At 33.4% G+C, this 72,089-nt stretch overlaps 4 protein-coding genes across 5 annotated transcripts; all 4 read right to left on the minus strand.

Moving 5' to 3' along the window:
- Positions 1–10,327: 10,327 nt before the first annotated feature.
- Positions 10,328–13,876, minus strand: LOC124917040 (3-ketoacyl-CoA synthase 10-like). The gene is made up of 3 exons (XM_047457608.1): positions 13,413–13,876; positions 11,997–12,622; positions 10,328–11,192 (listed from the first exon to the last, which is right to left on the minus strand). Exons 1-3 carry the CDS (start codon positions 13,836–13,838, stop codon positions 10,628–10,630), a joined length of 1,617 nt encoding a protein of 538 aa, XP_047313564.1. The 5' UTR covers positions 13,839–13,876; the 3' UTR covers positions 10,328–10,627.
- A 5,577-nt stretch (positions 13,877–19,453) lies between these two features.
- On the minus strand, positions 19,454–31,776 carry LOC124917048 (DNA cross-link repair protein SNM1-like). Of its 2 annotated transcripts, XM_047457621.1 has the most exons (11): positions 30,947–31,776; positions 30,653–30,850; positions 28,554–28,886; positions 28,246–28,309; positions 27,313–27,530; positions 27,120–27,233; positions 22,917–23,022; positions 22,634–22,845; positions 21,225–21,328; positions 20,929–21,107; positions 19,454–19,553 (listed from the first exon to the last, which is right to left on the minus strand). In XM_047457621.1, the coding sequence occupies exons 1-10, from the start codon at positions 31,727–31,729 to the stop codon at positions 20,963–20,965; spliced, it is 2,277 nt and encodes a 758-aa protein (XP_047313577.1). In that variant the 5' UTR covers positions 31,730–31,776; the 3' UTR covers positions 19,454–19,553; positions 20,929–20,962. The 2 variants fall into 2 exon arrangements, with proteins under 2 accessions (XP_047313577.1, XP_047313576.1); XM_047457620.1 differs by lacking the exon at positions 19,454–19,553 and having other exon boundaries at positions 20,821–21,107.
- Positions 31,777–53,217: 21,441 nt separating this feature from the next.
- On the minus strand, positions 53,218–64,063 carry LOC124917041 (endoribonuclease Dicer homolog 3-like). The gene is made up of 25 exons (XM_047457609.1): positions 63,825–64,063; positions 63,559–63,742; positions 63,340–63,453; positions 62,696–62,830; positions 62,542–62,611; positions 62,260–62,324; positions 62,043–62,174; positions 61,803–61,934; positions 61,586–61,715; positions 61,400–61,505; positions 61,123–61,312; positions 60,888–61,048; positions 60,177–60,398; positions 59,837–60,102; positions 59,043–59,314; positions 58,442–58,965; positions 58,260–58,354; positions 57,871–58,097; positions 57,518–57,727; positions 56,418–56,888; positions 56,065–56,334; positions 55,409–55,735; positions 54,282–54,498; positions 54,076–54,184; positions 53,218–53,708 (listed from the first exon to the last, which is right to left on the minus strand). The coding sequence occupies exons 1-25, from the start codon at positions 63,977–63,979 to the stop codon at positions 53,501–53,503; spliced, it is 4,992 nt and encodes a 1,663-aa protein (XP_047313565.1). The 5' UTR covers positions 63,980–64,063; the 3' UTR covers positions 53,218–53,500.
- A 4,581-nt stretch (positions 64,064–68,644) lies between these two features.
- LOC124917049 (myb-like protein X) lies at positions 68,645–70,657 on the minus strand. The gene is made up of 7 exons (XM_047457622.1): positions 70,538–70,657; positions 70,224–70,301; positions 70,071–70,151; positions 69,918–69,998; positions 69,767–69,847; positions 69,430–69,582; positions 68,645–68,896 (listed from the first exon to the last, which is right to left on the minus strand). The coding sequence occupies exons 1-7, from the start codon at positions 70,655–70,657 to the stop codon at positions 68,645–68,647; spliced, it is 846 nt and encodes a 281-aa protein (XP_047313578.1).
- Between the last annotated feature and the right edge of the window lie 1,432 nt (positions 70,658–72,089).

The raw sequence follows: 72,089 nt of genomic DNA on the forward strand, positions 1-72,089 counted from the left end.
CATAATTTCTTTTTTGGTTTTCTTGTCTTTTTAGTTTTCTTGTCGTTATATTTATCTATTTTTAATAAATCTAATAAATTTAATATATTAGAGATTCCTAAATTAGTGAATCTCAATATAATAAATATAATCAATTTAATATAATATTGGAGATTTCTAAATTAGTTGATCACAATATGATAATCTTGTATATATATTTTAAAATTTTTGAATGAGAATAACAGCGTATTGTATTCCTTTATGGTATCAGAGCCTATGTTTTTTTTTTCTCTTATCTCTTCTGTTGCGCCCTAACATAATGGTCCATTTTCTCTTTTACCTTCATATTCTCTTCAATCACTTTTCTTTTCTGATGACGAGTAGCAAACAAAAATTTTACTTGGCCCTTGTTTTTTCCAACATCAAGAATCACGTCGCTATTGTTCTTGAGTTGGAAAACGTTCAATACACGACATGGGCAGAGTTGTTCAAGATCCATGCTCGTTTTCATCGGGTCCTTCATCACATCATCTCGCTGGTCCATATTCTACCGCCACCATCGACGGATGAAGAGGCTAACTTTCGATGCCAATGTCCTTTAGTGGATCTATGCCACAATCTCACATGATCTCCTTCACACAATCTTGGAACCAGACTCTACAGACGAACAATTATGGACACAGCTAGGTGAGATTTTTCAAGATAACTTTCATTCTCGTGCGGTTTCCCTTGAGCAAGATTTTTCCATCACTATCATGGTAGATTTTCCCGGGGTCTCGGTTTATTGTCAACGTCTTGAAGTCCTAGACAATCAATTGAAGGGCGTCGATAGCCTAGTCTTGAACGATCGCCTCGTATTGTAGTTGGTCGTGGGCCTGACGGAGGGATACAACGGGGTCGCAACGTCACTCCGGTAGAGTGATCATTTGCCTTAGTTCTACTAAGCGCGCTCCATGTTGATTTTGGAGGAATCTAGCTTGGCGAAGCGGGTGGCCTTTGTTTCGGCACCGACATTGGATGTAGCTCTTGTCTCTGACAAGTCTGGGGCGAATGGGTCACAACTTATGTCATCGTGTGGATCTCGGCAAAAACCAAAGAAGAAGGACTCTCGTAACGGGGGTCGATCGGGGCAATCCTAGTACCATGTCCAAACTCAACCTCCTTCTCACTGGCCGCCACAATAGGTTGGTCATTCAGACCCACCATCATTGTCTTGGTAGTAGCTATGGGCTTCTCCTCCATTCTCGTATCCAACGGCTCAATGTAAGAGACCTCCTTTTAGCCCTCGTTCGTCGACGCCACAATAGCAGTCGGGTCTCCATGCCCTGCGTCCGCAAACATACATGGCTCAGTTTCCACCAACTCCGATGGACATTGAAGCGGCCGTGTATACCCTTGGTATTACGTCTCCTGATCCAACATGGTACATGGACACTAGTGCGACGTCCCACATGAGATCTCAACAAGGTACCCTCTCGTCTTATTTCAATTCAAGCATTAAACATGATATTCTTGTGGGAATAGTAATACGATTTCGGTTTCGGGTATTCAGCATACCATTATTTCTTCTTCGAATCTTAAATTTACCTTAAATAATTGGTCTACATGCTCCCGCTCTTGTTAAAATCTAGTTTCTATTCGTAAATTCACTAGGGATAATTTTGTGTTTGTTGAATTTTATCATTTTGGGTTTTTCTGTTAAAGATTTTCGAACGGGGACACATCTAATGAGATGCGGCAGTCAAGGAGATCTATATCCGGTCACAATTGGGAGACATGTGTCGTCTTCTATTTTTGATGCTTTGTCGCCATCCTTGTGGCATAGTCGCCTAGGTCATTCTGACAACTCTAGTTTTGAATCTCTTATATTAAATAAATTAATTCACTATGATAAACAACATGTTTCTCATATTTGTCGTTCATGTTCATTGAGAAAACATGTTCGTTTTCCGTTTAAGGTTTCTACTTCGACTTCTTTATTATCCTTTGACATCATTCATAATGATGTATGAACGTCTCATGTGTTAGGTTCTACGGGCCATAAATATTATGTTTTGTTTCACGATGATTTTTCGTCTTTTTGTGGACTTTCCCTTTGTCTCATAAATCTCAAGTGTTTGGTGCTTTCTTACAATTTCTTTACTCCGGTAGAGTGATCATTTGCCTTAGTTCTACTAAGCGCGCTCCATGTTGATTTTGGAGGAATCTGGCATGGCGAAGCGGGTGGCCTCTATTTCGGCACCGACGTTGGATGTAGCTCTTGTCTCTGACAAGTCTGGGGCGAATGGGTCACAACTTATGTCATCGTGTGGATCTCGGCAAAAACCAAAGAAGAAGGACTCTCGTAATGGGGGTCGATCGGGGCAATCCTAGTACCATGTCCAAACTCAACCTCCTTCTCACTGGCCGCCACAATAGGTTGGTCATTCAGGCCCACCATCATTGTCTTGGTAGTGGTTATGGGCTTCTCCTCCATTCTCGTATCCAACGGCTCCATGTAAGAGACCTCCTTTTAGCCCTCGTTCGTCGACGCCACAATAGTAGTCGGGTCTCCATGCCCTGCGTCCGCAAACATACATGGCTCAGTTTCCACCAACTCCGATGGACATTGAAGCGGCCATGTATATCCTTGGTATTACGTCTCCTGATCCAACATGGTACATGGACACTAGTGCGACGTCCCACATGAGATCTCAACAAGGTACCCTCTCGTCTTATTTCAATTCAAGCATTAAACATGATATTCTTGTGGGAATAGTAATACGATTTCGGTTTAGGATATTCGGCATACCATTATTTCTTCATTGAATCTTAAATTTACCTTAAATAATTGGTCTACATGCTCTCGCTCTTGTTAAAATCTAGTTTCTATTCGTAAATTCACTAGGGATAATTTTTTGTTTGTTGAATTTTATCATTTTGGGTTTTCTGTTAAGGATTTTCGAACGGGGACACGTCTAATGAGATGTGGCAGTCAAGGAGATCTATATCCGATCACAATTGGGAGACATGTGTCGTCTTCTATTTTTGATGCTTTGTCACCATCCTTGTGGCATAGTCGCCTAGGTCATTCTGACAACTCTAGTTTTGAATCTCTTATATTAAACAAATTAATTCACTATGATAAACAACATGTTTCTCATATTTGTCATTCATGTTCATCGAGAAAACATGTTCGTTTTCCGTTTAAGGTTTCTACTTTGACTTCTTTATTATCATTTGACATCATTCATAGTGATGTATGGACGTCTCATGTGTTAAGTTCTACGGGCCATAAATATTATGTTTTGTTTCACGATGATTTTTCGTCTTTTTGTGAACTTTCCCTTTATCTCATAAATCTCAAGTGTTTGGTGCTTTCTTACAATTTCGGACACTCGTCAAAATCCAATTTGAGAGAGATATAATTTTTTTTCAATGTGATAATGGGAGGGAATTCGATAATCATTAATTTATGGAATTTGCGTCCACGCATGGGATGACTTTTCGCTTCTCATGTCTCACACTTCGTCTTAGAACGGCAAGGCAAGAGACAGTTTCGTACTTTCAATAATATGATTCGTACATTAATCATTCATGCCAGGATACCCACCTTATTTTGGCATCATGCTCTCAAAATGGTCACATACCACCTAAATATTATTCCGCATAAACACGTGACATACGTTACTCCGTTACAATGTTTGTACCGCAAATCCAACGTATGACCATTTAGGCGTGTTTGGGTGTTTGTGTTACTCTCTAATTCTATCCACGACGATTCATAAACTTCTTCCACTTTCTACCTCATTGTCTTTCTTGGATACCCATCGAATCATCGAGGCTATAAGTGTTTTGACATATCAAATGATAAAATCATTATTTGTCGTCACATCATCTTTGATGAGTCTCGTTTTCCTTTTGTTGAAATTCAGTCCGTTTCACTCTCGTATGATTTTCTCAATGATCCTCCATCACCATATATGATTCATCATCAGTCTACATTTTCATATCCACCTCCTCCCCTCCCCCTCCCGTCTATCCTCCCTCTTTTCTTTGACCGGTCACTAGAAGTCAGTAGGGGGTGTTTCGGCCCGAACATATTTTTAACATTTTTTTTGTTGGGTCTAAATCTTATTTACCGCGTAACCCTGTAGTTGCCTTACAGGATCTTGTTAGGAAATGAGTCAACAATAGAAGGGGGTTGACCAGGTATTGTTAATCGCGAAAACTATCGTTTGATATTAACTTTGTTAGAAGTTAATATATATTTTATTCTTCACAAGTCTTCACAAACTTTTGAAAAAGTCAAGTGCGGAACTATTTGTTTATACTTGAAGCGGCAGATATAGAGTAGAAAGATTCGGAAAGTAAAAAACACAAGACACAAAGTTTGTTTATGGATGTTCGGAGCAAACTCTCCTACTTCACCCTTCTTCTCAGCCTTGAGAAGGATATTCATTAAAAGATTTGGTTTGAATACAAAACTTACACAAACCCAGTCGGACAACCAGAACTTAGACAATGCCTATTTCCAAACTCGTAGCACACAACACTCTGTTGAACAGAACAGATTCTGTCAACTTACAATACTAAAATCTCATACAGAAAGAACATTATGGAATACAACTTAATGATCTAGCAAACGTGTAAACCTTTAGAACTTGAAAACTTGAGCGCTTGATTACAGAAAAGCTTAAGACTCGTGAAAGTAGTGAAAACCTGATTGCTCAAAAGGTTGTTTAAAACGATGGGTGCAAATTGTCCTCTAGCTTCTTCTTAAATAGATAACACCTCAACAAACAAATATATTTCAGAGGACACCTGTCCTATTTCGGTTGGATGTGTGTCAGGGTAGTACATCAGAGAATATGATTTTGATTGTGGATGTATTGGATGAAGATAGTGCGCCGAATATTCTATGAAGAGATCGTGGTGTACTGGGAACGTACATCACATGAAATTTGAATTAGCTTGGCACGTGGCAGTCTTCTATAGGATTATCTCAACTGCTATGTCAGACCACCAATAACGGATTTGATCAAAAACGAAAGTTTTTCACAAAAGACAAACACCGAGTTTGATCAAATACCGAAAATGCTTCATAAAATCGATGTTCTAGAAGAACCGGAAGCACTTCATATAAAACCGAATTTGATCAAATACTAGAGGCGCCTTGTATAAAACCGAACTAGTTAAATACTAGAAGCGTCTTGATATAAAATCGATCTAGTTAAATATCGGAAGCGCCTTGTATAAAACTGAACTGGTTAAATACCAGAAGCGCCTTATATAAAACCGAACTAGTTAAATATCGAATGCGCTGATATAAAATCGAACTGGTTAAATAACAGAACCGTTGATATAAAACTAAACTAGTTAAATACCGGAAGCGTTGATATAAAACCGAACTGGTTAAATACCGAAAATGCTGATATAAAACCGAAATAGTTAAATACTAGAAGCGCTGATATAAAACCGAACTTGGACAAAAAACCGGACGCACTTCTCCAAAATACCAAAGATAACATAAAACCGGAAGAGTTTATCCAAAAACCGATTTGGACAAAATATTAGACGCGCTTCTCAAAAATATCGAAGATAGCATAAAACCGAAAGCGTTTATCCAAAAACTGATTTAGACAAAATACTGGATGCACATCTCCAAATACCGAAGTCAAACAGAAAATCGAACGCTTATCCAAAAACTGATTTGGACAAAATATCGGACGCGCTTCTGCAAAAACCGAAGCCGAATAAAAATCGAGCACGCTTCTGCAGAAACCGAAACCAAATAGAAAAACTGTACGCGCTTCTACAGAAACCGGAGTTGATCAAATATCGAATTTGATCAACTACCGAACAGATTCCCATTTCAATTTTCTTCACTTTGACCCTACACAAAATCAATAACACTACTTAGTTTTATTGATACACTTAAAATTAATCAAAAACTTTAACTTAACAATTTCTCCATTTTTAATTATTTAAGCTAAATTATCAAAACCCGGTAGAATCATTATAATAAATGTCTTAGATTACTAACAATTTCTCCCTTTTTGATTATTTAAACTAAATTATCAAAACTCATTAATTTTATAACGCTGATTAATTATCCTAAGTTAATTAGCAACTTTAATTTAACAATTTCTCCCTCTTTGACTGTTTAGAATAAATTATCAAAATCAGTGATGTATATCTAGCATTTTCTCCCTTTTTGATTGTTTATCCTAAAAATGATCAAAACCAGTTATTTGACAATTTTCCCTATTTGATAACCAAGTCAAGAAATGCAATTACTCAAGAGCAAAAATTCAACAAAATCAATTCAAGGAGTTCATAATTAAAAAGACATGAATAAAAGAAGATTAGGATCCTCCCTTGTATTTCTGTCTTCGATGTCCTCCATCAATTTAGTCATAAAGTTTCCTCCAACACGACCACCAGAATCACGTTCACGCCCTCTTCCTCGTTGAACACGAGAGTCATCGCCTCGGGGAGCAGGATTTGACCTACGTTTGGAACGAGAGTTACGGTGGCAAAGATTCCCTTGGTTCGCCATTTCTTGTAGAGTGATATCGTCAGGATCATCAGCTTTAAGAGATTGTTTAGCAGCCTCAACAGTTGCATTCTCCTCATCTTAAAATATATGCGCAACTGCATCAACTTCTTCAATTCTTTTCGCTTCAGTAGCCTTGACATATTTAGTCTCTCCATGAAGGGCGAGATTCGTGTTGAAGAGGGATTTCATCCTGTTTAGTTGATTTCTCATCCTAAAGAGCTCTTGCATATTGCCCACAACGTTTTCGTCTGTGATCCTATGAGCCACAACTAGCTCAATATGCGCAGTCGATGATGATTCAAACAAGCTCTCTATTCGATCCAACCTTGAGCTGAAGAATTGAAAATCCTCTTGCCACGGAGTCAGAGCCTCCATGACAATTTGGAGAATGTCCATAGTTCTTAGAGACTCCTCTTCGGAATGGGAATGAGTAGAGAGGTGAGAGACAACAAGGACAAAACGAATAGGTGCAGGACGAGAACTAACCTAAATGGATAACTCCGGTTCTACGTTCTGGGTTAGAGCTTGAGGATGAGGTGCAAAAATTATTGCTTGAGGACCGGCCTCATCTCCAAGAACCTCATTTCTTAGTTTACGGATACAACCCGAGATTTCTTTAGAGTCGATAGACTTACTAGAAAAAGAGTTAGTAGGAGTCGGATGCTTGGACTGTTGAGCTTTAGTCTCCTTCTCCTTAGTCGCCTGCTCTTCTGGAGGAGATGATTCAGTAGCACCTGTCGGGGGAGTGTTTTCAATTAGAGGAGAATACGAGGGAACTTCATCAGCTGCGAACGATAGTTTTGAACAAGCTTGATCTCCCTCATCTTCTTTCTCACTTAATTCAGACTCAAAAAGGGTAACTCATATCGACACTTTCTCATCAGGAAATGACCCTTCTTCCCGCATAGAGTCCCAATAGCGCTCCATCTCTGCCTTAGAAAAGGGGTACTGCTCTTTAATAGATGACCGCGAATGATCACCGAAGTGAAACATTTGAAAGTGTTGTTCCTCTACAGAAGTCTTCTCCTACTCGATTAGATACTCCTTCGATGTTTCTTCTTCTCCCTCAAAATTTTTTTCAGATCTGAAGATAAATCAAACCTTGCCCTAAGGAAGTGGCATGTCATCAAAGAAATTCATTGGCTCGTCCTCATCATAATAGTTTAAGTCTGTTTGAGGAGTATGAGCTCGAGATTCATCTAAACTAGATGATTCTATGCCTGCGGTTTTATAAGCTCAAATGGTAGTTGTTGATGTTCTAATCGTCAATCTTATTGTTGATCAGTCGGATGTTCTTCCAGTCGATCAGACAAAGGAAATTGTCGTCGGCCAACCTGATGTTGTTCCTATTATCTAGTAGGAGGTTCTACCTCGAACGGGAAGTTAGGCATGTAGGAAGAGTTTAATGCTTTAATTGTTAATGAGACGTGAGAGTTGGTTCTCCGTCCAAGTGATGTTAATATTATTCGTTCTTTATGAGTCTTTACTCATAAAGACCGTGTTGATGGTTCTTTTGAGAGGCATATCGCTCGCCTTGCAGGTGATAGAAAAACTCAATAGGTTGGTGTTGATTGTGTGGAGACTTTCAGTCTTATTGTCAAACCGACCACTATTCGGTTGGTCCTCAGTCTTGCCCTATCGAAGAAATAATCAATTCACCAACTTGATGTAAACAATGTTTTTTTCAATGGCACTCTTAATGATGTTGTATACATGCATCAACCTCTTGGGTTCAGAGATTCCTCATTCCTCATCATGTCTACCATTTGAAAATATCATTGTATGGTTTAAAGCAGGTTCCTCAAGTTTGGAACAAACTCTTGACGGATTTTATGTCCACACTTAGTTTTTCTCAGACTGTTTTAGATCACTCATTGTTTGTGTTTCTCCAAGGTGAGCACATGGCATACTTGTTATTGTATGTTGATGATATAATATTGACGGCATCCTTTGACTCACTCCGACGATTCTTCATCTCTAGCTTGAGTGCAGAATTTTCTATGAAAGATTTGGGTCTCTTGCATTATTTATTGGGCATTTCGGTAAGGCTTCATGCAAATGGTATGTTCTTCTCTCAACGAAAGTATGCGTCTGAGATTATAGACCGTGCATGTATGTCATCTTGTAAGTCGTCAACTACACTGGATGATACACATCAAAACTTGGGGCTTCAGTCTCCTCTCCTCTCTTATATCAGATTCTTCTTTATACCGCAACCTAGCTGATTCTCTACAATATTTGACGTTTTCTCATCTTGTTATCACGTATGCAGTGCAACATGTTTGTCTTTTCATGCATGATCCTCGGGAGGTACACATGGAGACTTTAAAGAGAATTATTTGATATATTCAATGAACTCTTTAGTTTGGCCTTCATTTGTCTTCATCCTCTGTTACATCCCTCTTGGCTTACACTAATGTTGCCTACCTGCTTCGATTGCGGGATGTAATAAATGTAATCAATTTAATATATTGGAAATTCCTAAATTAATGAATCTCAATATAATAAATATAATCAATTTAATATATTGAAAATTCTTAAAATGAGAAAGACAACATATTGTGTTCCTTTATTTTTCATGGCATATTGTTTTGCGTTCTCTTTTAATGGACTTTGTTTTGTCATTTATTTTTCTTAAATAACATTTTTTAAAATTTAAATTATTTAGAATTAAATAAAAGAATGTTATTGTGAATAGTATAAATTGTAAATTTTATTTAATAGTTAAAAAAATGAGCGGCTCCAACAAACAAACCAATATGTGGATATTAGGATTTTCATGAAATTTGTTGCTTCACATTTCTGGCCACTAGGTTATTTTTAAACATTTAGTTTTAGGTGAATTTATTGCCTTAAAAAACCTTGTCACTAACTTTTTTTTAATATGGTTGATACTAATATCATTTTAGAACATTTAATAGTGTTGAGACTTTTTACGTAGAAACTCTTAAATCCATATGATTTTACGATTTCACATCAGATGAACGAATCTGATTTTAAATACATTCTTAAATAGGTAAATTCTTACGATTTTAAATTTACGATAATAAGATTTTACGATTTTATAAATAATTTCGACTTTACGATTTTACTTTTAAATAAATAAATTTATATTTAAAAATTAAAATAAATTTATTATTTATTCAAATAAATTAATTAATATAATTTTTTATAGTATTATTTATTTATTATTATTTTTAATTAATTTTATATTTAAATATATAATTTTTTTAAATTAACTAAGTAAAAAATATTTAATTATATATAATAATAATATATAACTATTATTTTTCAAATTAAACTCATACAATTTCAAATTAAATTTAAATTTTATCGTTTACAACTGGTTAACGATTTTACGTAAATTCTCAAGTTTAATTGCCTTGGTTGAGAAAACCTAAACAATATTTTTTATTTTTAAAATTTAAAATTTATTAACGGGTTATCTAATGTCAAACAAACAGTAATTTTGAAATAAGACTAAAGAACAGCCAAACAAATTATTCAATAATATAAAGAAATAAGAGATACAGCAGTAAATCAGTATTTTTTTTTTCTATTTTAAAAGTTGTTAGTGCCCATCAAGAATCCATTGGCCCATCAAGAATCCATTGGCCCAATTTCTTCTTTTATTATTATTTTTATTTGTGCTTAGAGAACAATTTATTCATTAGCATGACAAATAAGTGTGGAAAACAAACGAAAATTGATTTTGTATCATGCTCATAAATAGAATTTATAATCAATTTCCAACAAGCTCATTGGTTCATATATTTATTAATATATGCATTAGCAAACATATAATGAAACTAGTCACCAAAAAATTGATGTATTTAAGAAAAAAAATCCGTGGAAATTTCTGAATTAAGATAAAGGTTTTCACAATTCACCAAATCCATTTGTAAGGTACTTGATTTGCAAACTTTCAACTAATTTAATATATGGACTCCTAAATAGATGAAGGAAAGATTTAGATGACACACATACATGTAACACTTAATAGTCTTATCTTATTCCATATATATAGTAACTACTTAATATTCCCTAAATAGAGAGTTAATTGATCCATTTTTGCTTGCTTCTTTTTCCCTACCCGGCCTAACCAACTTAGTTTAGGGCGGCCGGGTAGTTTTCCAACGACCCAATCCAAGGATTGTTCCTCGTTGGTTTCTTCACCTTACGCATCACCCGCCACACTGCACTATTACACTTAAATCCAGACCCGAATGCAAGTTGCCAAACACGATCTCCTCTACGAACCCTTTCCTTGGCCTCCAAGTAAGCCAACTCGTACCATATGCTACTACTCGACGTGTTACCAAATCGGTGCAACGTGGCCCTACATGCCTCAACATTCTTCTCGCTCAATTCCAAGTTCCTTTGAAGCTCGTTTAACACAGTCTTGCTCGATGCATGCACACAGAAATGCTCAAATGCCAACTTATAGTCGGGGATGTAAGGTTTCTTGTTGTTCTTCGAGCCTGAGGTAGTGGAACCGAAAAGATGACGCCAAACGAGCGTGGCAAAGAAGATGATTTGTTCGGAGAAGGGCAGAACAAGGGGTCCGAGGGTGGTGATGTTTGTCTTAAGGGCATCGCCTCCGATTTCAATCAAATCTTTGCTTACTTTTAAGCCTTTAAACCGTTGTTCATCCTCCTCTTGATACACACTCCTATAAATCATCGTTATTTAATTAATAAACCATTTTTTTTTGGTACTATATTCATAAATTATCAACCATAAGAAACCCTATTATTTATTCATTTAAATTCAATAAAATATAGTAAATTATTTAAGATAACATTTAATGATGAAAATAAAGTTGATGGTTGGGGGATACAAATATTGTAGTACTAATTAATCTCCAACGGCTAACTATCAACAATAAATGTACATCCAACTACTCTCGATGACCTAACATTCAATGAAGCATATGAATAAACATTTAATATCAAAATAAATATTTTGATTAAATTACAATAGAAACAGAAATAACATCAATTATCTCATTATTTCATTTTATATTTATTAAATATAAATATTTAAAAAAAATATAAATCATAGTTGAAAATGAAGTGTCAATCAAATTGTAGACCAACTACCAACCGTCCAAATTTAATGCATTCTTACTTCCACACTTTATTGGAATAAAGAAACTAATAATACAAGTACATTTATTATTTTATATCACAATATTATAATTCATATTTAATCACATCACTATTACATTAAATTATTATTCACAATAAGACCTTAATTGAATAACTTTAACTTAGTTGTTTAGAAAAAGATAACATGTATAAGTAAATTATTTGAATAAATGATCAAATTATCTTTAGGGTTTCTAAGGTGAAAATGAAGTTTAAAGATCTTTAATCATGCACTTGTCTTATTATGTTTTTTTTCTTAACTAATGCCAAGTTTGATATCTAAAATGAATTACTATTAAAAGATTAACAATTGAATTAATTATTACCTGAAAGCGCGATCGTCGGCTCCTTTATGTGTACGAACGATATGCTCAAGACGATACTTAGCACGAGGGTAATCGCGACGACGATTGGAGAGTAGAACAGCGGAGCAACCCATCCGAAAATAACAATTAGGAATAAGCATCGATCGGTCACGACCCGGGTACCAATTATAACCAACCATTTCAGTACTAACAATAACCGCATAATTATTAGGATTTGCTTGAAGCATATCTCTAGCTAAATCCAAAGATATAATTCCGGCACTACAACCCATTCCACCAAGATTAAAACTCAAAATATTTCCTCTCATTTTGTAATGATTAATTATCATAGCGGAAAGGGAGGGCGTGGGGTTGAAAATACTACAATTCACGACCAATATACCGATGTCTTTTGGATTAACTCGTGTCTTTTCGAATAACTCGTTTAGAGCTCCAAACATAACCTCGGAAGCCTCGGATCGGCCTTCTCTCATTGTCGTGATGTTGTTTGGAGACGAGATGGATTTTGGGACGTAGGTTTCGTCTCCTATGCCAGATGACCATAGAATTCTCTTTTGAAATTCGAGTGATTCTTCATCGAATTTTCCGGATTTTCTAGCTAGTTCTATAAATTCATCCTTTGTTACCTATATATATGAAACATGTAAGTTTATTATTATTATTTTTCTAAGTAAATTGATCATTTTTATTAATTAGAAGAGAGCCCACTTCAAATTTGATGTGTTTTTTTTTATTAAGAGGCTAAAAATGTTGTCTTTATGCACCTAACTATTATTTTCTAAAAACAATATGAAATTCATTTGATAAAAAAACATTAAGTTCTCTCTCTCGTCACATGTTTATTTAACTTTTCATTAAAAGAAGATTACTGTGAAGCCAGTAACATTCAAAAGAAAAAATATAACTGGAAAATAAATAATTTTAAGAAAAAAATTAGATTCCAAACATTTCAAAAAAAATCTCATATTCCTTTCTTCTATGTTATGTAAAAAATAACTCATCAATTGAAGATTCAAATTATCTATCAAAACTATACTTATTTAATTTATTTATTTTTATAATATTTTGTATTATATTTTATTGGTTTAATCCAAATAAATCATTCTGACAGATTATTTTATTCATCAAGTAATATTATTTTTTTCTTCTAAATACCTAGTATTTTTTTTTCAAATAACCCTACATCAATCAAACAACCTCCAAATATTTTTCTTTTCATGAAGTTATGAAATGGGTTTGTTGTTAAAACTTAAAAGGATAAAAATGTTTGTCTTTATGCACCTCACTTTATTTTCTCCCCAAAAAATACAAGTGTGATTCATAGATTTAAATTAATTTTTGAAAGGGTCATCCATATATAAAAGGATAATTTATTCTAGCAAAAGAACAACCAAAAGAAAAGAAATAGTTAAGTACCTTGAGATCGTCATGAGGCTTGTAACAAGCGAAATCGATGAGATAGATAGAACGAGGCCGAGACATGAAGTATACCGAGAGTGTGAAAACTAGAACCGCACAAAAGGAGAGAATAGTTGCGAGATCATAACGGACGGTGCTATCCCAAAGCCTATTCCAAAGTTCTTCCTTGCTAAGGCTACCAATTTCGGCACTAAAGACTAGGACCAAGATTGGAATCGTGGCTAAGTAAATCCCATGATTGATAAGATAATGATAACCAAGTTTAACATATTTGAGATTGACCGATTGGACAAAGTCGGGCAAACGTCTCCTAACCCTAACGTAGAAAGTGTGTGAACCGGAGTCTGAATCCATTCCCCGGTTCACAATCTCCGTCGAGAGGAGACTTTGCTCCTCCGCGGTTCTTGACGCGGTTGTGGACATTTTAGTCGTGGAAATGGAAGTAAAGGAGAAGAATGTGAGGTGTGAAGAGATAAGTCTATGATAGTTTGGCTTTATAGAAGAAATGCTAAGTATAAAATTTGATTTTATTATTAATATTGGTTCTGTTGGGAGTTGAGGCTAGCTATGGATGACTTTCGTTTTCTCTTCTTACTTTGATTTGACATTTTAACGTGAGAGAATTTTTAATTTGTTGAGTCAAATCTTAATTATATATCTATGTTAATATTAATTATAAGATGATTTCAAAATCTTTTTAAAAATAGTCAAATTAAATACTTTATAGTAAACTACTTTGACTTATTTTTACAATTTTCACATTTTTTTAATTAAGTCATTTACCCATAACTAAAAAAAAGTCATTGCAATATTATCAAGCTTTTAACTATTATTGATAAAAAGATTTTTACATGTAACAAAGTTAGAATAATAAAAAGAAAAATCTAAGTTACTAAACCTCAAATCTTTCAATAGTGATAAGATCTTCAATGGCTAACAAAAGTTGGATAAACTAAATAAAATGACATTAATACTTAAAAATTGTACTATTTTCTTTTCAACCATAAAACCACGATAGGCTTCTAAGTCTGACGCCTTCGAGGCCTTAGCCAACTCGTGGCTATCGAAATATTCGGACATAGCTAAACATATTTAGATTGAACTCTATAAGAAGTTTTAAATCCGGTTAAATTTGTATGATCTTTCAATGATTTTTTATACATTTTGTTTTTCAAAAAGTGATTAATTAATTTGATCGAGCATATAATTGATGAATAAATCTTTTAATTTCATTAAGTAGATCCAACACTAATTAATAATTTCGGTTTCATTCATGACTTGCACTTACAATTTCAATGCATTTCACTATTAGTTTTATTCATTATATTTTCATTACTTTTACTTACATACACTTAATTTTCATTTGCATTATATAATTCATGTCTTAATCCAAATTAATAATAGTAAACTATACACTTCAAGAAAAATAGACAATTAAGAATTATAATTAAGGAATCAAAATGAGAAAGAACATGAATATTACATCTAAGTATGAACTAAAAATAGCTTACTAAAATAAAAGTGAGAAAGACATATCTATACACACTAAAATATTAACCAAGATTTTTGGTTTTGAATTTTCTCTCATTCTTTATAGATAAAAACATAATATAAATCAATACCAAAAAGAAAAAAATGTTATTTGTACAATAAAAAAAATAGAGGAAAGTAGGTATGGATAGAGATGGAGATAAGTGATTAATTTAATGTATGACATAAAAGGGAAGGAGGAAGTTGGGGAAATGCAATAAGTGAGTTATTTCAATCTTTGATTGATTAAAATTTTCTTTTTTCTAAACAAAAAATGATTAAAATGATGAATCATGAATGAAAAAAGTTTTGTAGCTTCTTGATTTTGATTTGTGCTTCTTAGGTTTATGTAATGAACCTTTTTTTTTCATTTAGTAAATATATTTCTTGGTAATTAAATATATTGAATAATGTGTATTTAATGTAGGGTGTAATGGGTAGGTTTGATGAGCTCCATAAAGCATTTAATTATCAATAAATCTACCATCTGCCAAAACACCTTATAATCATAAATAGCCAACCTGTTTTCTCTTCATTATTAGCTGTTTTCTTTTTCTTTTTTTCTCATTTCAAATATTGACATTTTCTTTTATAAAAAAGGAAGAAAAAAACTTTTTATTTATTGCTCTTGAATGGTCTAAATCATTCAAATTAAAGAATAAGATAAATATACTAAGTAGTCAAATATGACATACTACTGCTGACTTAGAAATTTTTTTTTTTATATAAATTTTGTAAATAGAAGCAGTTTCAAATGGTGCTTTAATTTCTCTTTGTTTTATTAGCAGTTTATGTGAATAATGTGATTTCCAAAAGTGATCTAGTCATTATTGTCATTCAGTGATCTGGACAGAGTAACGTTTAAAAATGACATAATTGTACTTGAATTTGGTTAGTTTGGTTTAAATTTTAATTTGTGAATATTCATATTATCATAATTTAATAAATTCATCTATAAAATATAAAATGGGGCCATTTCACCTTACCGGTTCTGGTCCAATTCATCATTTTGGTTGAGTAGCACTGCATTGTTTGATGGTCGGATGAAAAATGTTATAATTAACTTAGTAAGTTCGTAAACAAAATGATGTTTATAAATGTTTAAAATACAATTTTAAAATTGAGTATTTTTTAAGATATACACGTTTTTGAATGTGATTTGCTTGACTAAATCACGTTAAAAATTGTTGATATCTAATTTTGATAATTTTTTACATGATAAACCATTTTAAACATTTTTTTGGATTAAATAGTTTTTTCAAATTTTCAAATTCGGATAGGATAACTTTTAAATTGTGTAAGAAGAGTTTGAGAAAATTAAAAAAAGTTAAATTAGTATTTTTATTTAGAAATGTGATAACTTAATTTTAAAAAAAAAAAATATCACCTATAAAATAAAAATACTATTTAAAATTTAAGTCTCTTCTCATTTAAAAATTAAACTTATTCCAATACTTCTAAATTATTATTTGTTGTTTTCACTAGATTTGAATACAAAAACACAAAATCAATGTAAAAACAAGTATTTATATTTTGAAAAAAAATGTATAATTTGTATTATCAATTAAGTTGTTTCTAAATATAAATGTGTTTGGTGTTAGAAATATGGATACAAACATTAGTGTAAAGAGAATGTGTTGCATTGAATTCCTACCTAACTAGTACAAAAGAGGCTAGTAATAGTTATAACCTCATTTGCAAATAATTAATTTGAAATTGAGTATGGGTTATAAACAAAATGTCAAATAATATTTCTTACAATTTTTTTTTTCTACCGTATTGAATGGTTTCCGGTAATTTGTTTGATTTTCAGTTTCGAATAATTTTAGGTTAAGTACTTGAAGAAAAATAAAAACTATCCATTTTTTTTTTAAGAGCGTTCATAGGGAGAGGTAAATTAGTAAGGAAAAAACTGAAAAAGTGAAGAAATGATCCGGCTGTCTAGTTGGCCATACACCTTCAACTCACTCTATCAGTTTAATTAAAATAATAAAGATAAATGAAAGAAAGAATCGAACCAAATAAGAATGAGATAATCGTCAATTGTTATTTGTACTTCAGATTTAGGTCGCTTAGTATCCCGATTGATATTTTGCTACTGTCCAGAAATAAAGGCTGCGGTCCCAAAATAATCTCAGCACCCTCTATGGTCCTAATGTGCACTTGGGCTAAATTTCTATTTTTGTTTTATTCCGTTTTGTTTTCTTTTTCTGTTATTTTACAAACTGAATTTTGTTATATTGTTACAATAATTATCCTGAATATTGTGGGGGCAAAACAACACCTATATAAGGCTAATCCCTCTTCCCCAAGGACCCAACAATGGAATAATGAATATATGAAATTATTTGTGAAAATTCTTCACCCCCATTGTATTTTATGTTTTAATTATTTATTTTGGAGTATTTGGTTACCAGCAATATTCTCTTCTCACTCTTGATTCTTCTTTCCCCTCATTCCAAATTCTTCATTATAAAACTCTTCCGCTGCACTTTGATTATAGATTTATACCCGGTCCTAGAAATGAAGAACTCAATTCTTAAAATCAAGAACCCAGAAACGCTAGTTACAATTAAGTTGTAACATCTTGGTATCAGAGTAAGACGATTCTCGAATGACAGAAACCCGTTAGCAAACAAAGATGGATGCTCTTAAGACCTTACTCGAAGGCATGTCCCAACAATATGCCTCTATGCAAGCTTTAATGGACAGAAGGTTCAATGCCGCTGAAGAAAGAAGGGCAGCCATTGAAAGTGGTGCGTCTAATAATGGCCAAGATCCCCGCACCCGACTCTATTTTAATGCTTCTTGCTACGGTCCTCCTACGAACAGGCCCTTCCAATATGGCTAATACTACCTTCCTCCAACTCAGCTCACAAATGTTGATTTTTTTGGAATTTGATGGGACTAATTTGGAGGGTTGACTCATATCTGTCGAGCAATTTTTTAGGGTGGACAAAACGAATGATGCTATGAAACTGAACATTGCCCACATTCACTTTTCAAATGAGGCAAAAATGTGGTATGACTCATATTTGTAGAACCACAACCTTAGAGAAGCCTTGTCGTGGAATATATATTCAAGAGAGATCTCTTGCTACGATTCGATTTTGAAGCATCTTTACTGCCCAAGCCATGCAATGTTAACACGGCTTGACCAAGCACTAACCGGACAACCAACCCCAATAATTCTTCCTATGCATCTTCTTCCAGCATAAACCAGGGCTACATTAAACAATTAGACCCGAGTGTGATGGATGCAAAAAGGAGGGAAGACATATGTTCTACTTACAATGAAAAATGAGAGTCCAACCATATGTGCAAATCCAAAATAATCATGGTCTCGACTAATAATCAAGAAATTCAAGAACCCACTCAAGAACCCACTCAAGAACCAGGTTTTGATGATCCACTATTGCTGCTTGAGACAAGAGATGAACCAGCAATTTCTTTACACACATTCACGGTCCAACAGGGTACTCCTTGGTCGTAGGTCAACATAATACAAGACAACTAGCTGGAAAAGACCTTGGAAAATTATAGTGTTGCTGCCATGGTGCAAATAACGAACAAGCATGAATGACGAATTGTTTCCCTCGCGACAACGACATTGGAAGACACTCATGAAAATCTTCAACACACAATCGAAGTCTTCAATGCTCTATTCCAACAACCCAAAGACCGAACACCAGTCAAAAGAGTAATTAGAAGTCATGACTGTTTGGCTGCCCCGGTGATGATGGTTCGGAAAAAGGACTGGGCTTGGATATTTGATGACGCTTTAGAGTATAATCAGAAGAAGAATGACTCTTTACTGCCACGGTGGTGATGGGCCGAATGAAGGACTGATTCTGGATTTTTGATAACACCATAGTGTATAAGCGGAGTTGAAAAACATTATTTTTATATATGCACTAGGTCCCAACCAGCTCCACTATTGAAAGGATGTTGTCAAAGGTTTTTAAAGGATTGCGGTCATAGACCTCAACACTTTCTGGACCTACTGAAAATCCGACCGAACAACAAGAGTTCTCTTTGAAGTTGGTAGGATGCGAATTAAAGGCTAACTAGGCCACAGTCTTTTCGTCGAGGGCGACGAATTTTGAAGGGAGAGATAATGCTACGGTCCAGAAATAAAGGCTGCAGTCCCAAAATAATTCCAACACCCTCCACAGTCCTAATGTGCACTTAGGCTAGATTTCTGTTTTTTTTATTCCGTTTTGTTTTCCTTTTCTGTTATTTTACAAACTAAATTTTATTATGTTGTTACAACAATTATCCTGAAAATTGTGGGACAAGACAACACTTATATAAGGTTGATCCCTCTTCCCCAAAGACCCAACCATTGAATAATGAATATATGAAATTATTTGTGAAAGTTCTTCACCCCATTGTATTTTATGTTTTGATTATTTATTTTGGACTGTTTGGTTACCAACAATATTCTCTTCTCACTCTTGATTCTTCTTTCCCCTCATCCCAAATTCTTCATTACAAAACAATTCTGCTGCACTTTGATTATAGATTTACACCCGGTCCTAGAGATCAAGAACTCGATTCTTGAAATCAAGACAAAAAAAACAGACTTCCTATTCAGAATGAAGGCCCCTGTATATAAAAGGCAGTTGAACAAACAAAGACTATAGTTAGAATGAGATAGAAGGAGACATAAAAGGTAGAAAGCACTACTGCCTTAAAGAGTTTGAAGATAAATCTTCCAAACAACTGGTTACGTGATTACAGAAACTCTGCTCAAGTGAAGGGAATGCTTTAAAATGTGCCCTTACTATACACCAGACAAATCATTCCAAATAATTTTTTTAATTAATAATTTACTTCCCCAATCATTTCCTAAAAAAAAAATAACAATAATAAAATATATCTTATTTTCATCATAAAATGAAAAAAAATATGAGGTAAAATGGTTTAAAAAAGAAAAATAGGAGAGAAGAAGAAATGAGAAGAAGAATAAGAGACGAAGAATTTTATTAAAATTATTATTTATTTGAATATAATATAATTAATATATAGGACTTTTGTTTTATTTTAATTAATATAATATTTATAAGTTTTTTATTAAATATTTTTTAAAGCTTATTACAGATGAATTTAATTTTTTTTTATGTATCATTGATTTAAAATTAAGTTAAAATACTAATTTTTTATTAAATTAATTCAAATTATGTTTAATACATATGTTAAGAAACTAAAAATATATTGATAAGCTAAAAATAGTTAAACGAGTAAAAAGAGAAATAGTTTTACAATATCGGGTTCAGGTACTCATCGATTCTGAACCAATATTTCAAGTAATTCAAGTACCTGTGTTTTATGTTTTCGGAACAAATTTGGGTCCGAGTCGTGTATGCAGAAACCGGAAATTTGCAATGTCTAATTAAGTGACCTTTGCCTCTTAGACCCATCACATGACTCTTTGCACTAGATATCTTAATGTTTTTCAGCTCTCCAATTCCTCTTTTCAATTACAAACCATTACAATTTTTACTTAATATTTACATCAATCATTATTCCAATTCTAAATCATAACTTAAATTTCAGTTTTTATACTTGAAGATCTATCAACTATTAATCAGAAAAACAACTCACTGCTCTTAAAATCAAACATCAGACCTCAAAGGGATAATTGATAAACCCATTAGTTCAAAGTTTAAACTACTCAAGGTGGGTATAAAATATGTATTGAAGATAGTAAATAGAGCAAGCTACAATACAAAACTAGAAACCAAACAAGGGTTAACCACACCAAAAACATGTTAGTTTATTGACAACTAAGACGAGCTATCTTACATTTGACATGCCATTTTCTTCATTACAAATCTTTATTCCTTAATTACACATTGGTTTGTTTACAGACATCACCCACCAATAGGTAAAATATCATGCTATTTTGGTAGAAAGTGTTTTGGATAATATACTTGAATGAATGCAAGTTGTTGAGCCATGAAGAACAATAAAAACTTACATTGGATCTTCTTGAAGGAGGAAAAGATGAACGATCAAGATAACAGCATGGAAACCATAGAGTTGGCCGATTCTTTCCCTCTGTTATTCACACTTGGAATGATGTTTTCAGGAGATACAAATTTAACGAATTGCTTCAGCTCCGTGAAGCTGCTATGTTCGCTGTATGGGACTTCGTACCTAGAGAGTAAAATTGGTAACAATGGCGAAGAAAAACGGTGTTTAAATTCATTAAATCTGCAGAAAATGCAATTAACTGAAAATTGACTAAACATAATGCAATTCATATGCATGAACCTGATAATTGTACCCTGCTGCCACCTTCTTCCAGGAGTTTTTTTCTTTCCTTTCCCAAATGCCCAACCCGAAGGTGAGAAAGCTACGATAAGATTGAAACGTTTCTGTTCGCAAATCAAAACCAAAAACCGATACACAGTTAACTGGAAGCATATATATGAAAAAGATAAAGAACATAAACTGGAACTTCAATGGAAAATAACTCTCATCTCATCATCAAGCACTTCATAAATTCATTCAAATCATCAACAAAAGTATCAAATTGCCGGGACTTTATTTTGTATAATATTTTAAATATTAAATACAAAAGATATTTTAGTCATTTAACCAAAATAATACACTTTTCATTGTACAATATTTTTTCTCTAAAAACCATACTATTTTGAAGAGAAAAAAACTACATTAAACAAGCTCTAAGATTGTTAACACTTATCTAGGAATATTGCGTGACAGCCAGCTCAGTTCCACATCATCCAAGGTCAAATACTTAATCAAATAAAAGAAGGAAGGGAGAGGAAGCTTGGAGATTTGACTTAGAGGATGACTAAGTGTGGCTGCCACATCATCTTCTTAAATAGTTGTGTTAAAAAAGATGTAAGCCCCCTTACAATTCCCTATCCCTTCCACAAACTGAAGGTAGGTGCTCAAGTTAACTATAGGGGTGTCTTCAAGTTCACAAAAGCCCTACTACAAGAGTTCCAAGACAAGGACACATGGCTTGAGCTGGACTAAATTTAACTGCAATGCATCTATTGATTTTTTCTTCAAATAGAGCAGAAGAATGTGCACAGGGTCAAACAAAACAATTGGAAATTCTGACAAACTATTTTCTACAGCATCAGAAATTCTTGAAGTTGTTACAATGGAAGACAACATTGAGTGCAATAAAGCTTGCACTGAATTAGACTTCAAAATTGTGGATACCGTACTATTCATTTGTGTCACAGTGATAGATCTCCAAATAGGCTTAGGCTTAGCATACAATTGCTGAAAAATGCATACAATTTTTGGGAAACAATTGGATTGGCAGCCCGGATTGTGAGATTGTGAATGTTTTTGATCAATGATCTTGATGGTCGAAATAGAATATAACTTTCATTTGACAAAACAAAACAAAAATTGGCATTTCCAAGCATACCACAATCCAGGTGCCATTGGCTTAGAGCATTAAACATGAAATGAAATTATGGAAATATTAGATATTATATTTTGAGATTATAATAATATCTTATAATATAATTTTAAATTAATGTTTGAGAAAATTAGTTTTGATTACGTATTATTACCCTAAGACAATTTCTACTATGTAAACAATAACCAATTCTTAATAATAAAACTTCTTTTAAAGCTCAATAAAGAGGAAGCAATATGTCTATACATAACAACAATAGCAAGTTATAAGTTCATACCATGTATTGATTAGATATACTCTTCAGTCTTTTGAAGCTGGCGAGCATCCACATAGGGACAACATGAATATTAGTCTCTTGTTCATTTACGGTTAAACACTGCATATCCTCTCTAGACAGGTCCAAACATTCTAAAATACGAAGTTTGGCAGTGTTAACATGAACTTTCGTGTGGAGAACACGAGCCACCTCCAAGAACAACCTTTCCTTCCCTATTATTGCAAGTATATAAAGATATGGATATGTAGAATGAGACTAACAATTGGATTTTATTTTTATTTACCGATTGTATAACTTCCAATAAGGAAAAGAGTTTTTGGGTTGAACGCCTCGGCTTGAATGGCTTCAATGACAAACTGGATCACAGCTTCCTGCTTTGGGAAGTCGTACTGCAAGAATATAATGAAGAGTTATCTCATATTTCAAAAGTGACTAAACTAAGCTCTCATAATAATTGATAAGACACATAACTAACCCTTTTTATAAATACTTAATCAGATAAACAAAAGAACCAATTTTTGACCTTGTAACAAAAATCTAAGTGGACGTAAATTCTTAAGAGAGCTTCAAGCTGAAACATTAAGTAGTTGTCAAATTACTCCAATACGGGAAAATGCGATAATTGATGGATTTGCATTGAAATATTTGGCATTCCCGTCAACTAATGATTCAAGTGGATGAATACAATTCTTGCGTTATGATTCTTCTTGCTTTCCTATTTTGTTTAATTATTCATAGCAATTCTCATACAGTGAAAGAAGAACAAAGTTAGAGGAGATAAAAAATTCTGGCTTGGGATCAACAACCTGCCATCCATGAAGAAACAATCTAGACACACTAAACTCCTGTGATGAGGCAGCCCACCGTGCTGTGACAACCCATCGTTTTGAGGCAATGGCTACACCATTGGTAAGAAAATGCATGTTTTTGTATTTCATTCGAAATGTATCGTTTTTGAGGAATTATGCAATTGTTTTAGGAGTTTTTTTTTCTTTGAGACACTCCTTATTGTGTGTGTTTCCTTCCTCGGACAAGTATGGAAAAAATATTACTTGTTTTGTTGGTTGCAATACAAGAGGTTGCTTTTGCAGTTTGCTTCATCAGAAAATGGAATGGGGTAGCCCAATTCGGTTTCAAAAGAGTTGATTATTCCGACTGATGCCATTGTTGAATTGGCGTGTGACTTCTTCAAACTTTGAGGAAATGGGAGAGAAAGCAACGGGAAAATGGAATGTCTGGTTTTAGACATGTTGTGTCTTCCGCGTGCCTAGTTCAGCCAAATTTGGAACACTCTGGTTTTGGTATGGAACCTTCCATGATTCCACACCACCGAGATCCTCCCAATGGAGTGGAGACGGTTGAGGTTGAGTTGGACAACAATGCGGATATTTACCGGTCTCCTGCCTAGAATCATACCTTCTATGAGCACCTCCACTCATATGGAGGTCGTGATACACATAGACGAATCTACCTTACAGCTGAAGTGGCTTTAGCCACCCAATATATATATTACGAATCTACCTTACAGCTGAAGTGGCTTTAGCCACCCAATATATATATTAAGCGATCCGTCCGTTTGCCCAGCTAATCCTTACTCTAGAAGTTCTTAATTATTTTCCTTAATTTATAACTTCTTTGTTGATATAATTATCAATTTAATTATTTATATAACTGAATTTATATATATTTGATTATACAACTTTGAGAATATATCATATTAGCATCACTCAGTTTTTTTTCATTTTTTCACTCAAATTGTTCCATAAAATACTCACTTAACTCATTGCACTCCAATTGTTCAATAAAATATAAACTTAACTTGATGAGTTGAATTTATCTTAGAATTCAATTTAAACATAATTTGAGAGTATAAATTTCAATTATTTTCCCAAATAACATTCTATAACAAAAATTTTAAAAAAATAAAATATCAATCTGCTGAAAAAAAGAAAAAATTTTAATATCTTCATTATTTAATAAAAACATATTGTCAAACTAATGAAAATGTTTCATATGCAGTCTCTTACTAAATTAATAACGAATATCATTTATCTTTTATTTACTTTTATTCAACGAGATCCAGAAAAAGAAAACATATAGAAAAATATAATGTACGAGATTAAATAAAACTTAATATCTAAAAATGGGGCTTTATCATGCATATATATTGGTGTATTAATGTACAAAATTTGGAAATTAGAATCGTTAATTTAATAAAGAGTAATGATAGAGAGCGAAGATTTGGTGTCATGAATGGTGTCGGGAATGATGTAACAATACGTGATTGGACTTGAAAAATGAAATTTCACTCTCCTGTTAAATTAAAGTCCAATTACGTGTTGTCATATCATTCCCGACACCATTCATGACACCAAATTTCCGCTCTTTATCGTTATTCTTTAATAAAAAATGGGTTGATTAATTTCATTGGTCAGAGTATTCACTTTTAACAAATAAGGCATATTGTTTTCTTTTTTTATCTTATTCTGTCTAATACCTCGTCATTGGTTAACGGAAAATTTAACAATTGAAAAATGGTCAACTAAGGGAAAATATATGATTTCGTGCTCATATTGGTTTTTCAACTTTTTCGACACATTATGTGTGAGAAAAATTGAAAATTTGATGAACTCCTCCCACTATATTGATAATGTGATTCATTTTCAATCTAACTAGGAAAAGAGAAACTTGTTTGCATTTAAAGACATCAATTATAAATGTCCGTAAGTTAACACTTCAAGATTGTGTTTTTAAAAATAATGATGAATTTTTATTTCATCTAATCGTGGAATTTTTCTTATAAAGATGAAACTTTAGTACAAATGAGTACAAAAATTGATAAAGTTGTACTTGAGAATGCTCCAAAAAAATGCATAATATATCACTCCGAAAAAGAAAAAAAATACATGTTATTGGCAATAAAGTACTTTAAATGATTCATGAAGAAGTTGAAGATAAATAAATTTGATGCTTATTGGCCATAATATATAAAATCTTTTTCTGAATTTTCGGAACAATATATTATACATTTTTATGAAACATTCTCTAATACAACTTCATCAATGTTTTTACACATTTTTGTAGAAATTTCACTAATTTTAGAAAAATTTATGATTAGATAAAGATTCATCATTTACTCTAAAGGAACAACCTTGAGTATTAACAAACGGGAAGTTATAATTCAGGTGCTCAAATGTAAACGATTTTTCTTTTTTCTATTTAGATTGAATCACATTATCAATATGGTGTGAGACTTCATTAAATTTTCAGCTTTTCTTTCATACCGTATGTGTCGAATAAGCTACAAAACTAATATGAGTACGAAATACATATATTTTCCCTTGTTTTACCTTTTTCAATTGTCAAATCTCTAATTAACTAATGACGAGATATTAGACAAGACTAAGATTATTCTAAAAAGAATAATATACCTTATCTGTTAAAAATGAATACTTCAACCAATTTTGAAATTGATCAAAGCATTTTTTATTAAATCAACGATTCTGACTTTCAAAATTTGTCAACAGAAGAAAAAACTATCGATCAGATGGAGTGCAAAGCTTTAAAATCAGAAAAGAAAAGAAAAAACTAAATGATGCTAACATGATAAATATCTCAAGCTTTTACATTCAATCAAACATACATAAAATTAGTTATAAAAAATATATTCATAATTAAGTTGACGACTATACCAATGAAGAATATGGAAATTAGGGGAAAAAATTAAGGATAAAGGGGATCTCTACTTCTCGAGGAATTAGAAAAAAAAAAGTAGCAGTAAGTTAGATGAAAATAATTAGGGAATTAATGAAATAGGGAATTAGTGAAGTAGGGAATTAGTAGAATAAGGACTACTGGATTAGGGTAACTGTGCTTGTAGTGTAAAGGAAATCCGTGTTGGAATAGTTGGGCGGCGAACAGATCACTTATATAATTTTATTTTTGGTTGGCTAAAGTTCACCTCAGCCCTAAGATAGATTTGTCTTTGACGATATGATAATACTCACATAAACTGATTTGGAAATTAGTATTTTATCACAATTAAGAGCGATTCTTTATTTTTATTTTTTAAGTTCAATATTGTTTCATTTTCTTAGTCATAGTCCATATCATACTATCTTTAGACTTCATTTGGTATAAGATTATCTTATGGATCAATATTCGAATTACTTTTGGATCATTCTGGTTTCATGAAAGCATAACAAATGTAGCTAGTCATATCATAAAATGTGAGACAAATATACTCATAAAATACAAGTAACATATATTTCCATATTTTAGAATCTTTGTTTTTACTGTGGTTTTTCTAAGAATTTTCCTTTTAAAAGAATAAAAGAAAACTCTGCTTTCCTATGGTCTTATCTATTCCATTGAGTCACATAAACGAAAGTTCAGCGAGATATGAGTTGAAGTAAACAAGAAAAGACTAATTCTTCTAGCATTTAAATAATAAATAACTACTTAACTAGTAATTAGTGAGACTAACCTGTGGGTCACAATAAGTGGTGTCAAGGACGAGAGTCTGGATACGACAGTCCTGTAAATGAGATATTGTTTCCATCTTATCGCAGAAACGAAAATCCCCTGTGTGCAGAACAGCCTACAGTCAGAAAATCAACACCATAAGGCAAAATCCTGTAACAATAGAAAAAGAAAACTTGAGGATCAATTATATGTACCTTATTATTTGGTGGTTCAAAGAGCATAATGATGGCACCTGGACAATGGTTTGCATCAAAGCAAGTCACATTGATCCCAGCAATATTTATCTTCTTGTTGAGAGGCAAAATTTCTAATTTTTCCCATGGGATTCCTATTTTCATATTTACAAGCTTTGCTGTGATTGATGAACAATAGATTTTTCCACGATTGAATGTCCTAGTAAGACCTTGATAATCTGAAAATAAAAACAACTATGATTAGACAGTTTTTAAAAAGGGTAAACTTTTCAGAAATTTTTGTGAACCGGGGTGCTTTGGATTAGTACAAAACTAGCTGAAAGAGAAAAAGTACAAAATCAAAGAAGAAAAAAAATACAAATATGACTAGAAAGTAAGAATATAAAATAGACATTAATAAAACCAAATTAAACACTTTGTTTCTGGATCTGAATGCAGATGAGAAACAACTGTCAATAAATTTCTATATCAGTGTTGACAAAGTTTTATTTCCAAACGTCATATCATCTGAATCCACATTTAGATGAGATATTTCACAAATGGGTGGTTTGGTTAAATTTGTCGGCCCTTGTTACACAAGTCATATTTGGTCTGTTTGTGTAGCAAGGGCCAAAAACATTTTTCATGGAAAAATAATCAAAGTCAACTGGTACAGAGATTTAGATAATAATGATCTTTATTGACATGGTTTAAACAAACTGATGTCAGCCAAATTGATAAGCAGTCCCTATGAAATCCATACAAGTTTGTATGAACATAGTGAAATAAATTACTCATGACCAGAAGGCGAATAATGCTAACTGAAATTACAAATTTTAAGAAACTACACTTATCAGCTCCCTATAGACAAAAAAAATCAAGAACTGGCTTCCCCTTTTTAGCAAGTAACAACAATTTTGTAGTTTAAACAAGAATAAGTCCAGATCAACTCACGATCTAAATGAAAATGTGTGAGAAACCAGTGTGAGCACGCTCCTCTTTGATATTTGAAAGCATCCTAAAGAAAGATAAAAAAAAATGGAGTTAGTAGGTTAGAAATGCCTTAATGCTTAAAAACATTTTAAAAAAAGAAACAGATTCCTAGTGGAGTTTGCCATATTTCCAAAAACTTAAAATAAATAAGTAGGCTCTAAGGATAGAAATGAAATAAAAACTAAAGAAATATGATTAGCATGCAATGTAGAGAAAATAAGCAACCTTCATAAGAAAGAAAAAAGAAAAATGGTCAAAAGGGCACTTACAACTCGAAAGGGAGTGCCCTGTATGCAACACCATGAAGGAATGTCAAGGAATTTCTTACTCACGTTCCGACTATTAACACTTTTACCACGAGAATCAGGCTTAGGGTTTTCAACCTTCTTCTGGTTGCAAGAATCATTGCAACTCTTTTTCTTAGCAATGAAAGAACTAGGAAAGAAATCTGTAATCAACTTGGTTGTTGATAGTCTTTTAGTTTCATCTGCCACATCAGTAGATGCATTAACTTGGTTGTTGCTTTCTTTTCTAAGTTCACCAAGAGCATACATAATTTTTTTCCGTGCACCAAGGGCAGCAACTCCCATGCTTAATAGATCCTGCAAGAATTTAAACTCATTTAAGTAGGGTGATAACTGATAACATGTAACACATCTAGTAATAATGATATTATAAACGGATAACAGAAATAGGGTTTACAAAAAAGGGATGAGAAATCTGAGAAGGGTGAGACTTAGAAGATGTGAAAGGGAATACAGACTCATTCACACTATTCATTTCATTTTCTATAACCTACAACTCTATTCTCTTATAGAGTGCTCGGTGTAATAACCTAATTAAAAATATCATCCCCTACATGCTAGTCTATAGCTCTAAGGTGTGTATCTCTCTATTTACATGTGATATAAGTATATAACAATAATATAGCAATTGCAAAACAATGTCCATGGATTGCAACCACCAATAAGCTATTAGAAACATAGTTTCAAGGCTAGTGTTACTGCAAGACACTTTAAACTTCTTCAGAATAACGTCTTTACTTGATCCAGGATGTGTGATGTATATGCCATTCCAAAGTGATCTATAACATAATACTACAAAAGGGTTGTTTATTCTGCACAGTCACTTCCACACAGCTGGTCTCACTTCTCCCAAGTATTTTGATATGATACCATTATTTTTATCAGATTAAAGTCAATTATCATTAAATTATCAGATTACAGCACACTGCATAAAAAGTTTCAAATTAATAAGTTGTATGTATACAAAGAGGAGCTCTTGAAAAGAAACAAAAGAAATCAACATTTGGGCATATCTCATCTTCATTAAAAATAGAAACAGTCTTTATTCAAATTTCATATTCATTTTCCATAATTATTAAAGTTGTTTTCATTAAATATATTAAATTCATATTGTTAAAAAGTGAGGAAACATATTATCAATTGTACAGGATAAATAGTTTTTTAAGTACTTTTCCGACATTAATTCTACATTTTACGAAATCAGCTTAAATTCAAATACTTCAAATTTATCCTGAGAAACACATGACAAAAGATAAGGTCACTAAATTTAAATTGGTTGAAGATGTGTCATGTCCATTGTGCAGAGGTGAAAGGGAAACCCTTGAACACCTTATGTTTGAATGTTCTTCTAATGTTGAAATTTTTGGTTCAAACTTAATAAATGTCTGATGATTGATGATTTTGAGAACTAAAGGCAATACTTTTATTTTCAAATTTATATAAGTGTAAGTTTGCAGCCTACATTTATGAAATTTAAAAGGAATGAAATATAAGAATCTTTGGGAGCAAGAATAGAAGCAGTGACGAAATATAGAAAGAAGTATAAAACTGTGCAATTATTCAAAGTGGCATATGGAGCAAAGAGTCAAATCCGCGTTCCAAAAGCAGTTATAATGCAAGGAATGGGGTTTTGAAAATGATGAATTAGTTAATTTTCAAGCTGAAAAATGTGAAGCCCAAAGTCTTTTGCTGATGTAATTGTTTCATGTTCTCATGTTTCATAAACATTTGTAATTGCCAAATGCTAATTTTAATAAAAGTAATTTATTTTTCTCAAAAGAAATGTACTTCAATGTTAGACATTATCATTTGGTTTATTCAACATTCAGTTCATCATTCAACACTAGTTTTCAGCCTCATCAAACACACGCTTAAACTATGGTCAATCCAGCTTCAATTAGGTCATGGATGGTTAGATTTTGTTTAGGAAATAGTAAGAATCCTTAAAACAACAATTGTAACCAGTTGCCCAAAATTTAAGATATATATTGCATCATTAAAATAATACTAAAGGCTCAATAAGTATGTTGAAAGTGTAAATGTTTAAGCATTGAGAAACATACTTGTTCAGTCAGCTGCAACAAGGTGTCCCAGTCAACCTCTTCTTTAATAAAGACTTCTCTGTATCGTTCTAGACCTAGATTTTGAAGCCAATCAAGAACAGGTTTAATATTAGTGATGCCTTGAGGAGATTGAACAGGAGAGCCATCAACTACTTGCCCATGGCTCTGAGGTTCAACGTCATCTTTGAGAAGAACAACCTGTTACAGAAAGACTAATTCAGAATTTAAGCAAAAATAATTCAGGAGCATAGCAAGCTTAAAGATAGAAGCTAAGTAAATGAGAACAAAGATCACATTTTTAGATTCATCTTCGTCAAGACATCGATTGATGTGAGCCTGTTGTAGTTCATTGATCATATCTGATATGTCAGTCCTGCAGAGAGGACAATGAATCAGACCACCATCATACTCATCATCATCTTCTTCCTGTTCTTCTTCTTTCACTTCATCGCATAACTTAAGCAAATCATCAAACTGAGTATTAGCTTCAAACTCTTCATTTTCACCATTTCCGTTTGCGCAAGAAACATTAAGACTAAAAGTCTCGTGAGACGCCAAGTTGAAATTCTTTTCAACCACATCCTCTACCTCAGTATCAGGAGCAGGAGAAAAAGGAGAGTGTTCATAAGAGTTTCTACCACTAGTATGGCTACAGCCGCTAAGAGGGTCTCGAAACGTGAGATCAATCGATGACTCAAGTGAATCTAATCCACAATCATTTGTAAGAGAAAATAAATCGTCACCATTGATATCGCTGACACCGTATCGGGCTGAGGATTTGGATTCGAAATCTTGACACCGTTTCTCCTCTTTCGCCAGAAGAATTGGCTCCGATTGAAGTATATTTTCTTTACCAGATGCAACATCCGTTAAACTCTTACGCCTCTTGGGAGGACGTTGAATTGATGAACTAGAAGATCTCAGAGGTTGAGATAGCCGTAAGTTTCTGGGAGGGATAAAAGGTTTCTGAGTGCGAGATGAGGGAAGACATACAGTGTCCTGAAAATCATCGTCCTCATCAGCAGGGAAATTTTCATGGATTCTCGAATCAGGAATCGACTTGGACTTGAACACCATGTCTCTTCTTCTTCTTCTTCTTCTTGAGAGAGAAGGAATATGTAAAATCGCCGGGAAACCATTCAAAGAATTTAAACTACAAGGCTTGTAATGAAAAGACATGGTTTTATGGGCGGGCCGACAATTGGGCTTTATTTCTATATTTAATTTTATACTTTTTTTTAAAAAATTATTTAAAATTTTAACAAAATAATGTATAAAATATATATTTAACTTCATTTTAAAATTTTAAAGATTATAACATATTAGTTTTAAATAAACACTTAAACTAGTTAAATTCTTAATATTTTAAATTTATTATTTAAAAAAATTTATAATTTAATGATTTTATCGAAAAAAAATAAATTTATATTTACATATTCAAACACAAATTATTATTTATTCAGATAAACAAAATTATAAATTATTATTTATTCAGATAAACAAAATTATGTAATTGATTTTATAATTATAATTTCTTTTAGTTTTATTTGTTTATTAATATAAATTTAAATTAATTTTATATTTAATTATATATAAATAATAATATAATATATAAAAAAATTTAAAAATTCTTAAAATTATAAGTAAATTCAAAAGTTTATAAATTTATAAATTCACATTTTTAAAGCAAAAAATTGATCATTTTTTAAAATGAATTTTCGAACTCGATTGTCACGCTCTCATAACTCACCCTCTCGAGTTTCGAGTGAGATTAAGAACCAAAATAATAGGTTTAACTAGAGTGCATTTAAAAAAAATATTAATTTTGACTAATTTTAAACTTTTTTTTAGAGTCATGACCTAATTATTTATCGAGAAATTAGAAAAGAAAAGTTACATGTTTACACCATGTGGAAATGACATTATTGTTATGTCTCATGTGTTCATCAATGGTCTCTATTTTAAAATTATGATTTTTTTTAAAATATTATTTTATACCTTATTTATTTATTAATCTTAAGATATGTATTTAATTTTATATCATTCTTTTCTTAAAGTATGCATATATTGTTGGAAGTTTTAGATATTTGTAAACGGAATTTCATATCATATCATGATCTAAACACTTAATTATATGATCTCTATATTAAATTAATAAGATTGTTAATTTGTATTGTTTATAGAAAATACTTGTGGATGCATAAACCGCGTTACATCGGGTGGTATCGATGGAGATGAGAGTCTCACATGTTACTCCTCTAGTTAGTCAACACGAGCCCGATTAGATCATCCTACCTTCGACTACTAGGACGAATGAATACATAAGAAGCAATCAATGGATACATAAGAATAAGAAGCAATCAAATTGCTTGGTTGGAAAGAAAGATGGTCCTCCTTATCTCACAATATTTTCAAGTAAAGTATTATGTTCACTCTCTCAATATCTCACAATATTTTCAAGTAAAGTATTATGTTCACTCTCTCAATATCTTCAAAAAGTTATTTTTACTGTGTATTTTATATGGTCTATCACTACCATGCTTTATGACAACCCTCTCTCAATTTATTTTTTACATGTCATATAAATAGGTCCTGAAATATTTAAGGAGGGAGATCTAAAATTTGTAACTCTATTTCCTTAATTAACCTTTTTGATTTATATTATTTATTTCATAAATAAATAATATATTAATTAAATTTTAAACTTTATAACTAACACATTTAATTATATATTTTTTTAATTTAATAAATAATATTTATTAAAATCTTAATTCTATTAAACCCTCTAAATTATATATTATTTTATTTTATAAATAAGTAATATTATTTATTATTAATAATATTTAATATATATTAATAATCAACCATATTTTTTTTTATCTAATTCGTCAACTATTAGTGTGTGACCTAATAGGAACCAATTATAATATATATAGATTTTACTCTATTAATCGTTAGGGTTTTATTACCATTAATTTATTTTGGTATTTTTTTTCTTTTCTTTTTTTGGTTTTCATTTATTTTTTCTAAGTGCCCTTAATGTATAGACTAGGATTTTATTCTTGTTGATGTTATTATTTTTTAATTATTTTTATTGATGCAAATATTTTCAATGCAAATGATGTTGATGCATGCATATGCAAATGCAATCCTACGAAAAAAGTTAATTGTTTCCAAAATTTTCATTCATGTCATTTTTGACTACCAAGTGTATCATCAATCAGGTATGGGAATGAATCTTGTGCTCAAGTTTTCCAAGAGATCCTTCCTTATCCTCTGTCATTTACTTCGGATGTTTGATTCACTATCTCGAGTTGACGTTGAGATTCTTTTTCTATAATAATCGTTCTGGAGTATGAGTATCTAGTCATGGGCATGGTTTTAGAACCTATAATCATTGTTTATGATTGAATGATCATGTCATAATTGTGTGCTAAGGCTTTCCGGAAGATACTTCATTGTCTTCCATAATTTACCTTGGGTATTTAACTATCTAGTTCGAGTAGACGCTGAGATTCTTCTTCTATAAAAATCGTCTTGGAGTCTAAGCTTTAGTCACGGTCTCAGGACCTAGAATCAATTTTTATGATCAAGAGATTGTGTCCTAATTTTGAAGACCAATGAATGAGAATAAGTGTTGTCGACTTTAGATCAATGTCTAATCTCGTCACATACTCGAGTCACTTTGAGATGTCGTATGAATAACTTGTTAGGGCCACATCAAAACTATAATATGACTCACATTGATGGAGTGCATCATCTCTTTTTTTATACTAAGTTAACATTTCTTGCATACTTGCTTATTTGTAATGTATTGCTCCATTTACATGATTGGATGTTCTAGTTATCCCTTTTGTTTGAACGAAGTCAATGATTCTTTAAAAGGATATAATGAGTCCGCTATTGAGGAGTGACGTTCATTCTCATCCTCGTATTTGATCTTCAGTTGAGCTCTTAGGATCTGAAGTTTGTGGGTTATGATCAAGAGATAATGTCATGAATTGATGGTTGGTGAATAGAAGTGATCATCATAAACCACGTATTTGTCATTAACATCTTGCACACTTGAGTTGTATTGAGATGTCATCGTTTATATGTATGGTAGCGTGTCTCAGCTCCATCAAACTATAATAGGCCTCTCATCAATGAAGTGCATTATCTCCTAATTTTTATGTCGTGGTAGCATATTCCGAATACTTGTATATCCACAATGCATTATTCCAATATCACGTGGTTAACTTTTCTAGTTAATCATTTTGTTTGAATTCAAAGATTCTTCAAAAGATAAAATGAACTTATATCAATCATTTTGAGCATACCAACGTATATGACATTGAGTAAATGGTTTTCATTTTCGTCCTTGCATTTCTCATGATCTTTGTGTGGATCGAGAAATGTCTTTATTTAGATGACATGATCGTCCTTGTCTCGAAACAAGGGGAAGGCAAATGTCGTGAGTGCGTCATTTGGAATCATGACCCTTCAATGCCTATATGCAATACAAATGTTGTATATTCAGAGCCTAATCAACTACGTGGCTTGTGTGATACTTTCAATCAATGGATCTCGTTTTTTTGACATGAAAAATCTGTAAATCTAGAAACTTGTCGTTTTTATTTAAAATGAAAGTATCAAATGTGGGGGTTAGTCATAAATTATGTGAATCATTACAAGCATTCACCCCCCGTCATCGCTTTATAAATGCACGCAATGTTTTGCAAATATAAGAAATGTTTTAAGTTCAATACTTTAGAAAGATAAAATGGATAGAAAAATAAAATCAAATCTTCTTTGAGCTCCTTCTTTTCTCGTCATTTGGCCTTTCGCCTTCTTCGTTTTGTTTTGGCATGCCTTTTGTAGAAACTTTGCAATAAAGGTCAAACATTTCTTATTGAGACATTCATCATCTCTGTGTCACTTCGCTTGGAAGAATATGAGGCATGTGCCTTATGGTTGATCATGACATTTATGGCTAAGATATCATCCTCGAAAGATGGCATCTCGTCTACCTTGAACGTCTCGTGATTCAAAACACTATTTCGGTATTGGGCTATCCAAATGGCTAAGGTTGTGGCATAGACATACCTATAAAATAAACACTAAAGACAAGCAAAAATTATTTCGGTTTTTTTGTTAGAATTTACTCATGGATGCCTATCTCAACTATATTTCATACACATATCATGTAGATATAGTAGACACGTAAAGGTTTTAGACGTGGCTTGACTGTTTAGGAACAACGAACGACAATGTGTTGGAAATTGTAACTGAGTTTTTGTTTCTACGGATAAATCATAAGAGAGAGTCCCCTCATTCCGTTGAAGAGCGTAAAAAGCGTCGACTAAGGGGGAGCGTCCTCTCAATTGGGAATTTCTCACTCATCCCCACGATGCATAGCCTCAAAAGAGGCCTCATCGTCGAGAAAAATGATTAATCATGTGTACATAGATTTAAAGCTCACGGAACACCACTCAAACATTTAGAACATATTGTCATTCATCATGGGCTAATTTTTGCACTAATACGATAGGTGTATAGATGACGTCGCACAATGCACATCGTGTACTACCTCAATAAATAGGGCGATGTGCCCAAGATTGGAACCAATGCACGTAGAAAGGTGAAGATGTTTATGTACCCCTTTTCACCTTTATTTGTTATTTTTGTCTTTTTATATTTTTTTTGTTAAAGTCTTAAAATAATATTCTTAAAATGCTTATAAGTTGATTTCAAGCTAAACATCGATTATTGTCTCAGTAGAGTTGTTAGAAAAGTTGTAACGCCACAAATCGACCATTTCCAAAATCTCACTTTTCTCTCGAGTCTCGAGTGAGACAAAAACCAAAATAGTAGGCTTCACAAGAGTGCATTTAAAAATAATGATTTGGACTAGTTTTGACTTTTTTAGAGTCGCCGCTTAATTTACTCCTCGAAAAATTAGGAAAGAAAAATATTTTGCGTGTTCAAACGCATTTTAGAGATTTTGTTCTTAGTTCGGTGCTTGGTTATACGTGAGAAAGTGCATTGGGGTTATATCTCACGTGCTCATCAACTGATGGTCTCTACTTTAAATTTTTGGTAATTTAAAAAAATATATTTTACACTTTATTTATTTATCCAATCATAGGGCATACATCTAAAGGTGAATCTCAACCTAGACATGTGTCTAATTTTGTATCATTTTGTTCCTAAAGTATGCATCTATATCATGGTCCTAAATTGCTAGTACATGTATGTGAGTAGCAAAACTCGAAAAACGAAGATACACAATTTACTAATAACTCTAAGAAGACGCTCGAATCAATTCTTTAACAAAAGTCAAGAACCCTGTCCCTGAAAGTTCCCGGATTTGAGAGCTCAAAAGTTCATCCCGATTCCCATAGCCAATCTCTAAAAAATGGCCCCTCTCTCTTTGTCCCATGCTTTCTTTTCGTAAGCATCATGTAAACATAAAAATTTGACTTACCCTAATTTTCAAATAATATTATTATTTTTAATAATATTAAAATAATATTTTGAATTTTTATATTTAAAATAATTTAAAGAATGAATTAAAACCTAATTAAGGATTAATTATTGTGATAATTAAACCCTAATTAAGGAAATTATTCAAAATTCCAAAAATAATTTAAGGATAAAATATTGTATTTATTTTACCCAAATTAGACCAAAAAGAGGTTAAAAATATTTAATTGTGATTTAATCAAGAATTATGTTTAATTCATTATTTAAACCAATTAAATAAAATACCCCAAAATTCCCAAAAATACCCAAAAATAAATAAATTATTATCATAATTTTTATTATGAATCTAAAAATATATTTTGTGAAATTTTTTGTGAAGAAAAAGTTTAAAAGGAATTAAAAATCGATTTGAATTATCTTTTAAAGAAAAATAAAATCTGATGATCTGGTGCAGTATAAGTTATTTTTAATCTTTGCAGCAGAAATCTGGACCATCAGATGAGCGCACAGGCGTCATCCAACAGCCTAGACACTCTTACGCAGCCAGATGTAGTAGAGCCACGCGCGCGTGCCCACATAGGAACAACTAACGCACTAGCTAACCCCCGTTAGTCAAAGGAGCTGGTCGCCGATGGAACACAACAGAATTCCGTGACCCGTTACACAAAACGACACTATTTCACATCGTCTTCTTCGCCAGGCCAGACGTTCACCAGATTCGCGAACATCGTCGGGGCGATTCTTCTAGAAGGGCTACCGGGGTCATTTCTCCACCTTATCAATTAGCCCTTATCTCTGCTTCATCATCGCCTACAATAGACCTCAACCTATTAACCCTCCCTATCCTAAAACTAGGTTGCCATGTTTAGGGTAAGAATTAGGGATAAGAATGGAGAAGGGAAAATCCGGCTTGAATTGGCTTACCTCAACCGACCTTGAGGCACTATAAATACTCCCTTATGCTTTATAAAGCAAATCATCGAAGAAGAACCACAAATTACACACTGAATCAAATCTTGAAGATCCCGGCCAAGAGTAGTTTTTGTCAAAACTTCCTCCAGCGATCCTAGCATCGATCCAGGCTTTTTGATAACCTTCAACACATCCCATGAGTATTCTCCAAGTGTTGGTATGAATTCAGAAGCTCTGTTTTTCGTTTTGTATTTGAAAATTTGAATTTTTTCAAATTTTCCTACTTTGATCGGATTTGATCTGTTCTTGAGTTTGATTGTGTGATTTCTTTGTTGAAAATCATTATATATATCATGTATGAACTTTTGTCGAAAGAGAATTGATCAAATCAACTTGAATCAAAAAATTTGAAAATTTAAGTTTGAAAACTGGATATTTAAAATCTTTGTATTCTTGGTTTTATTTTGGATTTTTTATCTAGTTAGTTGCTATACATGTTTGTTAACATGTTAAAATGATTTTCAAACAGCTGTAATCACGTTTTTATCATTTTTGATCAAACATAAATTCTGAAAAAATAAAGCTTGAAAATTTAATTTTTGAAATTATGTGTTATTGCTTTTAATCTGGATTTGTTGATCCAAATAGTTGTTATACATGTTTGTTAACATGTTAGGATGAATTCCAAGTAACCGTTTCATCAATTTGATCATGTTTGATCAAATCTTGTTTTTACAAATTTCTAGATTTTGATTCAATCTTAGAAAATTGTTTTAGTGTTTGAATGATGTTCTTATTTTGGTTAAGTTCAGCTATATTAATCATTTCGAAGCTAATGGAACAAAAATAAGTCCTTGAAATGGCCTAATTTGAAAGATTCCAAAATTTGACCTATGAATGGTATTTTAAAATTGATCCTTGCAAAGACTTCAAATTGTGATTTATGTTAGGAATGATGTTCTTCATGATCATATGAACTTACTATAGCTTACGAATCATAATTTTATGATCCCAATCAAAAGTTATGGACTTCTGAAATTTGGACCAAAATAAGAACACACGGTCCTAAAGTTTTAGCATAGGATCGATGATCCTTGGTCCTGTTCTTTAGGAGGGACCGAGAAAACGAATCACATGTCAAAATCCATGATCGATAAAACGCACCAAAGACCGAGAATCCTAAGACCGAGTTTTATGACCTAGGACCGGTGTTCTTCAGCTAGGATCGAGGACTAGGACCGGTGTTCTTCAGCTAGGATCGAGCACTCCCTCTAGCCTAGGACCGATGTTTCTAACCCTAAGAGTTATCCCTCACTTAGCCTAGGACCGATTATTCTAAACTTAGGACTAAGCCCTCACTTGACCTAGGACCGGTAAACTTAACCCTAACCCTAGACCTATGATTGATGTTTCTAACCCTAGGACCGAGCCCTCACTTAGCCTAGGACTGGTAAACCTAACCCTAAGCCTAGACCTATGACCGATAGCTACCTAACCCTAGGAACGAGCACCTAAACTGGTAGACTTGACCTAGGACTGAGCCTCATAGGTCCATGACCGAGCCACTCGAGTTTGGGATCGAGCCTCTCGAGCCTAGGACCGAGCTTTCTGGTCCCTTGACCCATGCAACCGAGCCATGGTCCGAACCACTCCGATCTTAACTGAGCCTAGATCGGCCAAACCGAACCTAGACCCTAGGACTCTGGTCCTTAAGCCTGTTTGGTTCCACTTTTCAAAATCCAAAACTATTTTTATAATTTTAGAATCCGAACCCATTTTCAAATAATCCTGGAAGGTCATAAAATGATATTTTTTATATTTTCGGGATATTTCTTAAACCAATGTTTTGGATAGGCCCCGTTTGAAATTTATTTTTAAATTCTAACATTCTCCTTTAATATTTCCAGGTTTTGTTAAATCTGAATACCAATACAACAAGACACATTCCTTTTAAGTAATTTTATACAATTATTTAAAGTTCATCCTTACTTAAGACCCCTAGACTACTAATTAAAGGAAAAAATTATTATAATTGGATTTATAAAAGCCAAACATTATTTATTTTAGAAGTATTTTCGAAAACCGCCCTTAGGCGGGCGCGGAGGACAGTGCGAAAACCCTTTCCCGAGCGTAAATAGATAACGAACCGTCATTTTTCAGAAACTCTAGTATAAATACGTTTGTACACGTATCATTTTATTGATTTTCATAAAATCTCTTGGCGACTCTGATTTTCAAATAAATAATCTTTTAAATTCGTTATGTTTGATTAATTTAAACCGAGTTCTTAGCCTCCCAGAGTTTTTAAAATTTGAACAAAGAATTAATTATTTTTACATAATTAATCTATTACCGCTCTAGGTATTTTCAAAATCTTTTAAAAACTAAATGTTTCATTTTAAAAGATGTATGGCACGCAAACCAAGGTTAAAATGCATCGAACCTCGAGCATCCCCGCGATAGTCCCTCCATATTTCCACGAGTCCCTCGACGCGTGCTAAGCTATAGAATGGGACAAATATCGTGGGGGTTACAAATACATGTCCTTGACGCATCCCAACCTCAAGTTGTCAAAGCTCTTTTTCGCCTCGAGTCGAACGCATGTCAATTCCAATTTGGAGCTTTACTTAGAAACCCTTCAAAGACGTGTCGCTCAAAGCCTTGGCTCGGTCCTTAGTTTCACACGACCTCCTGGGGGCGATCCTCTTTTCATCCTTCAGTTCTTTTGGCAATGCGGATAATGAAGAGCCTTTTATAGGTTGTTAGCGGCACAACTCTTCGGTGATCCTTCGGTCATGTGGAGAAAGTCGAGAGAGCGTTGAATCTCTAGTCGATTCTTTGGATCGTCTCTCTCCTCTACCATAAGTCGCCAAAGAACTCGCCTCCCAATCTCTCTCTCTTTTATTTCCTTCGTCGAGTTTGGGCAAAAGCAGGCTTAGGCCTGATCCCTTAGGGAAGGGCCCATTTGGAAAATAGAGGTCTAGGCACTTGCCACGTCCATGTCTCGTTTGATTTGAAGATTCAAGATCTGGGTACTTAATTGCGCTTGGACTTCATTTGGTCTTCATATTTTTTTTCAATATGGAAAATAAAAACATAAAACCAATATTTATTTTAAGATTGTTTTAATTTGTTTGATTTAATCATAATATTAATTTTATTAAAATAAGTTTGTAACCCTTGGAAAAACCCTTCTTCGACATAAAAGGTTTTGTGAAAAATCTCGAGGTTCAAAAAATTTAAACATCGCTTTTTGTGTTAGGAATTTTCTTTAAATAAAACAATATTTAAAAGATTTTTAAATATTTCTTGACAACTTTTGAAATTAATTAAAAATGATTAATTTTAGGGTTTAATTTTAATTAATCTGAAGATTTACGGTAATCAAATTACAATTTTATTTTTAGAAATATGTTAGTTTAAATCAATTAAAAAGATTATTTATATGAAATAGAGTCGCCGATTGATTTTTTTAAAATCAATAAAAGTTGACATACATGTACAAATGTATTGGCTAGAGTTTTTTTAGTTCGTAGTTTAGTGATACTCGGGAAAGGGCTTCCGCGCTTCATCTTCTATATCCGTTTAGAAAATGGTCTCTACTTATAAAGTTGACTTTTTAAAAATTGGTTGTATATGAGTATTAATCAAATATTCTTCTAGGCCTAGTCATGCTTTTAGGTTTTAGAGTTATTTAAAATATTGAAACAACAATATTTAAATGCTGGTACATGTTGTTGATGATCACTCATGAGAATTATAACTGAAAAATGTCATTCATTTTTAAGGGTGTTAAGGTTTAGAAATAAATACCAAACAGACCTCGGTCAAAATTTTTTTGTGGAAATATCCCCAAAATATTTTGAAATCATTTTCTAATTTCTTCGAAATTTTTAGAAATTAGTTTGGGGGTTCAAAATTACAAAAATAATTTTAGGTTTTAAAAATTGGAACCAAACAGGCCTTAGGACCAGAGTCCTAAGCCTTGGATTCGTTTATATGGGTCAGGGTCAAAATTCCTCGGTCTAGGTTAAGGAGCCTTTCGATGGAGGCTCGAGATCTGGTCGGAGTGCCGAAGTCCCTCAATCTGGGTGCTAAGGACTCTCGATTATTAGCTGAAATTACTAGTTTGGAGTGTATAAACTCTACGGTCTTTGGTTAACTCTGGCAAAGTTCATCAGTATGGGTGTATAAACCCACCGGTCCTAGGTTAGCTCTAGGCTAAGTTCATTAGTCCTAAGTTTAAAGATACTCAGTCCTAGGTTGAACCTCTCAGTCATGGATTAAAATGCTCGGTCAAACCTCTCGGTCCCAACTCAAGAACATCGGTCGGACCTCTCTATCCTAGCTTAAGAACATCGGTCGGACTTCTCGGTCCTATTGAAATTATTGGTCCTAAGTTTCGGACCTAGGCTAATAAGCCTCGGTCCTCAATAACACCGAAGTTCATTTTTTTAATTCGTTTTCTATCATGGATTCCTTGCTCCAACTGTTTGATTAGCTTCACAAAACTCTCAGGAACATGTTGATCATCATCTCAAGGTACCAATCAACCTGGACGATGATCAAATCGTTCAAAATAGTTTGTGATCAAAATTTGATTTTTTAATTTTGAAGCTATTTTTAGGGGAAGGAGTTATCCAATAGCTTCATTTTATCTCATATACTTGATTGATACCAAAATAAGAATACTAGCTGTTCGTTTTGACCAAATCAAAAACTTAAAAAATTTCAATTATTTTGAAAATTTTGATTTTGATCAAACATTATTGAGATGAATCAAACATGATCTAAACATTTGTCCAATATTATTACAATCATGTTGGGATGTTTTATGGGCTGTGGTTCAAAAGAAATTATTCTAAGAACAACAAATATATTTTTTTAATTTAAATTTGGGTTTTTTCTGTTTTAAATGATCCTAGGATAAATATTCAACCATAAAATACTATAAACAGTAAGCATAAAAGCTTATACAATTTGAAATATAAAAAATTCAAATTTAAACTGTAAATATGAATTAGAGGGTGATTGTACTTTACCAAGGATTGAAGAACACTTCTTGATCCTTAAGGAAACTTTTGGGATGCTCAGATTAAATCTTTAAAACTTCAAACAAAAAATTCGAAAAATCCAAAAGCTTCAAGCTTTAATGACGGATTTTTGATTTTCTTCAATTTGAAGGGGGAGTAGATTCCTTGGATTCGGAATGACTTAGGGGGAGTATTTATAGTATCCCTAAGTTGGTTGATCCGTCCAAGTGGACTGAATCATCCAAAAGTCATCAATGGCATTTTGTCTATTCTTAGTTCAAGTGGCCAGAATATGGGTGATTCATCCCTATTCTTGTAGAAGAAATGATCACCGAAGTAGGGTGATCATTTCACCTTTTGAATCAGCCAAAAAGGTTGACGGTGGAGAAAGTTCCAAAAATGGAAAATCAAAGACATGTCTTTAATCCTATCATTACGACATCGCGATGAGGAAGATGATCGGAGGCCAAAACGACGTCGTTTCATGCACGTTAGGCGTTCGCGGGGCATTCCATTAGCGCCAATGTGTTCCATGAGCTTCATTTACGATTCAGCTAATGGAGCGTTAGCTGATCGGGTGTGGTGCAAGTGTGCGTTCCCTTCGTTGCAGTGGACTACGCGGGCACGTCTAGGTCAGTGGATGAGATCCCAGTTCTCATCTGATGGCCTAGTTTTTGGGTGTAGCTTCTTCTCCCGGTTTCGCTACACCCGATCACGATTTTATTTTTTTATTAAATTCGTAAGGCTTTGTTTGAAATTGGTTTTTATTTCACCCTTTTGACTTTAATTTTGATCTTCTTAAATACAAAAAAATATTAAAATAAATATGGTAAGTATTTACCAATTTATTTTTATTTTTATATTTTTAGAGTTAAATAAATAATTCTGGGAGATGAAATGGGTACCTCATTCATCATAAATTATTTATTTTAATCCCTGATTTTTTTCTAAAATTTTTTAAGACAAATGAGTACAACATTTATCCAAAATAATTTTATTTTTATTATTTTGACCATTTTCCTTAATTAATTAGGCTTTAATTATCACAATAATTAGCCTAATTAATTGTTTTAATTGATTTTATTTATTCAAAATAAATCAAAATAATTATTTTTAATTTTATAAATTAGTGTGGAGATTTTTAGTGATTACAGAGTGCCGCTTTCGATTCGAGTATGACATCTAACACTAGGTTATCTAGTTTAATTTATAATGAGGGGGTTTAGAAAGATAGAACATGTAGCGTGCTGATTATTTGAGTGACCTGGTGATGTTGTATATAGTAATCCGTCAAGGTGTTTCCAAGTGTTGTTGTAGGGATATTTCTTTGGTGGTTATCCTAACAAAGATAGTTCTTTGGGAATCCTGTTTTTACAGAACTTAACAAAGTACCCGTAAAATTCATGAAATAATGATAAAAAGATTATCATAGGTATTAAAACATCAATTCCTATCTTAGTATGAATGTCAACAGATTATTCAAGTTAGTCATGTATAAATGGCTAAGGGTTATTGTCATGAGATATGCTAGGAATATGAAAGTTTTAGTAATGTTTTATGTGGGTTACTAATAAGTAACATTTTCAGGGTGATCATAAACATATGATCATTATACCATCAATAGATAAGTCTTAGTGAGAGCTAACAAGCTTACTTATGGGGTTTATTAACAAGTAATGCATCGTGTACTCATATATATATATATATATATATATATATATATATATATATATATATATGTGATCATGGTGCCATCAACAGATAAATTTACTATGGGAGTTAACAAACTTTCTGGGAAGGTCACTCACAAGTGAGGTAAAAAATGATCACACATAAATGATCGTGGTGTTATCAACATATAAATTTTCTTGGATTAATAAGAAAAGATCTATCAAAAACTTAAGATTTCATCAAAGTACCTATCAAGAGATAGGGTTTGCTTGAGTACCTTATCATGAGATAGGGTTTTGTTTGAGGACCCATCGAGTGATAGGGTTTTGAAGTACATGTTCGAGTGATAGGGTTTTGATACCTATTTGAATGATAGGGCTTGGGTTAGATCATGTAAGAATGATCGATGTGTCTGTTGACAAAACAAGGATGAGTATTTTTGTGAATTGAGAGATATACCTATTGATGAATAAGATTTTGACTAGAGTACCTATTGAGAGATAGGGTTTTAGTGATGTTGAGAGAAGTGATACCTATCGAGAGATAGAGTTTTAACAGAATCGTATATAAACGATGTCCTGACCTATTGACAAATAAGGGTTTTAGACGAAATCGTGTACAAACGATTAGCGCACCTATTAATAGATAAGGTTTCTAACGGAACCATATACAAATGATGTATCAGCCTATTAATAAATACGGTTTTTAGACGGAATTGTGTACGAACGATTAACACACCTATAAATATATATGATTTCTAACGGAATCATATACAAATGATGTATCGACCTATCGACAGATAAGGTTGAGTCACCGAGTCATGTACGAACGACGACATATTAACAAGTGGGATTTAGTCACAGAGTCGTGTACGAATGACATCTCGACCTATTAACAAATAAGATTTAGTTACGGAGTCATGTATGAACGGCGTCTCAACCTATCAATAAATATGATTTAGTCACAAAGTTGTGTACGAACGACGTCTCGACCTATTAACAAATAGGATTCAGTCACGGAGTCATATATGAACCATATCATGACCTATTAAAAAATAGTGTTTAGTCACGGAGTCGTGTATGAACTACGTCTCGACCCATTAACAAACAGGATTTCTCATGGAGCCGTGTACGAATGACATCTCGACCTATTTATAAATAGGATTTCTCACTGAGTCGTATACGAACGACATCTCGACCTATTAACAAATAAAGTTTTAGTTTGAATCATGTACGAATGATCATGGGTCCTTGTTGACAAACAAGATTGTTAACGAATCATCTTACAAATGATATTTACGCTTGTTAACAAACAAATCTTATCACGTAATCATGTACAAATAATTTCTCGTACCTATCAACAAATAGAGTTTCTAACATAATTATATTCAAATAATGTCTCGACCTATCGACAAATAGGATTTTAACTAGACCATATACATATGATCTCAGGTCCTTGTTGATAGACAAGATTGTTAAAGGATCATCTTACAAATTATTTTTATGCTTGTTAACAAACAAGACTTATAACTGAATCGTGTGCGAATGATTTCTCGCACCTATCGACATATAAAGTTTTTAACGGAATCATATACAAATGATGTCTCGACCTATCGATATATAGGGTTTTAACTAGATCATGTACGAATGATCTCGGGCCCTTGTCGACAGACAAGATTGTTAACGGATCATCTTACAAATGATCTTTATGTTTGTTAACAAATAAGTCCTTATAATAGAAACGTGTACGAATGATTTGTTGCACCTATCAATAGATAGGTTTCAGATACCTAACTATAATTAGAGTTTTGGTACCTAATGACAATTAGGGTTTTAGTGAAATCGTATAAAAATGATCTATCACACCTATCAACAGATATGGTTTTGGATACCTAACTACAATTAGAGTTTAGACGGGATCGTGTATGAACGATCTCACGTACCTATCAACAGATTGAGTTTAAATACTTAACCATAATTAAAGTTTTAATGGGATCGTGTACAAATGATCTCACGTACTTATCAATAGATAGAGTTTAGATATCTAATAACAACTAGGATTTATAGCGGAATCGTATAAAAACAATATATCGTACCTATCAATAGATAGGGTTTTGGATACCTAACTACAATTAGGGTTTAGATGGGATTGTGTACGAACGATCACATGTACATATCAACAGATAAGGTTTAGATACCTAACTACAATTAGGCTTTTAACGGAATCGTGTACAAACGATCTCACGTATTCATCAAAAGATAGGGTTTAGATACCTAATATCAACTAGGATTTTTAGCGGAATCGTATAAAAATGAGCTATCACATCTATTAATAAATAGGGTTTTGGATACATAACTACAATTAGAGTTTAGGCGGGATCGTGTACGAACGATCTCATGTACCTATCAATAGATAGGGTTTAAATACCTAATTATAATTAAGGTTTTGATAGGATCGTGTACAAACGATCTCACATACCTATCAACAGATAAGGTTTATATATCTAATAATAATGAGGGTTTTTAGCGGAATCGCATAGAAACAATCTATCGCACCTATCAACAGATAGGGTTTTGGATGTCAAACAACAATTAGGGTTTTAGCGGAATCGTATAAAAATGATATATCGTACCTATCAACATATAGGGTTTTGGATACCTAATAACAATTAGGGTATAAACGGGATTGTGTAAGAATGATCTCACGTACCTATCAACAGACAGGATTTGGGAGACTCGATTTTGCTTCTTCTTTTTTGCAGCATCAGTCGCGGGTCTACGCCTTTTGAGGGAATATTTCAATAGAATTTTTGTTTCCCTTTTCTTTTTCCAAAATGGCCTTCGCAATTAATTTTAAAATTAGTCGAAATTTTTAAGGTCTTATTTATGGACAGATTACTCATGTTTTTGGACAAAAGAACATTTTTTGTTCAGTTAGTTCTTATTCTTGTTTATCTCTTTTCTTTTTTCTATATTGGAATGAACCTTGATCATTTGAAATTAATCATTACATTTTCGAATTCGAAATGTATTCGGGGCCAGGCTTTGAACGTATTTTCTGTCCTTTGTGATGATTTTTCTTTCATCAAGGAATAAGATTTATTTTTCCCCAACTTTTGAGATATTAGGTATAAATTTGATTTTGTGTACAAACGATTATTTATGATCACAACCCTCGAGGAATATGGTCAACATTTTATCATTTTGATAAAAATAGTGTAACTTATTTTTAGTTGCTCAGCCTTGAACCACATTTCTTGAAAGTTCAACTCATGGCAAAAACATTTGGGAGAGGTTCTTCAACTTTCTACTTTGGGTTTTCATATGACATTTTTCTCTTCTTTTTTTTACTTTTATTGACTCACAGGTATATCTGGTAGAATCGATTGATCCTTGTCATTTCTGTAATAATCAAGACTAGAGTTTGATTAGGTAACAGATGATGATTTCAATACCTCAACCACTTGCGTTATTTTTTTCATTCTCGGGGTATATCTGATTGAATCAGTACATTTTTCTCTTGTCATAGAAATCATGACTAGAGTCCGAGTGAGCATAAATGATGATTTCAATACCTCAACCAACACAGGAAAATTTTGTAATTTATTTTATAGGTTTTGGGGTTTATTTCGGTTCTCTTTTTGACATTTTCATTTTTTGGTTTTTTTATTCTCAAAACATGAGTTATAAGCCTCTAATTCTTTAACAAAAGTAACGATGGTGTGTTATTTCTCAATTTGGGGCTCTGGGTCTCGCTTTTATGGGGTTTATTCAGGTTCTTTTTCTTCAAAAACCTTTGATGGAGGGTTACTTTCAAGATAATCGCCTATAGACGGAAAAAAAACTTATGATCGATATCTCTTGAACCAGGATTATTGTGAAATCTTCAGTTTTGTTTCTGAGAATATCAATCGAATGGAAGCGATATTCTTAGCTTTGCCCCTACTTATTTCCTAAAATCCGAAACATCGGCTCTAGGATCAGATTAAAATTTTATTCCTTTCTCAAAAGATTTTCTTTCTTTCTTGAGGAAGGGACTAGGGGGTTTTATATATGTAATTGAGACCGGGCCCGCAAACATGCAAGTTGCCTACGTATCTTCTCTTCCTTATTTTTTGCATTGAGAAGAATTAGGTCTCCGTAGTTCGGGCATGAGTCCTCTGTCCATGTTGCAAGTTATACAAAACTTGGGATTGGATTATGTTGAAGTAAGCTTTTTTCAATGTCGAACTTCAAACCAATCTACGCATTCTTGATATTATACAAAATATTTTTGAAGCGCATCTAGATTTCTTGGAGCAATGAACCCTTCGCCTTCTATGTTAGATAGGCGTGCAGCTCCTTTAGAGAGGATTTCCTTAAGTAGAAAGGTTCTTCCCATTAGGGACAAAACTTGCCCCTGGGTCTAAGAGTTCCCAGGTTCATTTGAGAACTAGATCTTCTTTTAGGTTTTTAGGTTTCACTTTTCTATTGAAAGTATCTGACATGTGTTTTTGATAGGCTTGGGTTTTACATAAAGCGTTTAACCTTTTATCCTCCATTAACGTTAGTTGGTCATATCGAGATTTGATCTATTCTTCTTCTATAACTTGTCTTTCTAAGACTATTCTTAGGGTTGGAATCTCGATTTCGATGGGTTGTACAACGTCCATGCCGTAAACTAAATAGTAGGTAGTTTTGTTTATCGATGTTCGAGCGGTTGTACGATATCCCCATAAGACATATGTCATCTTTTTGTGCTAGTCCTTATACGTGTTGGTCATCTTCTTGATGATCCTAATCAAATTTTTGTTTGCTGCTTTGACCGCACCATTGGTTTGGGGTCTATAGGGCGATGATTTGTGATGCTCGATCTTGCACTCGTCGAGCAATTGCAACACATTTCCTTGGAAGTGTCAACCATTGTTTGAAATTAGGGCGTGATGAACTCCATATCTAGCGATGATGCTAGATCGGATGAACTTTGCCACTTAAGATGATTTCAAGACCTTGTAGGAGGAACGAGTATGAACTCATGTCCATTTGACGCATGGGCACATATTTTCCCAATAACGTTGATGCCACATGTAGAAAAAGGTCAAGGGGATGTCATGTTGTAGAGGAGCGAGACTGGTGTATGTTTTAAGTTAGCATAGATTTGGCACTGGTGACATCTCCATACATAACTCACACATTATTGCTCGAGGTTTTTCCAATAATATCCTAAGTGGAGTATTTTCTTGGCTAAAGTCATTCCATTCATGTGTGGTCCATATATCCATGCATGTACTTCTTCCATGATCCTCTTGGATTCGTGATTATCTATGCAGAGAATGTTTTGACCCTCGAAAGATCAGCGGTAAAGCCTGTTGGTGATCCAAGCATAATTGGTGGAATACTGGTGCAAAGTCCGTCATTCCTTAGCTCGGAAGTGGGAAGGATATTCTCCCTCCATACTCAATGTACTTCTGGAGAATATCATACTAGGGTTTAACAATATTCTCACAGGAAGTGACTGCTCCTAATTCAAAAGAAGGTTGTTGCTTTTGTCGGATTTTTAGAGGTTTGACTTTAATTTTGTCGGGAATTTGAGTCATGACTGCCATAGTAGCCAGAGAATCCGCAAAATGGTTTTGGCTTCTTGGAGCGTGAACAGATGATACTTGATCGAATTTGTTCATGAGTGTGGTCAAGTGGGCGTGGTAGGGTTTCAAGTTTTCCTCTTTCACTTGTCACGTGTCATTGGCTTGGGATATAATCAAGTTAGAGTCATCAATGACTTCTAACTTAGTCTCCCCTTTTTCGTAAGTCAATTTGAGACCCAAGAGACATGTCTCATATTCAGCCTCATTATTGGTGATGGGGTGTTCGAGTTTTATGGATATTGGGTTATATGTCCCTTTCAGGTCGACTAACAAAATCTCAATTTCGTAACTCTACTTTCCGGAAGATCCGTCATACATCAGTTTCCATGTGTATGATGTTATACTCATAATTCTCTTGTCAGGGAATTTGAGTTCGTCTTCTGACACAACAATGATGGGTTGGTCAACAAGGAAGTCCATAACAACATTTCATTTGACAGAATTATGTATTGTATAGGCTATGTCGTATTCGGATAATATCATTATTCATTTGTCTAGCCTTGATGACAGAAGGGTTCATTGGAATAAGAAGTGGATCGGGTCCAATCATGATACCAACTTGATGGGATGGGCTTGCATGTAGTGTCTCAACCTTTTGGTGACCCATTCTAAGGCCCAACAGATTTTCTCAACTGGAGTGTAATTAAGTTCACACCCAGTCATCCTTTTACTGATGTAATACACAACCGTTTCGAGTTTGTCCTCATTTTCTTGAGTCAACTAGCTTCTAATGGTTGTGTTTGTTACAGTAAGGTATAGGATGAGATGAATGTCGGCTCTAGGCGGCATGAGTATGGGAGGTGATTTTAAGTAATCCTTGATTATGTCAAATGCTTGTTGACAGTCTTAATCTTAGTAGCTTAAATAGTGAGGAATATGATCGGAGGCTTAAACGACGTTGTTTTGTGTGCGTTTGGCGTTCGCAAGGCATTCCATCAAAGCGCGGGCGTTCTGTGAGCTTTGTTTGCGATTCAGCTAACAGAGTGTTACATGATCGAGTGCGGTGCGAGCGTGCGTTCCTTTCGCTGCAGCGGGCTATGCGGGCGCATTCGGTTCATTGGATATCCCAACGCTCATCTGATGGCCCAATTTTCGGCTGTAGTTTCTTCTCCCAATTTCGGCTTCACTTGATCACAATTTAATTTTTTTTATTAAATCCTTAAGAGTTGTTTAAAATTAATTTTTCTTTCATCCTTTTGTCTTTAATTTTGATCTTTTTAAATAAACAAAATATGGAAATAAATATGGAAATTATTTTATCAATTTATTTAATTTTATTTTATATATTTTTAGGGTTAAATAAATAATTTTGGGAGATGAAATGGGTACCTCATTTCATCTTAAATTATTTATTTTAATCCTTGATTTTTTCTAAAATTATTTTAAGATAAATTGATAAAACATTTATCCTAAATAATTTTATTTTTATTATTTTGATCAATTTTTTTTAGCTAATTAGGTTTTAATTATCATAATAATTAGTTTAATTAATTATTTTAATTAATATTTAGTCATGGGATTAATTATTTTAATTTTATAAATTAGTGTGTAAATATTTAGTGCTTATAAAGTTTAATTTAAAATTAAATTATAAATTATGTATAAAATATGGAAGTTTACATCATTTAAACTTCTGATTTTAACACGTAATATTATTCTATATAAAAACTCATTACACTCTTTCATTAGACTTTTTTTTTATTTAGAAAGCTATATAATCATTGAAAAACTGTCTTTCATTTCAGAAAAGAATTTATTGTTTTTTTTATTTTGATTCAAATTAAATATGTTTTTATATGTTTGGAAGAAGATGCTAAATTATCAAGATTGTTATTAAAAAATAAGAATATTATGAAAAACAAATCTACTAAAAATAAACTGAATTTGATTGATTACTTTGATAATTGAGAATTCATTTTATTTAATATAAATACTATTGTATAGATCACCACATTATTATTTCTTATGTCAAACATAAATTTTATTTTCAAATTAAAATCTATATCATAAAATAATATCAAATTTTATAATATCTTCACGTAAAATAAATAAATAAATTTTCAGACTTCTTAATGTAAAATTGAAACATAAACATTTTAAGAAGGAATGCTATAACCTCTTTTTATTTAATTTCTTTAAATGTTATAACCTCTTCAATATAGAATGAAATTAGTTTTACCTAAACCCAAAATTGTATTTACCAAATAATGAATTATAAGTCCAAAAAATATATACACAGTTACAAATATAAATTATAAATAAATATAGCTAAAGAAGTTTTGGTTTTAATTGCTCTTTTGATTTCATAATCTCATAGTCTGAGTTTTGGATGAAAATTATATAAATATTTTCAGAAATATTTTTTGTTTAACAAGTATCTTATCTGAAAATGACATAATTTTCTATACTAATTTAAATATAAAGTGTTTTCATTTGTGCAGGTTAAAACTATGTGATTATTTTGAATCTCTTTTTAAATAATATCATATTAATATTTTTCAATATCAAAATAACTTAATTTATTAATTAAAATATATTTTTTTTTTCATAAAATTTTCAATATAAAGGAATATTTTAATAATGTAACACTTATTCAATATTTCTATTATTTGTTTTTCTTTCAACAACTCCTAAATTAGTACAAACTTAAATTTTGTCAAAAAAAAATATTTGTTTCCTCATATATTAAAAGAACCATATAATTAACATGTATCAACAAATTATATAGAATCTAAATAGAAGGTTAATAATACATATAATTCTAATGATATAATTTTCATAAAGTCTATCCAACATATTTCAATAATCAATATACTTCTATAAATGCTCAAAATAAAAATCAAAAACAAGTACCCAAAATTATATCACATACCTTCCAAAATTCCTTTCATAATTTCTTTTATCCCAAAAATTTTGTTTGCCCAATTCTGTTCGAATTGGTTTAACTTATTTAATATCCAAAAGCTACATTACATTATGGACAGGTTCATTGCATATACTTAAATAACAACAGAACTTAAGTTATTCAGTTGAGAGTTTGATCTTCTCTTGTTCTTCAAGCTTATAAAGCATGGCTAGAGCTGCAGTGTCGAAAGAGCTCTTCTTGTCGGCTTGTTCATGTCCAGACATTTCGATGATCTTAAGTTATTCAGTTGAGAGTTTGATCTTCTCTTGTTCTTCAAGCTTATAAAGCATGGCTAGAGCTGCAGAGTCGAAAGAGCTCTTCTTGTCGGCTTGTTCATGTCCAGACATTTCGATGGCACCAAATTCAGGTATGATTAGTGTAATCTTCGACATGTAACTGTTGAAACCTGTCTTTTTTTCAGCACCTTCACCAAATTCTATTGGAGTCCTGCCAATCATCATAACAAACATTAGGCCTCAATTGTTCAATATGTTAATTACATTATATCAAACACATCTTATCATTTGAATTATGTTGATTTTGATATGTTATTTAAAACTACTTACAACTTTTAGATTCAACTCAAATTAAGATAATGTATAGTTCAGACAACTTTGATTTTTGAGAATAATTCAAATTACGTAAATATAAGGGTAAGATACTTTTAATATTATTGTTATGGTGCTTTTGGTTTAAATTATGTGTTAAACCCAATTCAGACATGTTTAAAAGGTTAACTATTGTTCAACCATGGGAGAAATTGCCTAGTAGTTAGACATAAAAGGAAACTAATGTAAATGAGAAGACTATTAACCTTGACTTGTGCTCAGTTGTCTCGAAAGTTGGCATAGGCCATTGTTGTTTCCTGCAAAGTTCATACAGCGATACTCGGGGTCCTCCTTTCTTCTTATTAATCAACGCAACTGGTTTATCATGTTAAAGACAGATCATTTTAAGGCTTGTACAAGTTCTCTTGATTTCTCGATAAAGGAAGAGGAAGAAGAATAGAAAGACACATACCAGGTATATTTGACTCTGAATTATAAATACATTTTTCTAAAATATGTTTTTTCTCTGTCTTCTGCTTTTTATGTGGTGATATTGAAGACACTAATGTGTCACCTTCTCTACTAGTTTTGTTGAATACATCATTTTTCATGTCTAGCAAAGTGAAAGTACCACAACCGTTGGATTCCTTTTCCGTGTTGCTGCTTTTTGAATGTGAGATTCCTCTCTCCTGGTTCAATAATGTCTTGCGATCAGATTAAGACTTGATGAATCATCAATAAATTTATCAATCAAACTTATCATTCTTTTAAGGAGTGAGTTGAACAAAAATTATATAGAAAGGGATTTAAACAAATACAAGAATCAATGCAACACCAAAGAGAAAGAAAAAAAACAAGATTAGTTTCTTACTGTACATTCAAATTATCATTACTTTATTTTTCAAAACAAATATTAAATACCAAGAATATACTTAGTCATTTAACCTAAATAATCTAGTTTTTCATCAAACAATATTTTTCTTCCAAAAAATTGGTTTATCAAGTTAAAATAAAAGTTATTCTCAAAAATCAGGATGATTACTTGTCACATTTATTGAACAATTTGTGTTTATTATTGAATATATATATATATATATATATATATATCCATGTTTTGTTCATAATGAGGAAAATATATCAAATTTATGCCCACAAAAACTGTAAAGAAAAGTGGATCATCTGGAATGAGAAAATAAAAGATCTTTTTAGAACAAGTGCACCCCAATCATCAGGCTTTTGAATAGTTTGTCATGAGTAAACCAAGGGTTGAGATAATCCCTAGTAACAAATTATATATATATTCTCTTCTATATCTATTAGGTCTCACATATTCTCTAAGTTTCATCTCCTCTTCTATATTCTATATTATACATGTCGCAATCATCAGAAATGAACAAAATAAATTATTTTTCTAGGACAAGAGCAGGCCAATCAGAATTTTGAATATCTTGTTCTTTAATCTTCTCACATCAATGGACAAAGGCAATCAAAACTCCCCTTATTCTTTCTAGTCATTTTATCAGCTCTTTTATAAAATGACCATTTAATTCAAAAAATAAATAATTATTTAAAATTTTAAAAATAGAGAAAGAAACATACCTTTAATTCTTTCAGCAATATAAGAGCTGCATTTCCTTTTGCAAGTTTACGAGTATGTCCAGAACCTTCTCCAACCAAAAGGATATCTTTGAGCTGCAACCTTATTTCAGCATTCACAACTTCTCCCCTAGTAATAGAATTCTCTTTGATAAAATACCCGAGTGAATCACATAGTTCCATCAACTCTCGAAATGGAGCCAGTTCAAGTTTGTCGGGAGTAACAATGGGAGATAATAAAGGTTCAAATATTCTCCATACTTCATCCAAATTCAGCTTAGAATCAATTAGAATTGCCCCAGCTATGCTCTCTACCAAATCTCCAAGGACCTGTTAATGCATATAAACAAGTCAAAGAAATGAACATTGAAAATGCGTGATTTCACCAATGTTTATCGTGATCTGAAAAATCTTAAGATTCTTATGTTTGCCAAAAATTACAATAATCTAAAAATAATTTGATTGTGATTGAGAAAAATAATATCTATAACAAATGAGTCAAAAAAGTTACATTTTATAAAATAATTTATATACAAAATGAGTCAAAAAAAAGTTACATTTATAAAATAATTTGTATACCATAACATCATATTATAATCTGGATCATGATCCCAAAAAGAATTCGACAAAATACAAGTTTCCAAATATAGGCTCAATACCTTTGGAACATTTAGACATTTATTGTTGGGTGTGCTATCAGAAAAAGTAATGGAATTCACGAATTCTGATATTTGACTACGAAGCATTTCCGATCCATGTTGAAGATGGACATGAAGGTTATGCTTCACTGCAGCATATCCAAAATTTTCGTTACTGACAGATGCTGCCCGCAAGTCTGTTAACTCCCCTGGATCAGTATCAGTGTGCTTTTGGAAGAGATGCATTGTAATGAGTATGTCAAGAACCGAATCCCCAAGAAATTCAAGCCTCTGTTGGATATTCGCAAGAAAAAACGTTAAATTGCAAATAAATCTAGAAATAATTATAATAATAATAATAATAAATTAGCTACCTCATAACAGAAATTTGACTCTTTTTCAGTGGAGTGTGTAATAGCCTCTTGTAATAGTCCTTTGTTGGAGAAGACATATCCAATCTTCGACTCCAAATCTTCGATATTGTTATTTTTCGGAACATAAGACCGAAGAGACGCGATTTTAATTGTTTCATTCACCATCGAAAAATCCAGATCTAAGTCAATCCCAAAACGTTTCATAATATGAATTGCAGCTCTCAATCCTCCACCAAGATAGTATGCACCTATAAGTGCCTCGAAACAATCCGATATTGTTTTTGATCCCATCCATCTATGGCCTTTGTCACAAATCATCCCCAACTTAATGTTAATATTATTAGTTTGAAAATTCTCATCCAAAGGCACATTCGGTGTATCAACTTCACATAAACAGGGGTAAGGACGTATGGACATTTGCCCCGGTGCATTCCACCTCCTAGGATCATAAGGACTATCACGGATATATCCCTGATAAAAAAAGAGAAATAAATAACAAAATAAGTTGCCTAAAACCTGTTAGGTTGTGTTTGGATTGAGGGGAATTGAAATCAAAATTGGAGTTCGATTAAAATTCAATTCATATGTTTGAAAAAAACGTACAATAGTAATTCTTGAGAAATTTGTAAGATTTTCTTCTTCTTTTCCTTACTTAATTTAAGTGGAATTCAAACTAGAAAATGTATATACATGTTTTAGTCCCAAAAGAATTCAAATTTTAAATCCAATTTCTTGTTTTAAGTCCTTAAACTAACATGAGTGATTTCCCTTCTCCGACCCTTACTGCCCAACCTCATTTGGAAACACTTTTTTTTGTTTCTGGATCTTAGATGAGAAACCGTCATTAAATTTCTTTTGGAAACATTTTTTGGTCAGGTATCTAATCTGGATGTGGATCCACATGAGATCATGTTTCTACTTTGTTAACCACATATTCATAAATTTATTATTCAGATCCAGATGTGGAAGGAGTTTCTAAATGAGCACATAATTGGAATTGGCCCTCCAATTCCAATGCCAATTCACCTCTAACCGAACACTAACTTAAGGTAAATGAGAGCACAAAAAATTATGGGATTATGTTGAGAATAATGTGGAACCTGTAAGTTGTTATCGGTTCCTCTTTGATGAAGAAACGAATTACTAATAAGTTTTATTCGCTCGCCAGATAGCTGTCCTTCATGCTTGTTGAGATATTTAAGGAACAGGTGACAGCTTACAGCATACTTCAATACCGAATCTCCTAGCAACTCAAGACGCTCCATGGAAAATGACTCGTTACATCTAAGGGTTGTAATGGCTTCTAATATCTAATCAATAAAGCCAAAGAATTAGAGGAACATATATATCACTTTTCAAAGACAATGGTTTTGGCCTACTATAAGAATTAAGTAGTTTAGTTGCATTATAGTCATTTAATTTAGGACAGAGGGAGTAATAACAATACACATACCAACGAGCTTGATATACAGAAATCCATGGACGGAGATGCGAACTCTTCTCTAAGCTGGTTGGCCAACATGAGAGATTCCAGCCGATGCATTAGTGAAGGTAACAAGTAAAATGATCTGAGAACCTCTCGAGGGACATCTATGCTGACTAGGAGTTCAGGTGGAATATGGACATTGCTTAGTGTCTTCTGTACAACATCATTACTCTCTCCTGGTTTGTTACACATACCTATCAATCAAAAAAAAATCACATTACATAAAGACATATAGTTTGATCAACACACCCAAATGCAATATAATTTTTTTTTAAAGGGGCAAGGTGGGACGGGAAAGGACAATAACAAAATGTAGACAAAATAAATGAGTTTCAAGGACTTTGCTTAAAATAAACCTCCTTTCTTGAAGTCGACTAAGAGGTTGAATGCATTATGACTTTGCTTTAGAAGCAATAGAGGTTGATCTGGGTAGGCTAGTTTAATCATATACCTAGACAATATCAAAATTACGATAAATTAGTAAGTTGATCACAATGAGGAAAATGAAAATTCTTATAGGATCAAGATTGTCCCTTACTTTCTTTTAAAGTAGTCGGAAAAAGATGAAAAACAAGAAGGGCGTCCATCAGGACTCTCTTCGAAAGGACTCGCAGCAGAAGAGTCATCAACCACGGTTAAGATATAATAAATTTTTCCAGTATGAATTGCCATTACCACCATTCCTTTCAGACTATTCTTGTCGAACGAATTATTCGCAAACTTTATTATATCAGCTGATTCTGAACTAGGATTAGATAAAATTCCGTTTTCACTGACATGTTGCTCATCACCACCTAAAGCATCATTTTTCTTCAGGAATTCAATCACAGAGGAGCAAGATTGGATTCCAGTCCAATTAATTACAGGTGAGCCATCATAGGAAGTTTTTGTTGACTCCAGTGGAAGGAGAAGATACATGTTTGATAAATCCCACAACCGTTTGTTGTCTTGTTTTTGGAGTAAAAACTCTCTTTTTCTACCTTCTGATCTGGAGCAAGGAATAAATAATTTTCCATATAGACCATTGAAAAACAATTCTTGAAACCGCATTGCTTTATCCACCTAGTAATAACAAACAAAATAGGAGGGAATTAAAGAATGTGAAAGAACAGGCATTTAAAGACAGGTTGTGCTTGAACCTGGTCTGGAGTTAGATGTATTTGCCCTGATGAAGAAACGGTCGATTTTATAAATTTGCTAACCAAGAAAAGTTCAACTTCAACATTCCCCACATCATCAGCTAGCTGTGATTCAAGCAAAAGAATGAAACTGCCATACTTCTCCCAGGTCAAATTACAATTGAACTGTATTTCATAGGCATAAAAGGTGGTTCCATCAACTTTCTCTCCCCATGTTCCAGATAAGGCCTTAACTTGTGTAGTCCCATGCAGTTCCTTCCTCTTTGTTGTTCCTATACATAAAAGCAATAAACATAAGAGGGAATAAACCACCCTAATAGTGTAACATAATAAAGAAAGTACTATAAGGCTGCGTCTGGTTAAAGTTTTGGAATTAGAATTGGACTTAAAAAGAGGATTTGAAATTTATAATTATGATGGAATTAAAATGTGTATAATTTGTTTAGGTGCAATTCCACTCTAATAGCCTCAGCCGTCCTATTCCAATATGCTCTCGCACGATTCAAGCCAAGGTCATTCATCAAACTATTTGTTAATTAGCTGAAAATGAGCCTACATACAGTTAAATGCTTATGACAGTTAAAATAGAAGACAAAATAGAAGGAAAAAACCAAATAACTCTCTTTAGAATTACAATTCAATCATTTCTCCAAACATAGAAATTGAATTGTATTGTCAATTCTTATAGAATTCAAATTCTAATTTCACTCATTCAAACAAAACCGCGTATACAAAGGGGGTAAACAAATGATGGAACTGAATTCAAACACAGTCATTCTCTTCTATATGGTTACCTGCGCCTGTGCTCCCATTTTTAATGTTCGGAGAAGATTTTTTTCCGAGAGAATCTTTGCCAAGAGGAAGAAGACGATCAGTTAAAGCTCCCAACTGATGCAACTTCTTACAGGCATCAAAACATACAAGCTGCTTTGACAGACGACTACTTTTAGAAGTCGGTCCGGTTAGAGTTTGGAAAGCAGCATTAGGAGGTAGGGTTAATGTGCATTGATATAGATTCTCACACTGCGATATCTGAAAAGTTGCCTTTGGCATGAAGCCCCTATGAAAAGAGATTAATTACATGGAGACTCATAATGGAAATAGGAGGAAGACTGAGAAAAGAAATATTAATACCTGTACACAGGAAGGTTTTGACAGTATCGATGAACGAGTTGTACACTAGAATCTGAAGTAACAGATGCTCCGGTTGCATCAACATGATATACTTCGGTTTTCTCCATAGTAGAAACCCTAGAATTGCAGGCGGCAGCGAGGTCTCTATTTATAGCTGTATTTATCATTGAATACTCGCTCTTAATTATGTCAAACATTTCATCAGTGTGTGTCTTGTTTCCCCTGCAATTATGGATATTTTTCTTTAAAATGAAAATTTCATTAATAACCACAATCGACGCAAAAGCTGCATCTGCTATGATTGAAAAGAAACCATACATCACTTGAATTTGAAGAAAATACATCAAACTGACTGGTTTTCACTCGAGAAAAGCTTAAAAACATGAATCACTTTCTGGCATCATAGTTGACCCCGGAAAATAAACCGTTTTTGCTCTCTTTCCGACTTCGTCATTACGCATTTATGGGATATTAATGTGGAGTATAATAAAGTCATTATTTTGTGGTAAAGCTAGCAAAAACAATATAACAAATACTTCTGTCATCTTGAATTGGATGTCTCCATTTGGAGTATATGCACATTATTTACCTTAAACTAATAACTGAACAGGTAATGCTATCTAAATGGACATCAGTTAGTTGGCAAAAGGTCTAGTTTTTTCACATAATTCAATGTAAAGAAGTAGTCAAATGAGGAGAAAATTTGTGTACCTTTCAAGCATCACAATGAACTGAGAGTCACATTGACGAGCCCGTCCTCGTGACTGGATATGGCTACGAACAGTTTTTGGCAAATCGAAACGTATAACAGATGAGCAATTTGGCACATCAATTCCTTCTTCAAGCACATCAGTAGTAAACAATAGATTGACCTAAAATAGGATTTCTTTAACCATTAATAACTTGCAATAGAAAAACTTTCTTGCTCAATAAAGCTAAGAAATACCTTTCCAGATCTAAATGATTCCAACATATCTTTCTGCAATTTTGGTGTCAATCCATCAGTGGATGAGCTTCCAGTTATATAAGAAACTGTAAGGTGAGATAAACATGTGATTGTCTTCATAACTCTTTCAATAACTTTTGCTGTTATAATCCTTTCTACAAAAATGAGACACAACTCTTCCATAACTCCTCTGAAATAACAAAAATAAATAAACAAGTTGACGTGATTAATACAGTACAAGGACATAGATGATGAAAACTCTGAAAATTCACATTACCCAAATGATTGAAAAATCTTTATGAGTTCATATAGCTTTGGAGATATATAGCCTATGGCAACAGCTTTAGAAAAATCAGATCCAGTTTCCAAAAGACTCTCATGGCCTGAGGAAGTAATATAATTAATGATTTGAAATTAAAGAGGAGAAATAACCAAGAGAATTTGAGAGGCTAAAATTACATACCATTTGGCAAGGATTCAACAATTACAAATAACATTTCTTCGAGGAAAAGCTTGCGCTGGACAGAACTTCCTCCATCGTATTCACACCCTTCACTTGCATTAGATTCTTTCTCTGTGCACATTTTGATGGTCTACAAAATCAAGAAAATTGACAACAATGGATGAATGCGATGTATAAAAATTAATTTCTTTTAACTCTTGGAAAAAATTTATAGTACCTCATAGGCACATCTAAGACCAAGATCCTGGAGAGAGTGCAAGATTTTTGCATGATCATTAATCAATAACTTTTGTACAGCCTTATACTGTTTTGGTTCTGATTCTTGCAACCTAAGCAATATGGAATCATACTGCTATGCAAACCACCAAAAGATTAGTACCAATTCCCATATTCTTCAGTTACATCGAAACAATATTAAGAAATACTAAAACAACTTGAAAAGAAATATGTTGAACACCTTTTCCCATATACATTTCATTTTTTCTTTCAACTGCAAGTTGAAAGACACTGACGAGTCATAAAATATAGAAGACTCTTTAGCAGGGTAGAGGACCTCATCAAGCTCCTTTGAGGTCTCGATGGTAAAAACCTGAAAAATAAAAAAATAATATAATATAGTCATCAGTCACTCTACTGCCTGTCTAGTTTAGAGCATTAAATATGTAAAAAGCAACCTGAGAATCAAGTAAGCTCTCTAGTTCAGATATTTGCTCCTGACAATCTTCATCCGAAGTGACACCTGGCAGGTGTGACGGAACATTGCTCAAATGAATATTACACATAAGGATATTTATTGAAAAATAATCAAGGATGAGCCTAGATACTTATTTAATATCTCTATCAATGTAAAGGCAATAGTAGCCATAATCAACAAGGACACGTAATAAATAAAATTTGATTCAAATGAAAATTCAAAGAATAAATAAAATTAGGAAAAAGATTGTATACAAACTTACCTTTTCTAATTACAGGGGATGCGGTCATACCAAATATCTTGGGCTTGTTGTCACATTCATGATAAAACTCCTTTATGAAGACAGTTTATCACCAATTACTATATGCTTAGATAGAAATAAAAAATAAAACTTTCTAACCACAATCAGCAGTTACCTTCATAATTTTGGCATAAGGATGGCTACCCGTAGCAAGATGGCACTCATCAAGTACCATTAAGTGTATCATGTCAAAGCTCAAGAATGATTTCCTTAAGGCATCCAACAAGATCTGTGGAGTCATGACAAATACCTGTAAAAGATGAAGAATTCAGGCACAATGAATCACTCTTAACAGAACATAATGGTTTAGAGTATTGATTTCAAAAACATATGGAAGTAACAGTAAGATTAACGATGTTTGTTCCTTTGCACAAGATGGGACTATTTTGATTTGATAGGAATCTTAAAACCTCTATTTTGTTATTGCCTTTTTCGATTATTATTTCCTTCACCTGTAAAAGCATCCCACCTCGCGTTCATAAATCTTTTGAATACAAATTTGATCCCTTTCAAAAAAGTACAGTTTTTTCATATCGAAGCTTGTTTTACTAAGAAAATAATTGGCTTTTCAGGAGTCTTGGTTATGCATGATCACCTAAAACATAACATTCTTAACCCTAGACCGATAAATGCAAAATTCCATATCTGAAGTTTCAACTCATTCAGGATCTCAGATGTAAACAATTCTAATACTAAAATCAACTAATATCTTTTCATGTTTTAAATAGAAACAAACAATAAATGTCTCAGCTTACATACATCGTTTGCATTCACCTCCTTCTCCCAGTGTTGACTGTCCCAATCATCTACACCCTTCAAACCATAGTACTCATCAACCCGCAGACTAGTATGAGTTTTTACAACTTCAAATTGCTGCAGAGCATAGAACAGAAATGTTTTATGATCGAAACAAGGCTACAAAAACATACATCACAATCCAAAGAATAAGAGAAAACCCAAAAGACATATAAATAATACCTGATGAACAAGATGAACAGTAGGTGCCAGAAACATAATAAGCTTTTTCCTGCCTGGAAAACTTGAAAGAGAAAGACCCATCTCCTTAATAATCATTACAGCAATCAACGTTTTACCAGCATCTGTACCCAAGACAGTGATTGTATTCCGCCGCATTGCAGTTTCAAACACTTTTATTTGAAAACTACAAAAAGGAAGGTAAAAAAGTATGAAGAAGAATCAATCAATCAATAAATAAATAAACCAGAAGAAGACATATAACGTACCCTCGCGGATTGAAAGTCAGATGTTCATCTGGGTTCATGGAGGAAACAGTTACTGAGTTCATATCATCGAAACTCCTCTTGTTCTGCCCAGATGAATGCATGATCATTGGAATAGGAAACGACCCTTTATCCTCTGTATCACTTTCAATCTCCATTGATAAACTGTCTTCAGATTCTTAAACCAATTTTGTATCTTAACTTAGTAAAAACTGGCAGCTCTTACGATTTTCTACGGAATTAGCGTCTATGGCAAAACGGAGTATAATGGAAGACAGGGAACAACTGCGGAAACACTATACTTTCGGTCAATATATTTTCTTTAGTTCAAGGGTTAAAAAAGTCTTTTACTTTGCCTCACGCCCTCTTCGTGTTGTTCTGTACGATTTTTTTGGGAAAAAAAGTAAAATAAAAATCCTAAATATTTTTTGACTTTCTTTTAAAAAAAAAATTAAACAATTTATAATATATTTATATATTATATTTTTAATAATAATTCTTATTTAAATTAATAAATATAATTAATAAATAATATAAAATAACGTTTATAAAATCAAAATAATTAATTATATTTTATGTTAAATTGTATGAACAATTTATAAAAATAAATTTTCAATATATATATAATTTATCAAAATATTTAAAAATAATAATAATTTAAAATTTATTAAATTTCTTAATTATTATAGTATAATTTACAATGTATTGTACAATTATATTTTAAAAAAATAAGGACAAAATTTATATATATATATATATATAATTAAAATAATAATAAAAAATATATATATATATATCCTTTTGAGGGGAAATTTGAGGAAATGACCTCAAATATTGCCTTAATTGAGATGGTGGCAAAACATAAATTAAATTGCGTCGTAGTCTTTTATTTTTTTTTTGACGAAATTGTCCTTTTCGCGAAACGCGAAGGGACTTAGCGTTTCGCGAAATGGGAATGTGTGAAATATCCAGATTACCCTTACTATTTAATATAACCTCCCTTATTTTTTTCATTTCTTTTTTTCTCCTTCTCTCTCTTCCCGCTTTTCTCCTTCTTCTCTCTAAATTTCGGAAGCGATCTTGTCGGCGACGGGTCGAAATCCACGATGAGCTCCACGACGACCACGAGCACTGTTCCACTTGGTACGTTTATTTTATCCCTATGATACTTCAAGTTTATTGATGTTTGGTTTTTTCGAATCACTGTTGTTCAGGGTTTACTTCCCGTTTCGCTAAGGCCTTCCCATTTCGCTAAGTGCCTAGCGATTCGCGAAGGCCTTCCCGTTTCGCTAAGTGCCTAGCGATTCGCGAAGTATTAATTATCCATTTCCCGTTTCTAAATCAAATCATGTTTTTTATTGCAGCTGAAGTTTTCGTTTTCTATAATGGAGAGTGAAAATTTGATGCTGATGGAATATTGTATTTTGATGCATCTTCAATCAAAACATTTTATTTACCCCCAAAGTACTCGTTATGCTGAATTAGTTGATAAACTCTACGCTATACTTAACGTGCAGAAATCTAATACGATTTAGTGCTGCGAGTCAAGTATGATATTCCGAATATCAGAAATCCAAAACCTGTTTTTATTGATGATGATGGGGATTTGAACACATATTTATCACGCTTGATTTTGGGTCGAACCGTGTCACCATTGTGTGTCTCTGTAGTAGAGAAGTCAGCATTTACTAAAGAAAATATACCACTACTTACATACCCAACTCAAGAAAATATACTACCACCACAACTTACTCAAAAAATTGTATCACCCGTTGTACCCTCGGAATTCTTTGTCGAAAGTCAAAATGAAGCCGGAGAAAACTCTTTGCCTCACATCCCACTTACTCAGGACTTGCATGTTAATGCTGGTGAAAATGCATCAATACCTATACCAACAAGTGCAAGAAGATCATCAATGGATACACCAACTAGTGCAAGAAGAGCATCAATGGGTACACCATCTAGTGCAAGAAGATCATCAATGAGTACACCATCTAGTGCAAGAAGATCATCAATGGGTACACCATCTAGTGCAAAAAGATCATCAATGGGTACACCATCGACAGACCCGACAGACACATCACCGTCAGACCCCTCATTTGCGATGGCATTAACTAGTGAAACCGTATTGGAAGTCGGTTCGTTGTTTGAAAATAAAAAAGAACTTCAACTTACTCTATATAAATATGCGATGACCAATCATTTTGAATTCAAAGTGGAGAAGTCAAGAAAACATCTTTGGCAAGTGAAATGTTTGGATGAGACATGCAAGTGGAGCTTGCGTGTTGTGAAAGGTAAGTTTTCTGAGATGTTTAAGATCCGGAAATTCGAGCAACAACACTCATGCTCAGTTTTGTTGAGGCCAAAGAAAAAAATGCAAACATCAGCATGGGTTATTGGGAAGTGCGTGAAGAGCAAGTACATGGACCATTACCATAATCACTTGCCTAAGAAAATAATTGAAGACATGCAGTCAACTTATGGGATATTTTTGACTTATAATAAGGCATGGAGGGTAAGGGAAAATGCTTTAATAGCGGTGCGAGAAACGGTAGAGGATTCCTATGGAATACTGCCATCATACCTTTACATGTTGGAGAAGTATAATCCGGGTACCATAACTGACATCCAGACAGACGAACTCGGCCACTTCAAGTATATGTTCATGTCCCTAGGCCTCTCAATTAGGGGTTTCAAAGCCTTTTGCCGTCATGTATTATGCGTTGATGCTAGTTTTCTTAAGCACAAGGTGGGTGGTCAATTATTGGTGGTTATTGCATTGAATGCGAATGAGCAACTATATCCTATCGCACTCGGCGTTGTTGATTTAGAGAATAATAACTCCTGGACTTATTTTATTTAAAAACTGAGAGACGCAATTGGATTAGTTGATGATCTCGTCTTCGTATCCGACAAACACCCAAGCATCGCCAATGCCTTGTGTGTTGTTTTTCCAGAAGCAGGCCACGGTGCGTGCATATATCACATAAAGATGAATATTGTGGCCAAATTCAAAAGTGATAAGTGTCATGCGGAGTTTGATTCGGCTTCTAGAGCATACACTATCCACGAATTTAATTGGTTTTTTGAGAAGATCAAGGTTAAAGATCATAGGATTGCTGCCTATTTGGAAAAAATTGGGTTCCAAAGATGGAGTAGAGCATTTTTTCCCGGTAAGCGATACAATCAACTCACAAGCAATTATGCTGAGAGTTTCAATAGTCAGAGCAGGGAAGCCAGAAAGTATCTCATTTCAAAAATGGCTGAGTATTTAAGATTCACAATACAACATTGGTTTAACAATAGAAGAGAAAAAGTGTCCAATAACGAATAAGTTTTATCTCCAAATTATGAGAAGGTATTACGTGAGGGATTCGAGAATGCTAGATTCTATACAGTCCAATCGCTTAACCGATTCGAGTTTTATGTGCATGACAATCAGTCTCATTTCAAAGTCAGTTTGAAAAACATGAACTGCAGTTGTAGAGTATTTGAAGTTTCAGGTCTTCCTTGTACGCATGCAATGGCTGCTGCCCGTAGTGGGAATTTTGTTTCTTATGACTTCTTTTCAAGGTATTATTTAGCTCATATGTTCAATTTGTTTAACCAGTTGATAAATCGTTATATTTTCCATGCACACAGGTATTACACAACTGAATGTTGGATAAATGCATATGCGGAGACATGTTATCCTCCTGGTGATAAAGAAAATTGGGATGTTCCCGAACATATCAAGCAACGCTCGTGTCTTAAACCAAATGTCAAGGTTAAGAAAGACCGACCACAAACAAAGCGTATGTCATCCCAAGGTGAGGTCCGTAAGGTCCCGAGACGATGCAGCTCATGTGCTAGACTATGACATAATAGGGCAACATGCAAAACAGTGATGCCTGCACCATCTACTGCAAGAGCATCATCATCTAAGCAACATGAGTCATCATTTCAACAGTATGAACCATTAGTTTGAAAGATTATTATGGTGATAATGTAATATATGTTGTTAATTGAATTGTGGTGGTACTGGTCAGATATAAGTTGAAGTATGTGTTGTTCATTCAGGTGGTTTGGGATAAGTTGTAGTATATGTTGTTAATTCATGTGGTTTGGGAAGCACTTAGCGAATCGCGAGGTACTTAGCGAATCGCGAGGTACTTAGCGAATCGCGAGGGACTTAGCGAAGTACTGCAAAACCCATAAATTAACCACTTAATGAAATGCACAAATATGAACCAATATTAACTTCAAATATTTTAACAATTTACCAATTAAAGTTAACCCTTGTTTTTACAACTTCAAAGGTTATCTTCAAGTCTGAGGTGAAAATATTTTACAATACATTTTACACCAAAACAAAGGTTCGATAATTTATATTACATCAAATCAAATAATTTATTACAATAATATTAAGGTTCGATAATTTGATGGAATAACCTGACCGCCATCTTCTGCCTAAAAGACTCCATGTTATCTGAGGTCACATTCTACACGCCTTGATTAGTAGTCAAGTATTCCATATACATCAGAATGAATACACCACAGTCCCCACTCTCGGTTGCTCTTGGGACTTCCCCTATCTTAGTTGCTGCGGTTTTCACTCTCGGGTGTGGAAACCGTTTGTATGTCATGGGTTTGATGGGGTCTTTGAAGTTGAAGTCAGGATACCTTTTTATCTCACCGTCAATTGTTGTATATGCAAATATATGTGGAATCATCTTACACAACGGTTTCAAATAAGGATCTAGGTTCTTATAAAGATAAGCATCGCAGTCATACACGTCAATGCGATTCTTTTGATGACGTGCTACACACAAAATCCAATGCTTCTAGTTTATGTTCACGGGCACGTATATATCGTCGATTGTTGACCATTCAGGCATATTTCTATGCGGTATACCCATGTAATAGTCTTTGAATTCTTTTACTGGATATTTTGCAGGATCTTTACTAAAATTCTTGTACTCTCGCCTTATTCTATCTGCCAATATGCAATCCCCTATTGCGACTTTAGAATTTTTATATGTCTTGGGATATTCTGTAATCCTTTTTCGCAATAGGTAGCAGAATGCATCGATTTCCTGCACAATGGGAATACATTCAGTATATGTCAAACAACATTGAACCGTACTTCGCGAATCGCTAGGTCCTTAGCGAATCGTTAGGTCCTTAGCGAATCGTTAGGTCCTTAGCGAATCGTTAGTTCCTTAGCGAATCGTTAAGTACTTCGCGAAGACATTAATAATGAACAATGAATTGCACGACTTACAGTGTCTTCAACCTATGTCAACCTTGTTAGAACTCTAACAAACATATTATTCCCTGCTTCGCAAGTCGCTACATCCTTTTTCACATCATTGGTTTTTGGATCATCCAACCACACTTTTACTTTATCCAGCAGCTCATCTTCAAATTTTTGAAGGGATTGAATTTCATTGGATCATTTGTCTTTGGCAGTTTTGTCAAAGAAGGGTTGGTGTACGATTCATCTTTTTTCGGCTTCCTCACTCTCCTCCCAAATTTTCCTTTAGGAGGAGTATTGTATAACTTGAACATCATTGTCATCTTCAACCTTCTTCTTCTTACTCACATCCACACTCTCCTCATCCTTCACCTTCACTTTTAGATCATTCACCTTCACTTTCAGATCATCGACAACATCCATCTTCTCATCATCCTCCACAGCCACATCATCCACAACATCCACAGCATCCATCTTCTCATTATCTTCCACAGCCACATCATCCACAACATCGATTTTCTCATCCTGCAAAATAACAACATTCACTTCAGATATATACTTAGCGATTCGCGAGATACTTAGCGAATCGCGAGGTACTTAGCAAATCGCGAGGGACTTAGCGAATCGCGAGAGACTTAGCGAATCGCTAGGTTCTTAGCGAATCTCTAGGTCCTTAGAGAATTGTTAAGTTCAAAATTCAAAATCTTACCTTAGTCTCCTCCGCATTCAGATCAACCTTGCTCTTCAACTCTTCGAATTCTTCGACCTTTACATCCTTAAAATCCTTCACCTGCAAAATAGCAACATTCTGGTCAGATATGTACTTATCCAATTATTAAGTTCAAAATTTAAAATCTTACCTCAGTCTCCTCCTCATTCAGATCAACGCTCTTCTTCTCCTCTTTGAATTCTTCGACCTTCACATCCTTAGAATCCTTCACCTGCAAAATAACAACACGTTCTGGTCAGATTTGTACATATCGAATTTTTAAGTTCAAAATTCAAAATCTTACCTCAGTCTCCTCCTCATTCAGATCAACGCTCTTCTTCTCCTCTTTGAATTCTTCGACCTTCACATCCTTAGAATCCTTCACCTGCAAAATAACAACACGTTCTGGTCAGATTTGTACATATCGAATTTTTAAGTTCAAAATTCAAAATCTTACCTCAGTCTTCTCCACATTCAGATCAACCTTGCTCTTCTCCTCTTTGAATTCTTCGACCTTCACATCCTTATCATTCACCTGCAAAATAGCAACATTCTGGTCAGATGTGTACTTAGCGAATCGCGAGGGACTTAGCGAATCGCGAGTTACTTAGCGAATCATTAAGTTCAAAATTCAAAATCTTACCTCGGTCTTCTCCTTCTTCTTGTCCACCTTGCTCTTCTTCTTCTTCATCTTCTCCTCCATATCATCTAATTTGGTTAATAATATGGCCATCCTTTTGTTGGATTTATCTAACAACTATTGGGACATACTAAAACCATCTTCTTCATAGAATCATGGTGAGTTTGTTGAGTTTCTTTGATTGTGATTTTCAGCTCTTTGATGAACTCTGTTTTCAGCTCTTTTAGTTCCTCCTTCAACTCTATTTTCATCTCTTTCACCTCCTCCTTCAGCTCATCTCATTTACATTTAACACCAACAGAAGGTGTTGGAGTCCGAGGACTTGACGTCGCGGTGGGGGGGAGTACGAATGTGGGCCGGACTCGAATCATAAGCAAGCTTCCTCTTCAAGTTGACTTCTTCTTTGAGAGTACCTTCAGCCTTTCTCTTCATGGGGGCAGGTTTGGGAGTACATTCTTCATCACTTTCATCTTCATCAAAATCATCTTTGATTAACTTCCCTTCAGTAAATCCCTCAAAAAAATTATCAGTTGTCTCGTCCATTTATTCAAATTCCTCACCACTGTATAACCTCTTCTCCATGGAGGACTCTTCCATCTCAGTCATATCCGTGGTCTCAAGGGAAGACTTTATCTTGATCGAGGTGTTTTTCCTAGTGGAATGATAGAGTAACAACCTTGGGCGTAGAGGGTCATTAAGCTGATTCTTTTTGGCTAATTTAGGGACAAAGTTTTAGATGACTTCAAACGTCCATACTTGAAGTGCCAGTGCGAACCCATAAATGTTATATGCAAAAGGAGCATAAGGACCATCAACAATTTTCTTCTTCTCATAATATGAGAGACTGAGATGTTTCATGTTCTTGTTTAAACCCTTGAGGGTGGCTCTAAAGGTGACCTTCCCCCAAGGATATCGGAGGAAAGTTTCATCGTCTTCCACCATGTGGAGTATTTTTGGAAATATCACCCTCCTTGGGTCAAATGTAAATAGGTATTGGCAAATCAGGCATACCATCCCCATCTTGAATGCATCTTCCTTGTCTTTTCATTTCAAAAAAGCATTCTCCAACTCGCTCATTCGCACATTATTTTTTCCTTTGAAATATTTCAACGAGAGAGGTGGACAACCTCGGAATTCTTCTTCGTTCAACTCAGGAAAACTGCCGAAGTATAGTCCTGTAACCAATGCATACTCCTTCATACCAAATATAAGTTCATGCTCATTCACCATGAAAGTTATCTACTTGGAGTTTGAGCTTACCCTCCTCATCAACATATGATGTTCTATTGTTCCTGAGAACTGCAAGACTGGGTCTGTGAATAATGATCTGAACTGGGTATTGTAAACCCTCTCCAAAAGATCCATATCCTCAAACTTCTTAACAATCTTCTTCAAGTAGAGGCATTTTTCCAAGAAATTCGACCAGGAAACTCAGTAAATGTGGTTTCTGTCATCTACAAAAGGAACAACATCATCAAAAATGTAAGAACAAATACATAAACCATCGCAAACCAAAGTACTAAGAGAATCGCTAGGTACTTAGCGAATCTCTAGGTACTTAGCGAAACCCTAATAGCGAAACCATTGAGAACATTAAACTGAACATAAGACGAGCAAAAACCTTAAACTAATAAACAAAAAAACAGAAACAGACAAGCAAAAACCCTAAAACTTAACATGCAA

Source organism: Impatiens glandulifera, unplaced genomic scaffold (genome assembly GCF_907164915.1).
Source record: "Impatiens glandulifera unplaced genomic scaffold, dImpGla2.1, whole genome shotgun sequence".
In the NCBI taxonomy this organism is placed as follows: Eukaryota; Viridiplantae; Streptophyta; class Magnoliopsida; order Ericales; family Balsaminaceae; genus Impatiens; species Impatiens glandulifera.

Excerpts from the sequence above, each read along its gene's own strand:
- LOC124917048 (XM_047457621.1), bottom strand. The coding sequence starts at position 31,729 with ATGGTGTTCAAGTCCAAGTCGATTCCTGATTCGAGAATCCATGAAAAT. Across the intron at positions 30,851-30,946 it reads ACGAAGATGAATCTAAAAAT|GTTGTTCTTCTCAAAGATGA; the intron begins GTGATCTTTGTT and ends TTTCTGTAACAG. Across the intron at positions 28,310-28,553 it reads AGGGCACTCCCTTTCGAGTT|GATGCTTTCAAATATCAAAG; the intron begins GTAAGTGCCCTT and ends ATCTTTCTTTAG.
- LOC124917049 (XM_047457622.1), bottom strand. The coding sequence starts at position 70,657 with ATGAAAATAGAGTTGAAGGAGGAACTAAAAGAGCTGAAAACAGAGTTC. Across the intron at positions 69,999-70,070 it reads TGAATGAGGAGGAGACTGAG|GTGAAGGATTCTAAGGATGT; the intron begins GTAAGATTTTGA and ends GTTATTTTGCAG. Across the intron at positions 69,583-69,766 it reads TGAATGCGGAGGAGACTAAG|GATGAGAAAATCGATGTTGT; the intron begins GTAAGATTTTGA and ends GTTATTTTGCAG.
- LOC124917041 (XM_047457609.1), bottom strand. The coding sequence starts at position 63,979 with ATGGAGATTGAAAGTGATACAGAGGATAAAGGGTCGTTTCCTATTCCA. Across the intron at positions 61,506-61,585 it reads TGTTGAATCCTTGCCAAATG|GCCATGAGAGTCTTTTGGAA; the intron begins GTATGTAATTTT and ends TTACTTCCTCAG. Across the intron at positions 60,399-60,887 it reads TTCATTGTGATGCTTGAAAG|GGGAAACAAGACACACACTG; the intron begins GTACACAAATTT and ends CCATAATTGCAG.
- LOC124917040 (XM_047457608.1), bottom strand. The coding sequence starts at position 13,838 with ATGTCCACAACCGCGTCAAGAACCGCGGAGGAGCAAAGTCTCCTCTCG. Across the intron at positions 12,623-13,412 it reads AGCCTCATGACGATCTCAAG|GTAACAAAGGATGAATTTAT; the intron begins GTACTTAACTAT and ends TCATATATATAG. Across the intron at positions 11,193-11,996 it reads GCCGACGATCGCGCTTTCAG|GAGTGTGTATCAAGAGGAGG; the intron begins GTAATAATTAAT and ends GATGATTTATAG.